At 34.3% G+C, this 72,089-nt stretch overlaps 5 protein-coding genes, 2 long non-coding RNA genes and 1 pseudogene across 9 annotated transcripts; 1 reads left to right on the top strand and 7 right to left on the bottom strand.

The window, feature by feature from the left end:
- The first annotated feature begins 1,445 nt into the window (after positions 1–1,445).
- Positions 1,446–5,678, top strand: LOC132641744 (probable leucine-rich repeat receptor-like protein kinase At1g68400). The gene is made up of 2 exons (XM_060358828.1): positions 1,446–2,905; positions 4,784–5,678. Exons 1-2 carry the CDS (start codon positions 1,555–1,557, stop codon positions 5,458–5,460), a joined length of 2,028 nt encoding a protein of 675 aa, XP_060214811.1. The 5' UTR covers positions 1,446–1,554; the 3' UTR covers positions 5,461–5,678.
- Positions 5,679–15,997: 10,319 nt separating this feature from the next.
- LOC132641745 (uncharacterized) lies at positions 15,998–23,027 on the bottom strand. The gene is made up of 3 exons (XR_009582960.1): positions 22,645–23,027; positions 21,859–21,955; positions 15,998–16,562 (listed from the first exon to the last, which is right to left on the bottom strand). It is a non-coding gene; the product is annotated as an uncharacterized LOC132641745 (long non-coding RNA).
- Positions 23,028–27,559: 4,532 nt separating this feature from the next.
- LOC132642775 (acyl-CoA--sterol O-acyltransferase 1-like) lies at positions 27,560–28,776 on the bottom strand. The gene has a single exon (XM_060359819.1). The coding sequence runs from the start codon at positions 28,709–28,711 to the stop codon at positions 27,650–27,652; it is 1,062 nt and encodes a 353-aa protein (XP_060215802.1). The 5' UTR covers positions 28,712–28,776; the 3' UTR covers positions 27,560–27,649.
- Positions 28,777–31,915: 3,139 nt separating this feature from the next.
- On the bottom strand, positions 31,916–33,111 carry LOC132639874 (acyl-CoA--sterol O-acyltransferase 1-like; annotated as a pseudogene).
- A 2,887-nt stretch (positions 33,112–35,998) lies between these two features.
- On the bottom strand, positions 35,999–41,078 carry LOC132641746 (glycosyltransferase BC10-like). The gene is made up of 2 exons (XM_060358829.1): positions 40,456–41,078; positions 35,999–36,720 (listed from the first exon to the last, which is right to left on the bottom strand). Exons 1-2 carry the CDS (start codon positions 41,026–41,028, stop codon positions 36,076–36,078), a joined length of 1,218 nt encoding a protein of 405 aa, XP_060214812.1. The 5' UTR covers positions 41,029–41,078; the 3' UTR covers positions 35,999–36,075.
- A 5,049-nt stretch (positions 41,079–46,127) lies between these two features.
- LOC132642776 (glycosyltransferase BC10) lies at positions 46,128–48,186 on the bottom strand. The gene is made up of 2 exons (XM_060359820.1): positions 47,620–48,186; positions 46,128–46,844 (listed from the first exon to the last, which is right to left on the bottom strand). The coding sequence occupies exons 1-2, from the start codon at positions 48,130–48,132 to the stop codon at positions 46,203–46,205; spliced, it is 1,155 nt and encodes a 384-aa protein (XP_060215803.1). The 5' UTR covers positions 48,133–48,186; the 3' UTR covers positions 46,128–46,202.
- A 770-nt stretch (positions 48,187–48,956) lies between these two features.
- LOC132641748 (uncharacterized) lies at positions 48,957–57,631 on the bottom strand. 3 transcript variants are annotated; one of them, XM_060358832.1, is made up of 13 exons: positions 57,268–57,627; positions 55,373–55,517; positions 55,007–55,167; positions 54,480–54,659; positions 53,899–53,974; positions 53,552–53,629; positions 52,799–52,884; positions 51,839–51,912; positions 51,575–51,620; positions 51,094–51,203; positions 50,597–50,771; positions 49,618–49,738; positions 49,326–49,465 (listed from the first exon to the last, which is right to left on the bottom strand). In XM_060358832.1, the coding sequence occupies exons 1-12, from the start codon at positions 57,532–57,534 to the stop codon at positions 49,673–49,675; spliced, it is 1,464 nt and encodes a 487-aa protein (XP_060214815.1). In that variant the 5' UTR covers positions 57,535–57,627; the 3' UTR covers positions 49,326–49,465; positions 49,618–49,672. The 3 variants fall into 3 exon arrangements, with proteins under 3 accessions (XP_060214813.1, XP_060214814.1, XP_060214815.1); XM_060358830.1 differs by lacking the exon at positions 49,618–49,738 and having other exon boundaries at positions 48,957–49,465; positions 57,268–57,629; XM_060358831.1 differs by lacking the exons at positions 49,618–49,738; positions 53,552–53,629 and having other exon boundaries at positions 48,957–49,465; positions 57,268–57,631.
- A 2,448-nt stretch (positions 57,632–60,079) lies between these two features.
- LOC132642777 (uncharacterized) lies at positions 60,080–61,720 on the bottom strand. The gene is made up of 2 exons (XR_009583330.1): positions 61,543–61,720; positions 60,080–60,833 (listed from the first exon to the last, which is right to left on the bottom strand). It is a non-coding gene; the product is annotated as an uncharacterized LOC132642777 (long non-coding RNA).
- Between the last annotated feature and the right edge of the window lie 10,369 nt (positions 61,721–72,089).

The following is a 72,089-nucleotide window of genomic DNA, read 5'->3' on the forward strand; positions in this document are numbered from 1 at the left end:
TTAGAGATCAAGATTCTTCACAACTCGCATCTAGGGGTGGGCGTTCCGATTATCGGATTGGATTTAAAATTTTCCGTTTAGATATTCAGTTTCGGATTGAAAAAATTACAATCCAAATCCAATCCAAATAAGTTCGGATTGAATTGGATATTTAAGTTCGGTTTCGAATTATTCGGTTTGAATATTTCAGATTTTCGAATTTAACTCTTGAGACTTAAGGCAAACTTATTAAGAACGAAATTCATATTTTAGTTCCACAGAGGTAAATCTAAATTTGAATTGCTTAGGTAAAAAAAGCCTTCCAGTTCAAATTAGGATTAACAAATCCAAGTCATATCCAACATAGTAAATCCATACCAAATAAATGTATTTTGGAAAAGTGAAAATGAACAAAATAAAATCTAAGTAGTCATTTGGAAAAATAACAAAAAATTCTGCCGTGGGTGACACTAACGTGAGACTTTTGATACTTGAGAAGTAAAAAAACCCTATATCATATTTGATTTAGTGGAGAATTATTTATTAGACTTAATATTTTAATGGGTAAGACCTTAGGTACTAATCTATTGGATCTTTAGAAACTAGACTTATTAGTAGCGAACACATATGATATAGGTAGGGCTAGATATAAGGTATAAAAATTTCGAATTTTCAGATATCCAAAATTCGTAGTACTAAATTCATATCCAATTCGAAGTTCATAAATTTTAAAAATAAAATTCGAAGTTCAATTCATGATCTAAATATCCAAACTAAATATTTAAAAAGTTCGAATTCCAATTTAAATTTCGGATTGACGTGCCCACCCCTACTCGCATCAATAACAATTTCAAACAGCCATAGATTGACCGAAAAGCCAGGCTTACCCGATCTCTCTCCCCTTAGGCATGTCTACTCTTGTTTGTAGCTTGATCTTTCGTCAAGACTGTGGTCTGACGACAAAACACAAATCGTTTTTTAATTTTTTTTGTAAACTATGAACCTGCAGTTACTATCTTTCGAGTGCGCTACGGATAAACTCCGCTCCAATGCATATGACAAGCTCGATCGAGAAAGCATGCAGGGGGTTTCAAACCTGCTGCGACCTCCTGTTCAACCAACTTCACCTTCCACGTATTATAAATGGTGTATTATTAGCTTACTACTCGCTCCGTCTCAATTTAAATGTTTTAATTTGAATAGACACGAAGTTTAAGAAATAAATAGAGACTTTTGAATCACGTGAGCTTAAATTAAAGATGTGTGTAGTCTTTTAAATCTTGTGATCTTAAATTTGTCATGTATAATTTTGTAATTGGAAAGTTTATTACCGAAAGAGACACTCTTTTTAGAACAAACCAAAAAATATAGTAAGATACTTAAATTGAAAGAGAGGGAGTCTTTTTTTTTTTTTACATAACTCAATTACTATACTAAACAGGAGCATGCATTAATTGCCCCACAAATGTCACATTATTTTCTAACATTAATTACACTGTTCAACCTCCCATTACCACCTTCTCTCTTCCTTATTACCTCTCCACTTCACTCCATTCCACACTCACAACTCTTTCAATGTCTACCACACTAACCAAACTCCACTCCACATTCCTCTCATTCTTCTTCCTCTTCCCTCTTCTTCTACAATCATCTTCTCTAAATCCAGACACACAACCATTACTAGCATTCAAAACATCATGCGACAAAACAAACTCACTCTACAACTGGAACTCTTCAACTAACCCATGTAGCAGTCCCACTTCATGGGTCGGTGTTTCTTGTCTTAACAACCGGGTCACCCGACTAGTCCTCGAAAACTATAACTTAACTGGATCATTTCATAACCTCACATTACTCAATGAGTTACGTGTATTAAGCTTAAAATACAACAATTTTTCGGGTCGGGTATCTGATTTATCTAACCTTAAAGCACTTAAACTCTTGTTTCTTTCACATAATGAGTTTAACGGTGAGTTAACGCCGTTAACTTCGTTATATAAGCTTTACAGGCTTGATTTGTCGTATAATAATTTTTCCGGCGAGATTCCGGTAACGTTCAACCGTTTGACCCATTTGTTAACTCTAAGATTAGAAGAAAATGGATTTTCCGGTGAGATTTCTAGGGTTAGTTTGCCTGATTTGCAAGAGTTTAACATTTCAAGCAATAAACTTGAAGGTAAAATACCCTTTTCGCTTTCCCATTTCCCTGAAAATGCGTTTTTAAACAACCCGGTTCTTTGTGGTGACCCGCTACCCAAATGTCAAAACCCGACCCGCCCCGACCCGGCCGGAGCAACGGCGTCTCCGGTGAGTCCGAAAACCATAGTATCTTCTTCTCCGGGTCGGGTTCCTGATTCGACCCGACCCGACCCGAAGAGCGGGGCCCGGCGTGGTAGGATGAGCTCGTTGGCGATAGTTGCTATTATATTGGGTGATGTGTTTGTTTTGGGGGTGGTGTGTGTGTTACTGTACTGTTTTTTCTGTACTAGGAAAAACGGGTCGGGTTGGAGGTATGGGTCGGGTCAGGTTCTTGCAGGGGAGAAGATTGTGTACTCGTCGAGCCCGTATCCGAATACTACGGGCCAAACGGGTGGCGGCGGGTTTGAGAGAGGGAAGATGGTGTTTTTCGAAGGGGCGAAGAGGTTTGAACTTGAGGATTTGTTGAGAGCATCAGCTGAGATGTTGGGAAAAGGTGGATTTGGGACTGCTTATAAAGCTGTATTGGATGATGGAAATGTTGTCGCGGTGAAGAGATTGAAAGAATTGAATGTTTGTGGGAAAAAGGAATTTGAACAACAAATGGAAGTTTTGGGAAGACTTAGACACCCAAATTTGGTTAGTTTGAAGGCTTATTACTTTGCTAGAGATGAGAAGTTGTTGGTGTATGATTTCATGACTAATGGCAACTTGTTTTGGCTTCTCCATGGTAAGTGTTTTGTCAACCCTTTGTTCTTCAAGTAATTCATAGTACTAAAATATTTGAAAATGACTTATTATACACTGATTATACACATGTTATTTATGAATTATACATATATTATACACACCCGGGCTATTTTTAGTTTAAGTGGTTGAGTGAGCGGCCATTTAGGTTAATTCTTCCTATTTTGTCAAGAAAAAAGTTTGGTCTTTAGAATTGTGTTTTTGAAAAAGAATATTGATTGATTTGTGGTCAAGTTTGGCAAGTAGTAGCAAAAATCACATGGAATCGTCTTTAGTTGCTTTTTGGCTGCAACGGCTAATAAGGACTAGCCTTCTGATGCATATAGGACACCTACATTTGGTTAGTTTTGAAAGCATATTATATTTTGCTAGAGATAAGAAGTTGTTGGTCTATGTTTCTTGACTAATGCCAACTTGTTTTGGCTTCTTCCTGGTAAGTGTTATTCAAAAAACCTTGTTGTTCAAGAAATTCATAGTAAAAAAATACTTTTAAATGACTTATTTTCTTAAAGAATAATGTCATCTTTAGGATTGTGTTGTTGAAGAGAATATTGATTGATTTGGGTAGTAAAGTTTGGCAAGTAGTAGCAAATATCACATGGGGTGTGTGCCTGGCTTTTTGTCTTTAATTGTTTTTTTGGTCTGCAATTAATTGTTAATAAGGACTAGTCTCTGATGCATAGAGGAATTGAGATGGGATCCAGGATCATTCAATTTTAGACAGTAGTTTTTTGGATCTTGTTGCTTCCACTACTGATATTCTTGGGTTATGGTTGCTTATTAGTTAATGTTCTGTAGAAAAAAGTTACATAATTGAAACTAGCTATGTGGGGTTACTGAAAATGGTACTGAAGATCAATTTAATATCATTATAGTCCTGTTTGAGAGTTCTTTTTTATCCAATTTGAGCTTCAAAATGATTTCTTGTTATTGACCACTTATTCCAAGTTGCATATGAGGGATAAATGTATTTGAGTAAAATTTGGATTTACGATTATATTGTCCAGTTTATGGAGTATCTTACCTAGTCTTTTACTCTTTTCAATCCAAAACTATTGAATATTAGAGTTTCCAGGCAAGGTATGCTAGTAATTACATTCTCTGTCACAATAAGCTATTCTTGATTTTCAAATGCAGGGAACTTGATTAAAAAATAACTTTTTTTAATCATCTTATTCTGAAAAAGTTATTAAAAGAATCTAATTTACTCATGATGGTCCTAAACTAACCGAATATTAGAGCAAAGGAAGTCTTGTACCAGATGAATAGGATATATTGTCTCTGATTTTTGGGCTAAGGCAAAAGAAAGAAAGAAATTCACACTTTTTTAGGCAAAGAGAGGCCCTACTGTATCATTTTGCTCTACAGCTTTTGCTTGTCTTTTTGACCTCTCTAGTTCTCACAAAGTGCCATTCTGCAAATCTTGCATGTATTTATTTGGTGAATAATGAAATAAGCTCTTGTTTGTTTCTGGTTCAAATGGTACATGATCAACTTCTTGTTGAATTATACCTATCACTTGTGTAACAATAGACAGCTGCCTCATATGTTAATTTTCTCATTTTAGGAATTGGAACAATTATGTACTAGTCCATCAAACTTTTGTTGTGTCAACTTCATACTCCTGTCCTCTCTGCCCATGTTTTTGTTTTGTTTTGTTTTTGTCTAGGTTAAAGTTTCCCCTTTTATCTTTCAATAACAAATACTGTGTGAACTTGAGATACTTTGTAATAATGTAAAAGTACCGTTAGGTTATCAAAAATGTAAAAGTATGGTTAAAACAGGTAATTAGTGGGCTTAAGTCGTTACATCACGATAATTTTCCCTACAGATTTTGATGGGCATGGTCTTTTTTCTACAGGAAACAGAGGACCTGGAAGAGTTCCTTTAGACTGGACAACTAGGTTAAAGATTGCAGCTGGAGCGGCTCGAGGACTAGCCTTCATCCACAACTCATGCAAGTCCCTTAAACTCACTCATGGCAACATCAAATCAACTAACATCCTCATCGACAAGAGTGGGAACGCACGTGTCTCCGACTTTGGCCTGGCCATCTTCGCCATGCCATCTTCCGTCCCAAAAACCAACGGCTACCGAGCCCCCGAAGTAGCATTGGATGGTCGGAAAATAACTCAAAAATCCGACGTCTACTCGTTCGGGGTCCTATTGCTCGAGCTGCTAACCGGAAAATGCCCCTCAGTCATAGACAATGGTGGTGGGCCCGGGACCGGCGACTATGGTGGAGCCGTGGACTTGCCAAGGTGGGTGCAATCCGTGGTGAGGGAAGAGTGGACTGCGGAGGTGTTCGATTTGGAGTTGATGAGGTATAAGGACATTGAGGAAGAAATGGTGGGGTTATTGCAGATAGCAATGGCATGTACTTCAACATCACCAGATCAAAGGCCTAAAATAAATTATGTTGTGAAAATGATTGAAGAGTTGAGAGGGATTGAGGTTTCACCTTCTCATGACACTGCTGATTCTGTTTCTGACTCTCCTGCTGTCTCTGAAGATACAACATGTGGTGCAAGTCAGTGACCCTTTATTATCATAGCTAGTAGTAAAAGTTTTAGTTTTTTAGTTTATTCTTTTGAGTTCTGTAAATTAACTTCTTAGTCTTAATCCTTTATCTATAAGAGAGAATATTAGGAGAACATTTAGAAGATGAAGTTACTCTATTTTTTGTCATTGTTAGTTTATTTTTCATTGCCAAGAGATGTGGTGGGATTGACACGATCCTTCCACCCTCAATTAGATGTCTTGTGTTTGAGCCCAGAGAATGAAAAAAGTTCCTGTTAGGGAGTTGTTTTCTACGTACGCCAATACGGATTGGACGGACTAGTGGGTACCGAAAATTAATCCTTTATCTATATAAGATAACTTAGGAGAATATTTATACGGATTGGACGGACTAGTGGGTACCGAAAATTAATCCTTTATCTATATAAGATAACTTAGGAGAATATTTACAAGATGAAGTTATTGTACTTTTTGTCATTTTTAACCACCAAGGGATGTGATGATGGATGAGATTTTGTCATCTTCAATTAAAGGTCTCGCGAATGAGCTTTGAGAGTGAAAAGAGTTCATGATAAGTTGTTTTCCCTTTAATAGGACCCAAGAGAGTAAGAGGCGCGAATTTGGATACCAGATGTTGAACTACTCTCAGTTCAATTTGTGTATTACTAATGGATTTGTACTTGCAACTAGGGTCTTGAAGTTGCTGGAAACCAACCAGAATAAAGAGATTGTTGCTGATTTCCAGAAACAGACGGTCTAGGCAATCAATGTTAAGAACAACTCGACAATTTTTTTTACTTCCAAGGTGTTGGACACTATTTTTAATTTTAGTCCAACTTTCAGAAGTTCTGATAATCCATTAAATTATTGAAATTGTTAATTTTGATGTGATATTTTCTCTATTGAACTAACTTATCAGTTATTACTATACTATTTTCTTCCACTATCACAAACATAATATTCAAATGAATTTCATATCAAGTCAAAACCTGTGGTCAACGTTCCATTCCCCTAATTCCTAGGTGCTTGTTCTATTTTAGTTTGAATGGATCAGGTCTCCAGAGGTACATCTGGGAGCTTCTGAATTATCATCACATTAGTAGGTATAGAAAACAAATCTTGGTATTGACTTATTGAAAATCTGAAAAAGATTGCTTAGGCAAATCTTTTTGTGTGAGGCAGCTGCTCCCCACCTTTCTTGTCTTGTTTCTTAGGCTAAAAAATATGGAGGAAGTGATCTCTTATGACCCGTTATAATTTGAAACGAAGAAAACAATCCTACAAAAATTATGTATTTTATTACTGATCTCATGGTTTATACTTTATCAATTGATAACGTCTAAATCCACTCCTCAAAGAGAAAGTGTACACGGTCATATGCAATGTACACGGTCGTATGCAATATAATTTACCCAACTATGAGTCGGGGTCGATCCCACAGGGAACAATATACTAGGCGATTAAGAAAGTAAGGAACTTTCACTTACCAAGCTAAGCCAAATGATAGATAATATTTTGGTTTTTGAGAAAATTATAACTAATGCGGAAATGTAAACTAACCTAGAAAGCGGGTAAAATGATCAATGACCACAAGCTTGGATACAAGGAACTCTCAAGTAACGATCCAATATATTTTATGATATTACAACTAAGAGCGGGTTTATGTTAATAAATAATGGTTTCTAAAATCTCATTGAAAGTCTTCCAACCAAATCAATGAATTTCACTCTAAGCTTTTCCAAGCCTTAGAGTGTGATATCAAGCACAACCAATTGAATCTCAAGTAACTTTCCTATTCCTAGCTCAAGTTATTAGATGGGTTTAATGACCCAAATTCTTGTTAATCAATCTTTCCGAACCTAGATTTCCTCTTCCGAGCTCAATCAAAGTAAATGAGTGAGTCTTAGGGTTAGCTAATCCCTTAAGAAACATTAAAGAACAAGATTAATTAAATCAACAAAGACCCACTTCAATAGCAATAAAAATCATTCAATACATAAGCAAAACAAGAGTTTCATCCAACACTTTAATCATAGAATATTTTCATAAACAAGATTCAAGTGAAGAAAATAAATACTACACACGTAGATATACAATACAAAGCAAGGAATTGAAGAAATGAATTAAAGGTTTAAGAAATGTTCAACCAAATCTTCAACCCCAAAGTGTGGTGTAGGAACCTAGTCTCCAAAACTTGTATGAAATGGCCAAAGATGAGTTTTACAAACCCTAACATTCTATTTATAGAAGTGTCAAAACGGGAACAAAATCTGGACAAAAATACCCTGCGTGCACAACATGCTACTCGCATCTTGTGTCGCATGTGCAACATGCCAGTCGCATGTGTGCCAAACCGTAGCATGTTGTGCAAATACCTCTGTCAGCACATGCTGCAGCAAGTGCTGCTCGCATGCACAACATGCTGCTCGCATGCACGACATGCTGCAGCAAGTGCTGCCAGAAAGTGCTGCTTGTTCTATTTTGCTCCGTTATGCTCTCCGGGCATCTTATCCAACAAAACGACATATATACACAAAAAGTAACAACAAAAGTGTTTGAAGAGTTACAAAAACTTAAGAAATTAGCATCAAATATCCCGTAATTTCACGGCACATCATCAATCTCATGTGAAAAATTGTAACGGATCATGAAACCGATCTTCCCCCAAGATGTAATTGAGAAATACTACTATTTCATTTAAAAGATTGATATCCTGTCTTCTATTCAAAACACAGATGTCCACAAAGAAGAGTGGGCCTTGCTTCAATTTTGCAGCATTTCTGTTTCTTGAACAGTTTCAAGTCCAGCCCGTTTGGGAAATCAATTAATGAAATTTTCTATCGGTTGTCCCATATTTGGGAAAATTTTGGGCAATTTGCAGGATTGCCCTTCGCTGGAGGTGGTCTTTGATTTGCATAGGTAGAAATTCTGCTTGTGCCCATGCAAATTCTGCCTTAAAGCCCAAATAGGCAGAATTTGCATGACAGATTTGCAAAATTCGGCTTGAGGCAGAATTTTGCAACTTCTATCTTGCGATTTTTTTTTTACTGAGCTGGGGTTCGAACCCACAATCTCAGAGTGTTAGGCGAGGGGGAAAAGCTTAAAGACCACCAATTTGAAGGGCAAAAATTAAAGACCACCCCAAATGAAGGGCAATCCGCGCAAAAAAAAAAGGAATTTTTTTATAACGGTAAAGGCACAAGTAGAGTCCGGAACCAAAATGACCCAATAAAATCCAAAGTGAACCAAAATATCCCCAAAAAAAAATTTGGTACAAAAGTACCTTTAACGCAGTATACTGCGCTAAAGTACTTAACTGTGATGGACCCGTTAAGTGCTTTAGCGCAGTATTTTACTGCGCTAAATAATATTTTCTCTCCCCTATAGCGCAGTAAAATGCTGCGCTATATCACCCAATATAAAAACCCATCGGGTTCCACCACTGGTCCCTCCAGTGGCAAAAAAAATAAATTCAAAAACGCCATTGGAGGCGATTTCAAGGTGTTCCCCACATCAAAATACGTCGTTTTCTATTAATTTTCGTCGGAAAAGTTTAGATTCTTAGTATATTCAAGTCAAGGAGCAAGATTCTAAGCTCGAGTTTTGGAAAAAAGCGGCGTACAACTCGATTAACACAACCCAACAAAAATCTTCGATTAAGGTTTTCTACTATGAACTTTTGTTATTATTTTGTTACATACATTATATTCTAAGAATGTTTAACATTTAATCGTCGTTAATTTCCAAAAAAAAAATCAATTTCATTTTTTTTTTTTTGGTTTGATCGGTCTGGGCAGTGGCTTTTGCCACTGTTCCGATTTTTTTTTTTTTTTGTTTAATTCATTATTTGTTAAATGTTTATGAATTGTTAATTTGTTAAATGTTTATGAATTGTTAATTTGTTATATGTTTATGAGTTGTTAATTTGTTAATTGTTTATGAATTGTTTAATATAGTAATGTACTATTATTTGTAAAAAATGCAATTATTAATTAATTAGTTGTTAAATATTGATTATGAATTGATATTTTGTTAATTGTTAATGAATTATTATTTTGTTAATTGATTATGAATTTTTAAATCTATATTATTTTAAAAGCATGAATATATATGTTAAATAAAAAAAGATTATCTAAAAAATAATAGTTAAAGTTCTTCTTTTAATATTTATGTTCACGGAAATAAAAATTATTATGAATTTTATAAATACATACGTAACGATAAAATGCAAAGTTTGTAGGAAATATGTGGTCGACGAATATACTCTTTTAGTCTAATTTTATCATATTTGTGTTGGCTATTTGGTCAACTAAAAATATATCACATATTCAAATTAGAGTTCTAAACAAATATTACTGCTGAACTTCGATTCCCAAACTAATTAACTTAAAAGTCTTTGCCATCACATAATTCAAAATCCCATATCCTTACTATTATATATTAAATTTACTGCACATTTAATATGACAAAAGTTATGTTGAAAATAATTATTTTCTTCCAATATTTGGTTGGAAAGTGAAAATAATTTTTGGAAAAGACTATCTAATAAAGATTGATAACAAAATTACCAAATCAAATATTCAGAATCATGCGAGGAAGTAAATATTTGATTTTTATACATTCAAAACAAATATTGTATTCAACATTATAAGTAGATATTATTTTTTCAAGTTTCTTATCAATAGAATATAAATAATATTATAAAAATCGACAAGAAATATTCGTGCAACGCACGTACATAGAGACTACATACCCCTAAAATATAGTAATCTCCTATTATGTTAATTATGCCATCGTTACTTTATTTATTTGTGAAATTGTTTATTCCATGTTAATTATAACAAGATATAATACAACATAATTCACAAATTCCCTACAAATTATTAATTAGTTAATATAATTTCTCTTTAATTTAGAGAATAATGACTAATTTAGTTTGTACAGATCGGACTCTTTCATAGATCCGAATGTTCCCCCGAGGCCCGTTGATCACCCGGGGCCCGCTGTTCACCCGGGGTCCGATGATAGATCAATATTGTCTTTGCAAGGCAATCATAGGTCAGAGTTATTATGGGCTGGTACTATAGGGATATCGACTAGGCTCCATCCCCGTAGGCTGCAGAAAGCTTGGAGTCTTTTACGCGAGCCCCCTCCCCCACTCCCCCGCGTCTTAGAGATATTGTTTCGGGGCGACATCTATCGTTGCTTGTCTGTTGGTTGGGTACAACATGATTGGGCGCTCATTACGACCATGGTTGAGCGATGGAGGCCAGAGACACATACCTTCCATCTTCGCACCGGTGAGGCCATGATTACACTTCAAGATGTGGAGGTCCTATTTGGATTGCGCGTAGATGGAGAGCCATTATATACTCGGTACGAGCCTCCTCCTAGTAGTACATGGGTGATGGAGTTGACTAGGCTCACCCACTTCGTGCCTGGTGCCGAGGGCCAGATGTCGGGATAGAGTCGGGTTCAGATTAGTGCACTCTGCACTTATTTGGGATCCTGTTCAGGACGGCACCCAGCATGACGTTGTTGATCGTCATACCCGTTTGTACATGCTTATTATATTCGGGGGCATCTTGTTCCCGAACTCAACGGGTGCCTTTGTCTGTTTACGATATTTGGTCTTCTTGGAGCATCTGGATTGGTTGGGAGACTACAGCTGGGGCGGTGCTGTGTTGGCGTACCTTTACAGATGCCTATGCCGAGCATTTATTGGTGTTGTCAGCGATGTGTGTGGATTTTTTGCTCTTCTCCAGGTAATATTTTAAGTGTGCGTTCCTTTAATGTAAACAAACCTCTTGAAACGATGACTAAAAAATCGTATTTTCTAATATCGCTTACAGTTATGGGTGTGGGAGAGGGTGCTGCCTTTTCAGCCCGTACCTAGGCATCACCTCGATATTGACATGCCTTATGCGAGGAGGTGGACTGTGGGTTTTGACCGGGATGTGGATATGCACCACAATATTCTTCCATTCCGGGACCAGCTTGATCACATGACGGACGATACGATAAAACTATTTAACTTTACATTATTAATTTAATTAAACGTCTTTTCTACTTGCCTCGTACTGATTTGTATTTATATGTTATGCATCTATTTATATGGACGTCGTACGCTGCTATATTAGATGGGTTCTCGGCCTTTTGCAGGGTAGGTCAGGGGGTTTGGAGGTCACGGTATCCATTGATACACCTAGACATCGTTGAGGACCACATGCCCGAGCGCGTCTTACGACAGTTTGGGCATACACAAAGTATACCCCCTGACGTTCGTCATGAGCTCCGACACTACCAGCGGGACGATCGGGCCGCCGTTGATGATGAGTTTCTGGATTTCATGGTTGTCCAGCTCCACCGTTGGGAGAACATGTTGGGCACTTTAGCGGTGGTCGGTCATTTGACTCCCATTCAGGATTACATGCGCTGGTATCATTAGATCACACATCGATTGATCAACAACCTAGCTTTGCGTTCCGCAAGGGATGTAGGATACTCAGCACTCGTGGGGCAGTACGAGGCATTGGTAAGTTTATCGTATTTAGATTTATTTAATTGTATTAATTGTTACGTTTTAAAAAATAACTTTTTTTTTACTGTTGAACGCAAATACAGCTGGTGGGCGTATAGCGATTACGCATGTTGAGGTTAGAGTATATGCCTTACCTCGGGCTTGCGGGGCTTGCGACAGAGATGATACAAATATTCGAGGATGGTATCCGACAGGCAGAAGAGTTTAGGCACATGGAGGATCCTGTTCTAGAGGCTGAGTATCAGCCAGCGCCAGGAGGAGGACCTGGTGCTGCCAGAGGAGGACGCGGTGCTGCCAGAGGAGAAGGTCGTGCTGCCAGAGGACGCGGTGCTGCTGCTAGAGGACACCATCTAGTAGATGAGGCAGATGAGGCCGCTCCCATTCCAGAGGCCGTTCCCGTTCTAGTCCATCCGCAGCTGTTCCAGGCCAGTGACAACTCACTTGGACAGTCACCTACATTTACGCCAGCGCTCCTACTTGCTGAGATATCTGGGTCTTCATCACAGCCGAGCCAGAATGCGTACATGGAGAAGCGTGATAACGTCGATTGGGCGGCATTACGCGCTTCATTAGCTGATGAGCGGCCTGTGAGGAATTTAGAGGGACCCAGGATTCTTGACTTCGATGAGTTTTTAATCCGGGTTGGTATTTAAAATACTTATTTGTTCATTTAAATTACTTATTTTAGATATATATGTTACTCATTATTTAGTAATATTTTATATTTTAGGATTCGGCGCCAGCGGGTCCACCAGAGCGACCCACTCAGGCGTTTTCTCATAGGTCTGCCGAGCCAGCGGTGTCTTCCCATATGACTGTTGAGCCACAGGTAAACTTTTTATTAAAATTAATTTTGTTCAATATAAGGTAAATATTTAAAATACATATTTGATTATTTAAAGTACTTATTTTAAATATATATGTTACTTATTATTTCGTTTTTTTTTTTTTTTTCATATTTTAGGATTCGACGCTAGTGGATCCCCAAGAGCCACCCATTCAGGAGCCTACTCATGAGTCTGTCGAGCCAGAGGTGTCTTCTCATGAGACTATCGAGCCACAAGTAAGCTTTTTACTTAAAATCAATTTTATTCAATATAAGGTGAATATTTATTTAATTTTTATAACCTTTATTTGGGCTTCGAACAACATCTCGTCCAGGAGACTACCTCATATTCTGCACTAGACCCATCTCAGGAGCCTACAGACCCATCTCAGGAGCCTACTCAGGCACCCGTTGATACACGGGTTTGATTATTCAACAAACGTTAATGTATTCAATATAAATAAGAAATGATACTAATTATTATATATTTTTCAGGTTCATCCTTCGGCGCTCGCGGTGGCAACTCCTGATGAGGAAAAGGTCGAGTTTCCAGACCCAGCTCAGCCTGAGGTTCTGAGCGTGCTAGCGGGATTAGATTTCAAGAAGAAGCACATTTTAGTTAAGGGCTAGGGGAAGAGGAGATGATCATGACTTGGAGTGCCCGGTTATTAAGAGGAAAAAGGTCGATGGAGATGATGGCGAGGGCGGTGGGGATGGAATGAGCCTTAGGCCTAAGGATAGTCTCAGGCATACCACATGTGGGACCCATCCACGATAGTGTATATACATTACTGTTGTACAGTTTATCGTAAATATTATATATTTTTTGCATATCTATTTATATTTATAAATATTATCTTAGTCTTTATTATTGTTTATAGTTTGACATCCTAAATTGATAATAAAAAAAAATGTGACACATTCGAAATAAAGTTAAGCATTAATTTAAAAATAACACGAAACCCTAAAACATAAATAACGTAAAGCTAATGACTACAAGTCTTCAAACAAAAATGGACTTCAAGCACTTTTCAACCACTAAAATGACAATCAGAACTTTTGCGTATCCTTGATGTATCTACCTTATTAATCGTACAAAATAAAAAGGGTTCTATATAAAATATAAAAATTCCGGAATCTCAAAGCAGGATTAATATGCGGCTAAAGTACGTAAAACGTGTGAAAATGTAATAAGAGACTGTTTTGGGAAAATAGGAAGTCCTATAGCGCAACATTTTATTGTGCTATAGGGGAGAGAGAAATAATGTTTAGCGCAAACTGCGCTAAAGGTACTTTTGTACCAAATTTGTTTTGGGGGTATTTTGGTTCACTTGGATTTTTATTGGGTCATTTTGGTTCCGACTCGCACAAGTATGAGGTGGTGTTTGAGGGAATATTTAATTAGAATTATAATGCGGGGACCCACCGCTTTATCCTCTCACTCTCCTTCTTTTCGTCCTCCTTAATTTCTCGCTCCTCTTTTTTTTCTCATTTTCTGTTTCTCATTAATTTTTAAACCCTTTTCCTCTTTATTTTCATTTTCTAGTTTTCATTAATTTTAAAATCGATTCTATTATATGCAGATCAAAATTCTTAAGATATTCTTCTGTTTCGTTATCCGATTTTTCAATTTGTTAATAATAATTCAGTTAAACTCCGAACAAGCTTAAAAGAAAATAATTGACCTTGAAAAAAAAGTTTTAAATTTAAAAACTGATAACTAAAAATGAAATTTAGGATACTTCTAAAAGTTTTTTTTTAATTAAAAACCACAACATGGAGTTGGTGCTTTATTGAGAAAATCAAGTTATTTACATATGGAATCCAAAAAAATCAACCGAAAAAGGAAATCTAGCCTATGTCAAAAAGAGAAACAAGTAAAAACACCTTGAAAAATTTATTGGAATCTTTTTTGTTCGGGTATATATTCAAGTCAAAGTTGCTACTTTCTGCACCTGAAAAATCCTAAATTCTAAGTGTATCAAAGTAGACTTTGAATCTAGAGCTGTGCAAAAATCAGTTTAACTGATAAACTGAACCAACAAAATTTTCAAACTTAACTGGTTTGGCCTCCCCCATTTTTCACAAAGAACTATCACTGAAATATACTTAAAAAGGTAATTTTAATAAGACCTTATGTTCTTATTAGGTTGCCGGTTTAACCGTTAATAAAAACGTAAAAATCAAAAATCGAACTAGTAGTTCAATAAAAAATTACAAAATCGTATAAAATTCATTAACTCTATATCGGTAAATCAATAATATTTTTTTTGGTTCAGTTTATCAGTTAAAGCAATCTTTGCACAGCCCTATTCAGGGTCTACTTTGATGACACTTAAAATTTTGAATTTCTCGGGTGCAGAATGTAGCATCTTTGAGTTGAATATATACCAAAAAAAAAAAAAAGAAGTACAATAAATTTTCCAAGATGTTTTTACTTTTTGAAGTATCCTAAATTTTATTTTTAATTACAAGTTTTTGAATTAAAAACTATTTTTTTCATTATTTAAGCTTGTTTGGAGTTTAACTGAATTATTAAGAAGAAATTGAAAAACTAAATAATGAAACAGATTAATATCTTAAAGAATTTTATATCTTAAAGAATTTTGATTTACGTATAATAGAATTGGTTTTAAAATTAATGAAAAAAATGAGAAGAAAGAGGAAAAGGGTTTAAAAATGATTGAAAATAAGAAAAAAGAGGAAAATAGGAGAGAGAAATTGAAGAGGATGAAAGGAAGGAGAGTGAGAGGATAAAGTGGTCGTCCCCACATTATAATTCTAATTAAATACTCCCTCACACACCACCTCATACTTATGCCTCTACCATTGTATAATTTTTTCATTTTTGGGGCTTAAAGTAATGACACTCTTTATATTTCTTTTGTAACTAGAAAGGAATGACTGTGCCATGCACGGGGGCAACACAGCCATGTGTATAGCCTATAACCCCGTATTACTTCATTGGAGAATCCAAAAGAAAGGTGTCATACTTCTTATCGCGTACTTGCTCAAAGTTTAGAGACAATTAAAAATCAAATAATTTACGGGACTCAGACTAATTGATTCTAATAAAATATTATCACCAGTTAGAATTATGAACACCCGAATATATATATATATATATAACGTTCTAAAAATCTAATAAGCAACAATATTGTAGGATAGAATAATCAATCTTTGGCATTTCCAAGATCATTTACAATCTTAAAAGGAGAAGAATAGATGAGCAAGAATAGATAATTCATGCAAGGAAATTCATGAAGTATTGACATCATTAAAAAGGGAAGAAAGGAAGATGAAGATTCTCTAGGACAAAAAAAACCCCATCAAACGTGATTTTTACATCAAACTCTGCATCTATCTCAACCAATTCATCCAAAACTCAAAAGTAGCCAACCCAACAAAGTACCAAAATAAAATGGTATCACATTCAGTGACATCAAGTTCTTAGAGTTGCATTTTCATCAACTCCTACGAATCCATTTGCCACACAAATTAGGTATTTAGCTACTTTGCTTCACCATATAGCATTGAGTACTGCTCCTTGAACTTGTAAGTACTCACTGATGGCTCTGTTGTATCTTCAAGTAATGTAACAAAGGTGAAACTGGAGCTGAGATTTCTTTGGTAAAAACACATTGGATTCGTAAGTACTCACTGATAGTTCTGTCGCATTTTCAAGTAATAAAAGTGAAACTGGAGGTCTGAGTTCTTTGTTGGTTGCAAAGACATTGAAGCATATATTGTAACCTGAAAATAGATAGATTCAGAATTCATCACCAAAATGTTACATTAGCAGCATCTTATGCGATAAAATGCACATTTATAGAGGATTTAGATTCCAGTAGATGCTAGGCGCATTATTTTGTTTAAGCGAAGTAGTGTTCTCTCTCATCTTTAAATAGTGTAGGACATGTCACTACATAGCTCATGAACATTTAGAAAACTTTGTGAATGGCCAAGGACTAATGAAGTGAAAACATAATGCCCTCTCTATCTATTTTTTTCCAGTCAGAAGCATCATGATACAAGACTAAGTAGAGCACTGTAAATTTCATTTACTTCGAGTAACCAAATTAAAATTCAACAAAGTAGCTAAACTCCCTTTTAAATTCTCTGACTAAACTGCTTGACATAAATCTCATTTCGGCCATGCACAATTCCTTTCTCTAGACAGTTTGGCATATCATCACAGCTCTAGAAAGATTCTAAACTACGACACATTATCATATCCATAATTAAAGAAGTATAAGAAAAATAAAGAAATTAAAGAAAAAGAAAAAGAAAAAGACATACAATAGAAATCACACTTGAAATTCTAGCTCAAAGAAAGCAAGTATACATCTATCAATTTTATAATGAGGGAAATGCATAACTTTGTAAGGTCAAAAATGGAATAGAGAAAGGTATATACTTGATTGCGAAGAAAACTTTGGCAATACCACGATTGTTGGTCCACTTTATTCCAACCTAAAAAAGTTCATTATGCAAGAAGACCATTTACCATATTATCCCTAACATGGAAAAGAAGTAGTGAATAAAGTAATTGACTATGTACTACAAAGACTAAGAACCCGTTTGGATTGACTTATAAGTTGCTTATAAGCTGTTTTCAGCTTTTTTGAGTGTTTGGCTGACCAGCTTAAAGTCATTTTGTGCTTAAAATAAGTTCAAAAAAATAATTGGGCCCATTTGACTTAGCTTATCTAAAGCAGCTTATAAGCTGAAAACAGCTTATAAGCCAAAAAAATAAATAAGTTAGACTACCCCAACTTATTTTTTTTAGCTTATAAGCTGTTTGAAGCTTATAGGCATAAGCCCATCCAAACAGACTCTAACAAGGAATATGTTAATGCAAAAAGTAGTATTTGACAAGAAGGCCCAGCTCCAAGTTGTTCAAGAATAGTGGAGTAGAGTTTTGACCCTTTGACTTATGATTACAGCGTCCAAGAATAAGTCTCACTTTTGAGTAAGCCTGTCGGACGGGACGGTAGGGAACTGTTTTGGGGGGACGGGACGGGGGTTTTTTTAAAGGGGGATTTAAGGGGACCAGGATCAAAGGGGATTTTTGGGAGGGCCCGTCTCGTCCCACTCCAGGACCGGTCAGGACGGGTTGCGAAGGGGGGGGGGGGTGTGATGGGGGAATTTTTTTAATTTATTCAAATATTTAATTTTAAAGTACTAAATGGACACAAATTTAATATAAAACTTCAAACGGCTAGTTTTTTAAACTTATAACGGTTAGTTTTTTAACTTATTATTTAATATTAAATTTTCAAGTCTTTTATAAAAAGTTTAAAGACTTAGATTTATTTTTAAGTATTTATAAAAGGAGAAAATAATTTCAAGTAAGAACTTTACGTGAAATTACTAAATATCATTTCAAATCTTCATAAAAATTATAAAGAATTGCATTTTTTTAGTAGTTGCTAGTTATAAAAATAATTTCAAGTAAAAACTTTACGTTTATTTATTCAATAGAACTTTTAAATTTCATAAAGGTTGACTCAAAGTCTCAAATACAAGAAGAGCGCCTAATCTACACAGCCACATTCTAGGAAGGGTTCTGTTTCAATTAGGCCTCTAAGTTACAATAAGATCACCTAATCTACGCAGCCACCTTTTAGGAAGGGTTCTGTTTCAACTAGGCCTCTAAGTAGCTAATTAGAAATTATCACACTAAAACTTGTACGGATCTATGTACATTTTTTCTAAATGTCGTATCGCTTCCGTTGGATCCATTTATGGAATTGGCACTTCTGCTTGATGATCCATAAGTTTCATGCCGTCATCGCTGTTAGTGTTGATTATCTCTTCATAATCTTCTTCTTCTTGGCGGGTTATTTTGGCAGTCCATAATTTGTTCTTTCTGCGTTGATCCAATCTCTGAATAAGACAGAAATCTCCAAGCTATCTTATGCTAATGAATGTCTGTGATCTCCGAGTTAAAATCTTGTCACGCTAAAAGCTGCTTCCGAAGCTACTGATGATAATTGAACAACTAAGATATCTCGAGCCATTTTTTAGAGTAATGGAAATGACTTGGCACGCTTCCTCCACCATCCTAAAAGATCTTAATTGTCGTCGTCGTCCGCAATGATGCTTTCAAGGCATCAAGATCACTTTCATTTTGAGTAGAAGCAATACCAAGCCATGAAGCATCCATTGATTTATCAAATTTTCTATTGCCAAATTTAGCCTTATTTTTTTGCGAAGGACGTTCATTTCCATCTCTACTTTGCAAAGATTTATAATTATTATACCGTATTTTAGCATTTACTTCTATGCTACGTTTACACTGTTCAACAATTGGATGTTCGTAGGAGGAATTTCTAACTGTAAATAAAATTTTTCAACAAGTCCACAAGCTCCTCTTAATTTTAAAGATGGGTCAAGTATACAAGCAATCAAATAAATATTGGGAATAGGAAAAAAAAAACTTTTTAAATTTGAGAATCATTTCATCAACGGCTTCCTCATGTTTGTTTGATTCTCTATATTCTGAAAATAATTTTGTAAGTCCACAAATATAAAATAACATTTGTGCAATAGTAGAATAGTACATACCGGAAAATTGTTTTGTTGCAAAATAAAAATTTTCTAAAAAAATACATAACCCTTCAATATCATTCCAATCACTATCTTGTATTTGTTCATTGGGATGATAATGATGTGCATTAGAAACATATTGAAGGGGTTTTTGATATTGGTGAGCAACAAGTAGCATTTCATATAAAGAATTCCACCTAGTACAAACTTCTTTTGGAAATTTTTCTAACTGGCAATTTTTGCTCAACACAATTTTTTTTAAACATATTAATTCTACTTTGCTTATGAGCGTTAAAAGCATATTGACAAGCATATCGTATTTTTTTAGAGAACCATCAAATAAATCAAGACCATCTTTTACAACTAAATTAAAAACATGGCATGCACATCAGACATGAAAAATATCAACGTAAATTGGGAAAACTCTTATGGCCATAAGTTCAGCACACTTAGTAATGGAAGAAGCATTATCAAATGTAACAGTTAAAACTTTGTCAAGAAGACCATACAATTGCAAAATTTCTTGAACATTTGTAGAAATATAAGAACCTGTTTTTTTCTCATCAATATATTTATAACCAAGTATACGTTTTTGCATATTACAGTTATGATCAGTCCAATGTGCCGTAACACATAAATAATCATTGCCATCGACACAACAACCTATATCAGAAGTAACAGGCACTTTACAATCTAAGTGATGGAACACACAATGCATATACTGACAATAATCACTCTGAAATTTAAAAACATCGGCTCTAACAGTGGATCTAGAAATACCTTGAAAAGTAGGGTTATACATAGCTCTAATATAATGCACAAAACTGGAGTTAGAAGGAAAACTAAAAGGCAAAGCCACAAACGCAACCATTTTAGTTAGTTCTTCATCTTTATTATAAGAAAATTTAGTGATAGCGGGTTAGAAGGATTTAAAGTTGGTTGGACCATATTAGATCCCCCAACGGATCCACCGATAAGGAAACTAGTAGCGTCGCTCGGTGGGTTGTCAAGTCCGACTTCTATTCGGTAACGGGACTGGTAGGTGTAGGTGTCTCATTTAAATCTAATTCCTCTCCTTCTTCTTCTTCTAAATTTTCAAATTGATCAAAATCTAAATTACCATAAGCTCTTTCTAAGATTTCATTTTCTAAATCTATATCTTTGGAAATAGGAGGAAAAGCGGGGTGAGAACTAAAATCAGTTTCATCAACATGAGTGAAATCTTCCGTATTGTTTTTAACTTGAATTTTAGATTTACTAGAAGAACCACGTTTACAACCACTACCACGACTAAAAGGGTTAGGGATATCGACAGTCACACCTAAAAAAAATTTAGACATATTTTCAAAATATAATAAAATAAAATATGAAAATTAATTGGAATAAAAGATGCTAATAAAATGCAAGAATTAAATAAATTAAATGATGGAACGAGTGTACCAAAAGTCTGCGTAAAAGCAGACATAACCGTAAACGTTGAAATTGAGATTTGGTTACTTGAAAATCCAAATATTTCCCAATTCATCAAAATAACAATATTTCACCAAATATGATTAACAATTATTAGAGAGAGAGAGAGATAATTGATGGATGATTTGTGTGAAAATGAATAAGAATGAAGAGGTATTTATCGTTTAGAATTTGGGTTAAAATGCAATTTATTAAACTTTGAGGGTGAAAATATTTTTTGGAGGGAGGGGGACTCCAAAAACGGCTATATAGCCGTTTTGTAACATTTACTTTGGACTCCAACGGCCTGCTTTTAATGTTTTTTTATATAAAAAATAAATCCGGTGGGTCGGGACCGGATCAGCCGGCCGGTACGGGGATTGACCGGACCGGGATTGATCGGGATTTTCCTAGACATCCGTCCCACGACCCTAAATCCGAACCCCCTAAAACCACCGGGATCGGGATGGTTCGGTACCGAACAGGGACTGACCCGGCCCCACCGACACCCTTACTTTTGAGCAAGTAAAGCTTATAGTAGTATGTTTCTAGCAGACATGGTCCAAGAATAAGTCTCTCACTTATTGAGCAAGTAAAGCTTATAGCAGTATCTTTCTCAATATGTACTCATACAATCTATTTATTAGCTTTACAACAACGTATTCCTCAGTATGTACTCATATTAATGACCTATTAGCTATACATCAGTTGACTTTATTAAACATTATCGATAGGCTCAGAAACCGACGATTTTAACTATATAACAAGTTAGCAACCACCACTGTTGTCACCCTCAAGTTAAGCTTTGTTTCAACTCTTTAAGCAAGTAATAAAGCAAGGAATAAGGGTGGGGTTAGCTTCTAATTTTGATAGCTAGGTAGATAACTTTTGCTGCATGACTGTTAGCAAATCCAACAATAAAAAACCTATTAGTGAATGCCTTCTTGACACAAGAAAGTGATATATCAGAGGGGCACAAAAGAGGACAGGATACTATGTAGAATGCACCAAGTTGGATCAACATATTAAATATTTAAATGGAACTTACCCCACATTCCTCAATATGAATACAGGAACTTGATATCTTGACTTATAGCTTAGTCATTCCAATTGTTAACATGAGCATAACTTTTCCAAGCATGAATCTGAATTTGATTAGTTGAGCTTAGAATAAATAATGTTGATACCCATCAAGTTTATCAACAATTAGAAGTTTGAGTCTTTTACTTCAAGAGAGAGTTTACAAAATAATAGATCCCCTTTATTTGTGCTTAAAGTTGGTCATGACAAAGTGATATAGCAAATGACTTAAGATACAATATTTAGACTGGTATGTAGCAGCCAGATAATGAGTATGGGAAACTCTAATGAAAATAGAGAGCAAAAATAACAAAGCTTCCAAAGAATTAAATAATTGTTTATTTATGAGGAATGCTCTTAAATAAGCTTTTCAACGAACAAGTAACACCCTTGTAATGCAACTTTATTAACTATACAAAGAAGAAGAATCCCAATTTTAGGTAGCAGTTGCTTTTGTACAAAGTGCACAATACTCTGAAGAAGAAATTGATCCTTTTTCCATTCGGTATTCTTTTCCTTGATCACGGAGTGAAAAGCTAGTTACTAGTGTGAAAAGAATTCTAACTTCAAATTAAATGAATGTGATAAATTCAAAGAAAACCAATTCAACTAAATGGGTATCATCAGTTTTCAGTAAGGTATATGCTTTTTGTATAGGACATATAATGTTTACAATAGTATGACAAAGAATCAGTGTCCATTGTATAATGCTACGCAAAGAGCCTGAATTGTCGCAGAGAAAAGGTGAACAAACCTGCTGTAACTATTTTTCTTTCACTTGGAAATTTCACCAAACAGCCTGATTGCATCAAAGTTCTCCTCTTGTTGTCGATATACAAATAACCACAAGTATGACATAATTTATAAAAAAGGGTGAAGAAAGAGAATTGAAAATCACAAAATCTAGATTAAAAATCAATAATCTCCAAAAAGAATATAATCAAAGGTTTACATGCTCATCAAGAAAGGAACATAAAAAAATAAGCGCGGAAGGCTGGTAGGAGAGGGAAATGGGGCTGAAATCAATAAAAAAATGAAGAACCCTAATACCCAAATTGTGAGGCACAATCTGGTTTAAGAAGACCCAAATGAGGGTGATTCCCTCTCTATCTAAAATAAAATGAACTAGGGTTGTACCATTTTATGGGATACGCAAACGGGTTACAAGTTAAGAGAATTGGGTTTGGGAGTTTATGTAGATCCGAAGTGGCTAATTTTTTTTTTATTGTCATGGAGTCCAAGTACTTTTATCCATATACGGAAAAATTTATCTAGTATTCCCACGGGGAGGGCAAATTTGATCCCTTAATTTAACGGAAGGCAAATTTAAACGATAAACAACACTTGGAGGGTAAATTTGACCATTTTCCCATTTCTAATGGAGAAATTTCAATAATGTACAATCTGGCATATAAAATTACATTTGCGTAGTCATATTTTAAATGACACCTCGCACAACCACTTTTCACAATATACAACATTATACAACAATATACAACTTATACACACTACTAAAAAACTGCTAAAAATCGACGGATAAAAAACCGACGCACTGGGTCGTTTAAAAAAACCGACGGAAAACCGACTCACAGAGTCGGTTTTTTGTATTTTTAATTATTTTAAATTATTTTAATCAGAAAACCGACGGACAACATCGGTTTTTTTGGCAGAATTTTGAAAATATAATTCCGCCAAAATAAACCGACGTCCCACGCCGGTTTAATTAAAAAAAAAAAAATAATATAAAACCGACGTCGTACGTCGGTTTTATTTTAAAAAATATTATAAATAATATACAATTCATTTTGTTTTTTAAAAAAATAATAAACATTTTTTTTTTTGAAGAAACCGACGGACAGTGTCGGTTTCGTTTTTTTTTTTTAATTTTTGGGGTCAAAATCCGGTCAAATGTGCGGAAAAAATCGACGGACAGAGTCGGTTTTTCCTATATATTGGCAGTAACGGGATTTTTTCCCATTTCAGCTATCCCTCTTCAAAATTAAACCCACCCTCCCCAAACCCTAGCCGCCGCCCCCCTCCCCTCCGCCCGACGCCGCCTCCCATTTCGCCGCCGCCCAACGCCGCTGCCTGCGCAGCTCCTTCCCCCCTACCCCAAACCCATTTTGAAGGTTAGTTTCTCTTAAATTAGGGCATTTAAAATTCTTTTAATCTTAGTTTTATTTGTAGATTTTAGGCCTAATGCTCGTCTATTTAGCTTTGTTAAACATCATTTGCAATGTTATTAATGTTGAATTTGTGAAAAAAAAAAAAGTAAACTTTATTTGCCTAGTTTAATTTACTTGTCATTTTTTTTTTTGGGTTGAGATTGTGCTATATTTCATATTCTTTGTCAATGTATTTGTGTTAGCTTAGTTATCATTCTTTGTAATATTGTTGATGTTGAATATGTGCAAAAATATATACTTTAATTATTTGACTAGTTTTTTTTTTTGTTGTTGGATTGTGCTTTTTGTTAGAAACCCATAAGTTATTAGAATTGTTATTGATCATTCTAAATTAGAATGGATTGAGATTGTGCTTTTCAAAGTTAGAATTGTTAAGTTATAGTATTTCTATAACCTCAATACTAAAATGTAGATTTTATTTCTCTAGATTTACTTTTCAATTTTTAGAATTGGTTGGAATTGTGTTTTTCAAATTAAGTTAGAATTATTAAGTTATGTTAGAATTATTAAGTTATAATATTTCTATAACCTCAAAACTAAAATGTAGATTTTATTTGACTAGATTTACTTTTCAATTTTTAGAATTAAAGTTAGAATCCATAAGTTATTAAAGTTAGAATTGTTATTGAGAATTCAAAGTTAGAATTAGTTGGGATTGTGCTTTTCAAAATTATATTAAAGTTAGAATTTATAAATTATTAAAGTTAGAATATATAAATTATTAAAGTTAGAATTGTTATTGAGAATCCAAAGTTAGAAATGGTTGGGATTGTGTTTTCTTAAGTTATATTTTAAGTCAGAATTCTTAAGTTAGATTACTTTGATAATTTGTTCAACACTGTTATGGATGTTAAAGGCAAGACAAAAGATAACCCAAAAGCTAGATTGGACCTAAAGGAATATTGTAGGCGCCCTGAATTGAACTTGCAAGAGTTAGCGAATAATAAAGTGTTCAAACCCAAGGCTAGTTTTTCATTCACTTTGGAGGAGAAACGACAGATTTGTCAATGGATTAAGAATTTGCGGATGCCAGAGGGGTATGCGTCTAATTTTGACAAGCGTGCTGATATGAATGAAGGAAAATTAATTGGTATGAAAAGTCATGATTGCCATGTTTTCATGGAAACTTTGATTTCTATTGCATTTAGCCGCCTACCGGAAAGAATATGGAAACCAATCACAGAGATAAGTTTGTTCTTCAAGGATTTATGTTCTAACACTTTGACGGTAGAAAACCTTCAAAGAATGAAACAGAATATTCCAGTCATTACAACTAAGCTCGAGAAGATCTTTCCATGTGGATTTTTTGATGTGATGGAACATCTTCCCATTCATCTCGTACAAGAGGCGCGCCTTGGAGGCCCGGTTCAAACTAGGTGGATGTATCCTTGCGAGAGGTAAGTAACCAAACTTACTAGCTTTTTCTTTAACAGTATTTTGTTAACTAATTACTGTTCCTATTGATATTAAACATGTGTGCAGGACCATTGGCAAATGCAAAAAATTGGCTAAGCAGAGATTAGCTGAGGGTAGAGCGTACGGTCTAGGCCCAAGGAACAACTTAAGTCGCCTTCGGTCAGGATTGCGAGGTGAAGGGTCTTCTCGACAAGCCGAGGAAGTTGATGATGTTCAGGTCGCAGCTATGGCGCAGCAAATTGCTGAACTTAATAGGAAATTAGCTGAAACTGAGGCAAGAAGAGTTGAGGAAAGTAACACCATGAAAGCGAATATTGAATTGCTAATGGCACAAGTTAAAAGCCACATCGCATGTGGACGTTTTGGTGTGCCCCCTTCTCCCCCTCCCTCTGACCCAGAAGATGATGATGACGGTGATTTCGTAGCCCGAACACCGGATGATCAGTTGTAGTAGTTTGAATTTAATAATGGACTTATGTTAAAACTAGTTAATGGTACTTTTGGTTGGTCATTTAAATATTTCAGAACTTTGAAGGTTTATTTAGATCGTATTTGATGTGTTTTATTATTACTTAGGATGATTTTATGTGTTGTAGCTCTTTTAGAATTGATTTGGAGCATTTTAATGCTAGTTTTGAGCAGCTTTTGTTATTGGTTTCTGAGCAGATTTTGGTACTGGTTTTTGTGCAGGTGTGGTTGCAGAAAATGCATGATTTGCATGCTGAAAATTTTCCAGAAAACCGACGGAAAATCGACTCTGTCCGTCGATTTTCTGGAAATTAATTTTGCAGGTTTTCCAGAAAACCGACTCTGTCCGTCGGTTTTCTGGAATTAATGCTTATATTTTACAAAAAAACCGACTCGCTGTGTCGGTTTTATAATTAAAAATAAAAAAGTTATATAAAAAAACCGACGCAGTGCGTCGTTTTTTCATAAAATATATATTATTTATATATAAGATAAAAAATCTGAATTTAATAAAACCGACCCTGTCCGTCGGTTTTTTAATTTTTTTTCAATTTTTAAAAATATTTGAATAAAACCCGACGGACAACGTAACCGATGCTGTCCGTCGGTAAAAACCGACGTTGTCCGTCGTTTTTCTGAAAGCGAGGCTATTAAAACCGACGGACGTTAAAATGTCGGTTTCCCGTCGGTTTGGTTAAAAAAACCGACGCTAGACGTCGGTTTTTGTCAACGGTTTTTTCCGTTTTTTTAGTAGTGACATCTGGAGCAGACAATGTATCAACCTTGTATAAAAGGGTATAATAATGTATAAGATATGTTTATGTCCAAGAAAATACAATTGTATAAACAATATACAACATTTTTTCAATTGTGTTATCACTTCTGTTATAGCCAAGGTATCCCAGCCTGATGGAATCACGTTTACAGGCTTTTGAAGTGAAGGTACAAATTGGGCCATTTCGGGTAATATTACAAATATGGGCTATTTTGGATAATTATTTTTTCTAAATAGTCATAGAGGGTTATTTTCTTTAAATTGAGGTGGTCATTTGATTATGAGCTTGACACGTGTCTCTCCGTTAAAATTAAGGGCAAAATTGTGCCAAAATATAATAGAAGGGGTGTGTTTGGACCGAAAGTATAACGACAGGGGTATATTTAGACCGAAAGTATAACGAGGGGTATATTTGATCCTTTTCTGATGGTACAGGGGTATATTTGACCCTTTTCCGTAAAAGATATGAAGGGGAGAAAAAATAGAGAACCAATAGCCGCAACGACAACAACTAATTCTCCGAAATAAAAATTCTTTGTACTTTTGTATGCAATTTGATCAAAATTAAGAAAGAAGAAAATAATGGGTTAAATGGGAGGGCAGAAGCCTTGAAAAAGCCTTTGAGAGCTTCTGGTTTGTCAACTTTCTCCAATCCATCAGATTAAGGTTCCATTTTGTTTATATTTTATCCACCATAGTAATAGTATAATTGATGTCGTCGAAGCAGCATATGTCATCTACTATCCAAAATAACATTTTGCTTGTATATGTATATATATTGGGTGTTAGCTTTGGCATACAAAATTAAATAAAAGATTTTAAACTATCATAACAGTAGAAATATCTTATTGCATTGAAATTTATAAAACTCATACAATGTGAAAGCTAGAGGAGGACTTACGTACTATGACTAATTAAAATGGACATGTGAAATTGGTGGGACTAACTAGTTTACCGTACCTAATGAATTCTAGAAAAGCAAGAGATTCAGTACACCACCCATTAACATCTGCTCTACCTCTCAAAAGTGGTGGAAGAAACAACCAAAAACTGGTGTGTAACATAAAACTCAGTGTTAGTGGGACTGAGATAATCTTAGGAACCCAAGTTTTGCCATTCCACAATTTCTTTATAACAATTTCCAGAGTCACAGTCACCCCCTGAATGATAAAGTAGCCAAAGACTTTCCCATTGGGCTTCAATCTTCCCATGTAGTAAAAAAGCAGCTCATGCATTATCCCAGAAACTAAAAATGCCGTGAACACAGCGGGAAGTGAGACCCACTTCCTAGGGATCCAGTTCATTGCTACCGATCGTACGGGATTGTATATGGTCAAACGGAGTATACTGCTTACCCTACGGTTCCATCTCCTGCCCCAGAAATTTTGAACTGAGCTAGACATGTAAGGCTCATCAAAGGGTGGCTCGAGCTCGACTCTACTAATCGCTTGGACCATGGTCCTAATCATATTCAATAGGATCTCTAGCATGAAGTAAAAGTGTAAGCAATAGAAGGAGAGGATGATTTTTGGATGCAAATAGTCTTTATAGTTGTACATCCTTATCATAATGGCTAGAAGAGTAATCTTGGAAACATGATTCAAAGTTGATTTTGGCCTGATCTTTTTGGTGGTTTGAACATCATTAGTTGATGAATTTTGAAACTCTATAGGCAAACAAGCCAAGGGAATAAATGTTGAAAGTGGGAGGGGTTGGGTTGATACCAAAGGGCCTTTACCAAAAGCAAAAAGAAGAAGCTTGAAATTTGCTAGCCATGTTATGAAAAGAAAAGTAACGAAACCAAGATGAGCTGAGGTAAGATAGAGAGGAAGAATGAAAAAGACGAAAACTATGGGAATTATAGCAAGAAATCTTGATTTGCCTTTAGGAAAGAATTTGGCAATAGTGTGAGAATAACATAAGCATGCCAAAACAATAGTCCACACCACAAAAAAGATGTGAATTTCCCCTTTCATTTCTCTTTTTCTTCTTTTCTAGCAAGATTTGATGGAATCAAAATAATGGAATATCTATTCTATTTATAGTAGAACACATTTTCTTATGGTTGGGATTGGGGAGGGTGATATTTACCTCATACTCATTGCCATTTATGTCATATAGTTCAAAGTTATATTTTCTTTATCCAACACATTTAATGATTATACGTACTATGTGTAAACCATGGCGTTTCTGAATTTGGTGCAAGTGGAATCTATTTCCTGCGTCTCGTTTCACATTTGTTCATACAGAAAAGGAGAGCTGAAATGGAATATGACAGATACAACATTTTAACAATATATAACATTATACAACTTTATACATCTGGAGTAGACAATGTATCAACCTTATATAAAAGTGTATAATAATGTATAAGAGATGTTTATATCCAAGAAAATGCAATTATACAAACAATATACAACATTTTTTCAACTGTGTTATCGCTTCTGTTATAGCCAAGGTATCCCAGCCTTGATGGAATCACGTTTACAGGCTTTTGAAGTGAAGGTACAAATTGGGCCATTTCGGGTAATATTACAAATATGGGCTATTTTGGATAATTATTTTTTGTAAATAGTCATAGAGGGTTATTTTCTTGATATTAAGGTGGGTCATTTGATTTTGAGCTTGACACGTGTCTATCCGTTAAAATTAAGAGCAAAATTGTGCCAAAATATAATAGAAGGAGTGTATTTGGACCGAAAGTATAACGACAGGGATATATTTAAACCGGAAGTATAACGAGGGGTATATTTGATCATTTTTTGATAGTACAGGGGTATATTTGACCCTTTGTCGTAAAAAATATGAAGGGGAGAAAAAATAGAGAACCAATAGCCGCAACGACAACAAACCAGAAGCTCTCAAAGGCTTTTTCAAGGCTTCTGCCCTTCCATTTAACCCATTATTTTCTTCTTTCTTAATTTTGATCAAATTGCAAACAAAAGTATAAAGAATTTTTATTTCGGAGAATTAGTTGTTGTCATTGCGGCTATTGGTTCTCTATTTTTTCTCCCCTTCATATTTTTTACGAAAAAATGTCAAATATACTTCTCGTTATACTTTCGGTCCAAATACACTCCTTCTATTATATTTTGGCACAATTTTGCCCTTAATTTTAACGGAGAGACACGTGTCAAGCTCAGAATCAAATGACCCACCTTAATTTCAAGAAAATAACCCTCTATGACTACGTACAAAAAATAATTATCCAAAATAGCCCATATTTGTAATATTACCCGAAATGGCCCAATTGGTACCTTCACTTCAAAAGTCTGTAAACGTGATTCCACCAGGCTGGGATACCTTGGCTATAACAGAAGCGATAACACAATTGAAAATGTTGTATATTGTTTATACAATTGCATTTTCTTGGATATAAACATCTCTTATACATTATTATATACTTTTATATAAGGTTGATACATTGTCTACTCTAGATGTATAAAGTTGTATAATGTTGTATATTGTGAAAAAGTGGCTATGCGGGGTATAATTTAAAAACATAACTACACAAATGTAATTTTATATGTTAGATTGTACATTATTGAAATTTCCCCATTAGAAATGGGAAAAGGGTCAAATTTACCCTTCAAGTGTGGTTTATCATTTAAATTTGTCCTCCGTTAAATTAACGGATCAAATTTGCCCTCCCTGTGAGAATACTTGATAAATTTGCCCTTATATGGATGAAAGTCTGACTTGGACTCCACAACATAAAAAAATTAGCCACTTCGAATCCACGTAAGCTCCCAAATCCATTTCTCTTAACCTGTAACTCGTTTGCGCATCCCATAAAATCATACAACCCTACTTCATTTTATTTTAGAAAGAGAGGGAATGAACCCCATTTGGGTCTTCTTAACCAGATTGTGCCTCACAATTTGGGTATTAGGGTTCTTCATTTTTTTTTCTTGATTTCAGCCCCATTTTCCTCTCCTACCAGCCTTCCTCGCTTAATTTTTTCTTTCCTTTCTTGATGAGCATGTAAACCTTTGATTATATTCTTTTCGGAGATTATTGATTTTTAATCTAGATTTTGTGATTTTCAATCCTCTTTCTTTCACCCTTTTTTATAAATTATGTCATACTTGTGGTTATGTGTATATCAACAACAAGAGGAGAACTTTGATGCAATCAGGCTGTTTGATGAAATTTCCAAGTGAAAGAAAAATAGTTACGGCAGGTTTGTTCACCTTTTCTCTCCAATAAATCAGGCTCTTTGCGTAGCATTATACAATGGACACTGATTCTCGGTAATTCTCTGTCATACAATTATAAACATTTTATGTCCTATACAAAAAGCCTATACCTTACTGAAAACTGATACCCATTTAGGGTGTGTTCGGTACGGAGGAAAATGCTTTCATAAAAAATAAGTGAATTTCTATTTATTTTCTCATTTCGTTTGAATAGTAAAAAATGAGTGAATTTCTTACTTATTTTCTCATGTTCATTTTGTTGATAAAAAAATGTTTTCCGAAAAATACGCATTCAAGCCGTACCAACTCCAACTCAACCCCATATTCTCACCCACACCCCACTCCCACCCACCCCCTCAGCCCCCACCCCCTCCAAAAAAATTTCTTTTGATTTTATTTTTATTTTTTTTGTTTTTTGTTTTTTGCACTCCCACCCCCAACCCTCACCAACTCCAACCCAACCCCATACCCCCACCCACACCCCACTCCCACCCACCCAACCCCACGCCCCCACCCCCTCTATTTTTTATTATTTTTTTTATTTTTTGCACCCCCACCCCCAACTACTCCCGTAACCCATACACCACCCCTCCCTCGCACCCTACCCCCTACCCATCCTCCCTCCATAACATTTTTTTTTAAGTTTTTAATTTTTTTTCTAAATTTTCTACACGATCACATCCGCCATCAACCCCCCCCCCCCCCCCCCCCCCCTCTTGCGTGGAACCCATACCACACCAATACCCCCAACCCCAACATTAACTTTTTTTTTTTTTGAAGTTTTTTATTGTATAAGAAATTTTCTCCAATCCATCAGATTAAGGTTCCATTTTGTTTATATTTTATCCACCATAGTAATAGTTTAATTGATGTCGTCGAAGCAGCATATGTCATCTACTATCCAAAATAACATTTTGCTTGTATATGTATATACATTGGGTGTTAGCTTTGGCATACAAAATTAAATAAAAGATTTTAAACTATCATAACAGTAGAAATATCTTATTGCATTGAAATTTATAAAACTCATACAATGTGAAAGCTAGAGGAGGACTTACGTACTATGACTAATTAAAATGGACATGTGAAATTGGTGGGACTAACTAGTTTACCGTACCTAATGAATTCTAGAAAAGCAAGAGATTCAGTACACCACCCATTAACATCTGCTCTACCTCTCAAAAGTGGTGGAAGAAACAACCAAAAACTGGTGTGGAACATAAAACTCAGTGTTAGTGGGACTGAGATAATCTTAGGAACCCAAGTTTTGCCATTCCACAATTTCTTTATAACAATTTCCAGAGTCACAGTCACCCCCTGAATGATAAAGTAGCCAAAGACTTTCCCATTGGGCTTCAATCTTCCCATGTAGTAAAAAAGCAGCTCATGCATTATCCCAGAAACTAAAAATGCCGTGAACACAGCGGGAAGTGAGACCCACTTCCTAGGGATCCAGTTCATTGCTACCGATCGTACGGGATTGTATATGGTCAAACGGAGTATACTGCTTACCCTACGGTTCCATCTCCTGCCCCAGAAATTTTGAACTGAGCTAGACATGTAAGGCTCATCAAAGGGTGGCTCGAGCTCGACTCTACTAATCGCGCGCTTGGACCGTGGTCCTAACCATATTCAATAGGATCTCTAGCATGAAGTAAAAGTGTAAGCAATAGAAGGAGAGGATGATTTTTGGATGCAAATAGTCTTTATAGTTGTACATCCTTATCATAATGGCTAGAAGAGTAATCTTGGCAACATGATTCAAAGTTGATTTTGGTCTGATCTTTTTAATGGTTTCAACATCACTAATTGATGAATTTTGAAACTCTATAGGCAAACAAGCCAAGGGAATAAACGTTGAAAGTGGGAGGGGTTGGGTTGATACCAAAGGGCCTTTACCAAAAGCAAAATGAAGAAGCTTGAAATTTGCTAGCCATGTTATGAAAAGAAAAGTAGTGAAGCCAAGATGAGCTGAGGTAAGATAGAGAGGAAGAATTAATGAAAAAGACGAAAACTATGGGAATTATAGCAAGAAATCTTGATTTGCCTTTAGGAATGAATTTTGCAGTAGTGTGAGAATAACATAAACATGCCAAAACAATAGTCCACACGACCAAAAAGTTGTGAATTTCCCCTTTTATTTCTCCTTTCTTCTTTTCTAGCAAGATTTGATGGAATCAAAATATTGGAATATCTATTCTATCTATAGTAGAACACATTTTCTTATGGTTGGGATTGGGGAGGGTGATATTTACCTAATACTCATTGCCATTTATGTCATATAGTTCAACGTTAGATTTTCTCTATCCAACACATTCAGTAACGAACTACCGAAATGATTATATGTACCACGTGTAAACCATGGCGTTTCTGAATTTGGTGCAAGTGGAATCTACTCCCCGCATCTCATTTTACATATGTCCATTACGAACTACTCTTTCCGGATAAAAAAGAGTGTTCACTTAACTGTTTACATACCTCTTGAGAAAATACTAACTCTTAGAGAAAAATAGATAATTTGACTAAACTGCCCCTAAATAAATAAGTATTGAAATTTGATCACATAACACTTAATAGGGGCAAATCATGAAAAATAAGGTTAATTCTTTCTTAATTTGATAAGCGGACACTCTTTTTGACCCAAGAAAAAGAGGCTAAGTTGACACTCTTTTTGATCCGGAGGGATATTTGAATAACTTTACCTTATTTATGTCTAAGTTATTATATCTCTCTTAAATTCTTACTCTATTTATGAGTCATCTCCATTAAGGACAAAATTCTGCTGAGGGTAAAATAGGAAGAAAATATTTAATTGTGCCTTGAACTTCTAAAACGATAAATCATTTGAGAGAACTATTTTTAGTAACCACGACATATAATTTGAGATGGAAAGAGTAATGGCCAAGAACTCCGTGTATCTTCCCCGGTTTTCTTTTCCCATTAAATTGTTTGTGTATGCTTTATGACATTTATATCCTTGCTTTTGTAGAAGTTATTTACATCTTTACCATTATAGTCCCAGAAATATAATTTTCTATCATAGATAAAATAATTAAGTGGGCGAAACTAAGAAGTAAAATCAATTTATCGCCTCTTTTATTTTTTATTCTCTTGAAAACAGGGCATGTTCCAAAACTAATGAAAAGAACTTGTAGCTGTCTAATGGTTAGCCTTTTTTGATTCACTTTTTTAAGAGTACTCTCTTTATAAAAGGACCATTTTGACAATTGTTCACATGTACACTTATGTTTTAACATTATAGAAATACTTGAGAGTGCAGTCCTGTGTTAGCTCTGGAGCAAGTAAAACACACTCCTTTTCGAGATAACTCAAAGTGAAGCAATAGTTACTATAAGACGACGAATCTAAGTCGATAACACAACTAAGCTGAAGATTGACAATAACAATATTCTGATCCTGTAAGTTCTTTTTTTTTTTCCGCAATAAATTCTAGATTAAGTGACATAAAATAACATTGTGATGTACCGCCGTTAGAATTTCAGTGACAAATGTTGCATAAAAATGCCTTTTGCACACTGTAATGTTCATAATGACTTTCAAATCTTTCAATTTTACTTTGTAGAAGACGGATTAATGTGATATTCCAGATGTCGGTGATTTAGCAAAATATTAAACAACATATGTGAGTTTCAAGCGACGTTACAATTATGAGAAGACTTCGCTCTGCAACAAGTTTACTAAAACTCATATATATCAATTGCTTACAAAAGAGTCATTTGTTATCCTCTTCTTAGAATTAAGCCAAATTGTAATTTCTTACAGCAGAAAAATATTTGGAATGCATATCGTCAGAAAGAAATGAAATCGGAAGCCAAAGGCCAAACCAGCCGATGTTCCATTGAGGACATCTTGGGGAGTTACGATGCCTCTTGGAAATCTCTAGAAAAGCAGATGGAGTGAGCTGTTGATGACACGTTATCACACATGCTTATACTTGCTCAAAGGAAATGTTTTTTTTTTTTTTTTTTTTGTTAATTGAATGGTGTACACATACATATGCAAAAAGTACAATTTGAAAGAGATGTGTTCATCCCGCACAACTCTCACTTCTAATATAGAGTAATTTATGCATCTTTTAGAGAAAGGTCTAATTTTATTTTTTTTGGAGCAAACCGAAACTCTTATTAGAAAATTAGACGACAATCTAAATTTGTATAAGTTATTACAAACATTAGACGACAATCTAAAGTTTTTTATGTAACATTGACTCATTGAGCAATATATGAGCAAAAATTAGAACTAAATCTAACGTTGTCCGAATAGTAATTTTTCAAGGATTATATTTGCATAACTTTTAAAAATAGAGACAAAATTTAAATAATAATATGACAAAGAGACATTTGCGTAAATAAGCCAATCTATTATAGTTGGGCAATTTGCACGACTGCCCTTCATACAGACTAGTCTTTAACTTTTGTCGCTCAATTCGCTGATCTTTAATTTTTGTCTTTCGCTTAAAAAAGTGGCCAAAAATACCCGAAGTTCTGGGTTCGAAACCCAACAGAGTCAATAATAATATTAATTTCGCAAGTCATAGGTTTTTATGAACCTATGTCTATTAGGGCGAAGTTACATAATACCTATAACGGAGACGGCAGACTTTTGGCAAAAGCCTTGCCTTGCGATTTTTTTATTTATTTTTTTACTGAGGGAGGGTTCGAACACAGCATCTCAGAGTATTTTCGGCCACATTTTTAAGCGAAGGACAAAAATTAAAGACCAGTAATTTGAGGGACAAAAATTAAAGACATCCCAAAAGAAGGGCAGTCCACGCAAAAAAAATGATTATAGTTCAGGTGGACCAGTTTCAAAAGCTTAGCAGACCCTGCTACATTCAAAATTTTAAAATGTAGAACATTAAACAAACAAGTTACAACTTATCATGAATGAGCAAAAAATGGTCTTTGTAGAAAAACTGAAACTATTACATATCTCACATTTTTTTGTCTACAACTACATGGTTTATTTTTTTTCCCATCAAGACTTTATTGAACTGACGGAAAAATCAAAATCAAAGAATGAATCAATAAATGGACCCATTGATCAAGTTAAGGTCCGCACAAAGAATTGTTTGTTTTTTTTTTTTTTCATGTACATTAATTTGTGTTAATTTATCCTAATTAATGGTTGAATTGCATAACCTTTGGTGCAAAAATCAAGAGTCTACTCAAAGCATGAGGGGTAAATTTCCTTGCAAACAAGTAACAAACACGTGTCTTCTCACCATTGTACTCACAACGACTCTGACTCCTTAGCTTCTCCAGGAACTCCGCAGTTACATCTGACCTATGAAAACGAGCTGGGTGGGGCCCGCCCTTCGACCAGTCGACCCAAGTCAAGCTCCGGCCTGAATTCCTCTTCCCAAATTTCATGCTCACGAATGTCGGCAAGTAATGCTCGTCAGCATAACACGAGCCTAGGCAGTGTTTCTGAAACACCGGGAAATACGTCTTGTCTGAGACTACCTCGACGGCAAGATCTTTGTCCATTTCGAACCATTGAGACCCTTTTCTCCACTGTTGAAGTTTAATTATCGGGCTCATTCGACTATGGTATCTGCCCCGGCCCACTGGGCCGGGGAGATCATAGGTCTCCACGAAATTTTTCTTGGAGTTCATTAGGTAAGTGTAAATTGTGGAGAAATTGAACAAGGGAATGCATGCTTCTGAGAGAAGAACAAATCTTTGATTTGAGATATCAAGAAGAGCATTTGCTAATAGCCTTTTCTCAGCCTCAACCATGTTTACTTTGCCCCATTCTACTTCCTGCATTTGGTCAATTAAACAAAAGTTAATTTATGATACTATAACAACTCTCAAGAAATTTTCTCATTGAACTTTTGCATGAAAGTAAGTATGAAACTCATTTATATGTAAGTGCTAACGCATTTATATATCTTGGATTATAAATATCTAACTCGAACTGTACATGCTCTTACATAAAGAACTTGAACTTTTGCATGAAAGTAAGTATGAAACTCATTTACATGTAAGTGCTAACGCATTTATATATCTTGGATTATAAATATCTAACTCGAACTGTACATGCTCTTACATAAAAAACTTATTCAAACTCAATTTTTACATTAAGCCAATGAATCACGCACATTTAATGTGGACGCAAAGGGGTTCATTCGAAACTCCTTCACGAAAAAATATTTTTTTATATATTAATAGTAGATGTTGAAACCCATCGGTTTCTTCGTGTGTCTATTGCTTTATGTTTTGAATTCTCTTGGTAAACATTCTGGCTCCGCTATTGAATGTCGTAAGTAAAAAAAAAATTACTTTAATTAATTACATTGAAGCATATTAAACACAAAAGGGGATGAAAAATGTACTTGACATAATAAAGATTATAGATTCAAATAGAATCCTCCAAAGTCCAAATTGAGGGAATCTCTTAATATAACTTATTTTGGGTTTCCCTTTCCCTACGGCAAAAGAAAAAAAAATCCCACCGACACAGTGCCCTCACAATAATACTTTATACCATTAGAAAAAATGATTATTAGCCACCAATTTATCATTCCAAAATGCTATTTGGGTAATTTATCATAGTCTTTTTTTTTTTTTTGGGGGGGGGGGGGGGGGGGGGGCGCTATGATCGTTAATTGAAACTTATGCCCTAATGTACAATTTACATGCAATCTTGGTTTTATTTAGATTTTAAAAAAAGAAGTATATTAACTATAGAAATATTAATGAACTGCATCGTATAGGTTAGGTGACTAAAACTTAAATTAGAAGGAATGACGAAATGAAACATGCAGTAGTTAGGGAATAGTAATGATGCAAGCAAGAAATTAAACGAATTATTAGCTAGATCTATGCTTTTGAGAGAAGCGATTAATTAAAACTAATCACACCCGACATTCACATGCACGACATCACTGAATGCAAGATATTTATCCGTTATAAAAATATTTTATCAGTTTAAAGCACAACTTTCTAAATTAAATTACTTGATTTGGTGCAAACAATAACAATTACAGATAAATATTTTCGTCGGAAATGAGTTTACACTAGCCAGCTTTTTGATTTTTTATGGTATTAGTCAATTATATATCATGACAAGAAAGAAAAATCTCTCTTTTTTTGGTCGTTAGAAACATTTAAGTTGTTACCAGAAATTGTTGGGGGTAGGTCCATTTGCATTTCAAATAGCTAAAAAAGCTCTTGCTTTTGGCTTGAAAGTGAGATATATTATTATATATATCTATTCATAGTTGTGAATATTTTTCTGGGTCATTATAGTTTGGTCTAACAAATTAACTAGTACAAAAGACATGGAGGATGAGTAGTTTGCTTCTCATTAAAGCACACATGGGTTTTATAAATTACGTACCCTACCTCACTGTTAGTTCCTAATTTGATACAACTATATATCCAAGTATATAGGCCATGGAATCAATGATTTGTCAGACCAAATCTACGATATAAATGGAAAAAATATTTAAAATATAGTATTAGCTTAAAAAAAACGAGGAGCAAATTAGGTTTTCTTAAATAGTTTAATGAAACATATGTTGTTTCAAAAAAAAAAAAAAAAAATTTTGCTGCAGAACATTTTGTGAAATTTCTATAGTTTAAGTTATATGTATATGTTGATGGTGTAAAAAAAACTATACAATTATGTCACTTCTAAAGTCAATTAAAATAAATTTTCATGATTAATATTAACCAAAAATCTAACAAAAATAGTAATCACCAGTTAAACTATACTGATAGTGTAAAAAAAAATATTTCCTCCCTAACCATAACCAACACAAAAGGAAAGTTAATATATAAACTGGTCAAAATTCATCATAATGGCAAAACGCGTATGAGTTGCATGTGGAAAAACGAAATCTTTCTAGTGTTAGAAGTTTTGGTAAAGTGAAATGAAAAGTTTTACATCTTCTTCTTAATCAAAAAAGGAAATGACTTATAGACCTTTCAAACGAAGTGATCAATAACGTGCTTGTAACGCGATATTAATAATCGAGTTTATAGATATTTATAAATTTTTTAAAAGGTAAATACAATAAATATTGATTGATACCTAAAACATGTTATAAGAGATTAAATTACTCTGATATTGCATATAACTTTAATTATTAACTAAATTATACTGCAAACTCTGTATGCGAGAATGATGGAGAAAGAGTCAAGAACATGAACTCGCGCCGGATAATTTCACTTTTTGGGGGTAAACACTCTCCATAATAATTATCTTATTTTCAAGACTTGATCTCGAGACTTCTGCTTAATAATTCATTTTTTGCTAATAAATACAAACCACTAGGTTTTTAGAGAACCACTAGGTTTCTTAATAATTCTAGCTACTAGCACAATTTAATCTAAGAAAATTTCAAAATAATTCTCTTTACTTTTTCCTTTCTTTATTGACTAATCTTTTTGGAGTAATAAAGAATGTCATGATTCTTCTTGAATGTTCATAAAGAAAAGAATCATAGCATGTAGACTATAGACTACTTCAGTACTTCATTCTTTTCTTTACAATTCAACAACTTTAATATCCTTCATTAATTACTTTCTTTTTACGTTCCTTTTTTTGTCAAAGTCCTACACGAACTTTACTAATATGACAAAATGGTCTACTGTTTTGGCCAGTTAATGACACATAAATTCCAACGTACCATATAGTAAAGTGACAAGTATTATAAGCCAAAAGTAGACTTTATCATCTTATGAATTTTAGCAGCCTCATTGTTAAGAATAAAATGCTTTTAGACACTCCTTAACAAAAATATTAATAGCTCTAATTATAAGAATGTATTTATTATATATCTCTCATAAAAAGAGTATATAGAGGCGGAGTCATGATTTAAAGTTTATGGATTCTAAACTTGTACTAGACCTATTACTCGTTTTAGCTACTGGATCGCAATTAAATATTTATACATGTTCAGCGAATTTCCTAATATAAATATAGAATCTAAGAAAAAGCTCTAGATTCATCTGAACCCATATATAACTAATATAATATTGTAGTCCGCCCTTGTTGAAGTGTGCTCTCAATTATACTCTCTCTGTTTCAACTTATGGAGAGTAAATAAAAAAGCTTTTCTAAACACGATTTCTTAAAATATTTTTTAAATATTTTGAATTGTTAACTATTGTGACTTATAATATTTTTTATTTATTTTCTAAATGTGAAAATTTTGTTATCAAAATGAAGATTCTGTGTACATATATATTATATTAGTACATAATATAGTCAGTTTCAATGGTGCCAAAAATGAAAATTTCATGTCCAAAAATTCACATGAAAATTAGTCAGTTTGACCTTGATACTTTGAATCAAGACACATAAATTGAAACAGAGAGAGTAATTTTCACAATTCAGAATTTGGTATTAATGAACCTGCCACTCTATCATTTTCCACTTAAATACTTATATCACTTAATTAACAATCTACTAATTGGAACAGTAAGAAAGAAACAAAAATATAAAAGAGAAATAAAAGAAAAGAACTTATATACTATGAAACTAACCTTGCTGGGAATTCTTCTGCCATGGAAAATAGGACTTTCAACTTCTGATTGATTGTAAGAAGGATCAGAATGCACATAAATGGAGTAAAGCCCTTCATGGCCTTTAAAAAATAGCTCCCAAAGTGGTGCTAACAAAACTGGCCCTCTTGTTAAAAACATGAAAGCCACTTTTGGAACTCTCTCAAATGGAAATTCTTTAACTTTTGGCACCATTGAAGCTCTCCATAACAACTCTTCATCACTCATATCATGTTCAACACTAGGTGGCTTAATGTATTCATTAAACCCTAATCGAGGAATTACCGGTGGCGGTGATAGTGGTGGTGAAAGGGGTTGTGAAGAAGAAGAAGAATAGTTTAGTATTTGGCCATTGATGACTTGTAAGTTGAGACTAAAGTTCTTGAAATAAAAAGTGAAAATAATGCCACATGTTATACCACAAGCAAAGAAGAAGAAAGAAGAAAGGAGATTTAATATATTTAATGGGGTGTTGAATAATTTGATAGCCATTGCTATGGAGTTTTGGTTTTGAATTTGATACTTCATTGCCTTTGCACAAAGAGAAACACACATAGAATAGAAGAGAGAAGAAGAGGAAATAAATTGAATGAAGGAGGAAAAGAAATTTTATATATAGTGAATTTGAGTAACAGGGACCTACTAATAATATATATTTATATATAAAACCGTTATTAAATAAAGTCAAGTATATATATTATAACAATAAAACAGGAAAATTCATACTTTGGTTACAACTTGGAATATAAGTGAGCATACACGAGTATTAAATAAATCTATATTAAGATTTTACCAAATGCCCTATGATATAATTATATATAAGTAGTAGTTATAACTTTCCATATAAAGATTACGGTAAGAATTAATTTAGGCATATAAATTTAATGTAACTTGAAACTCTGGGGAAGATTATAGAGGGTTTACACCAGACAATAGATTCATATATGATTCTTTTTTTAGGAGTCGATCATAGTTAATTTTCAGTATAACTTTTATGCATTGATTATGTAAAAAATATTTGCACAATCAATTCAAATAAAAATAATTATGGTAACATTATTTAACATGCTAAAATAATTGTATATTATAATAATTACTATAGATGACCTAAAACCAACACGTTTAGCCGCCAAACTGCTATAGGGATGCAAGACTCTAGACCGTTCAAATGCGGTGGATCAAAATTGGAAAGAAAATATTATTGAAAAGTCAATAGTTGTTCCTTTTTTCAAAGATTAGAAGGAAGAGGAAAGGAAATTGCATGTGCAATATAGAGAAACAGGAAAGTGGAATGGGCAAGTTTTGTGGAATTTGGGACCCCATTACTTCCATAGAAGTTTCCTATCAGTATTTTCACAAACAAAATTTGCTCCAAAATATTTAGTATATCAAAATAAAAAGTTATTTCTTTGTTAAAATATTACCGTACTGTTATTTCTCTTTTTTTTAATTATTATTATTATTATACTACATAGCGGAAGAGAAAGGAAAATACGAAAGGGAATTTAAAGGGGGAATCGTACCCTCACAGCCAAAGTAAAAGTTCATGTAGTCAATGAACTACTAAAGATTTCTTATACTGCTCAAATCACCGAAATTTAATTAAATGAGATAGTTAAAGGAGATAAATGATAGTTCTGACAAAAATTCTTATGACTAAGCTATTAAATATCTCTATTAGGAGTGTAAACAAAAATCAAATTAAAAGACAAGTAATATGGACTTGATTGAGTATTAAGTTAATAAAAGAAATTTGGCAAGTCAAAAATTGTAGATGTGATTATATATTTATTTTTTCTTCCTGAAAAGTGGATACATTTAAATCATGAATTTAATTGAAAACTCAAGTTAAAACCCTCAAACCTAGAAAAATACAATTAAGTAGGGGTTGAAGGGGGTACGTAAACAGGTAAAGTGCCCCTTGTTTGGAGTCATAAATCATTTCCTAATACTCCCTCCCCCAAACATGCCTCTTTATTTGGTTAATCATATTATAATGCCAATGATAATATTTATAAACCAAAAATAAGATGATTCATAATCATCACAATCTGTTTTTGCACTGACACTTTATTTAAATGTGAAAAAGTTAATACTTCTTATAGTAATAATTAGTTTTTTATTTCCTTTTTACTTTTTGTTTACGTTGAAATTAAGTACATATATAATTAAGAAAATAAATAATCTGACTCTACTTCAGCAATATGATTTTTTTCTATACACGAAAATGTACAGAATTGGGTTCCAATCATTCGTCCATTTAAACACTTCTCATAAAACAATAATTTTATATGTTTTAGTAGCTCATAAAACTCTTTAATTATTTACATTCTTTTGGATCAAGATTTACAAATCCCCCCGCCCCCGCCTCCCCAATTAAAACCTTATCCATTGTGGCTTTAGTTTATCCATTGTGGCTTTAGTTTATCCATTGTGGCTTTAGTACATTGTCTTCATCCCACAATATATATAAATTCTCACCCAAAAGAAGTGCGGTGGGGTGGTCTGGATATGAAATCGCCTTTGTTAGGAAGAGTTTTGCCCCTAATATGGGATTTCCCAGTACAGATCTATAGATATCGAATACTGAGTTGGAAAATAACAATAAAAATTAATAAAGGAGAATAGGACATGTCTTTAAATTTCAAAGCATATTCAAATTACAGAATTGTACGGGGTCTCAAAAGATACCTAGCTTCCTCTTATTGTTTTCTTTTTATTGTCTTTTTCAGTTGGCAACTAGTTTTCATTTAGTAATTACAAATTGCAGCTTTTATACTTTCAATGTGTAAAAACAAAACAAAAAAGAATAAAAAACAATTATTATTATTAATATAGTTAGTTGGTCAAAGGGGCCTCCGCCCTCCAGTTTGGAGTCTAATTTCTGTTCCATTAGCTGCCATTGAAGAAGACTTTTCAAAAGTTTCCCAAAGCTGCAGGTGACCCAAAATACAAGGCCATCACCATTGACCTCTTAAATATTCCTACGATATATTAATTACTCCCTCCGTTCACTTTTAATTACTTGTCTATTTTAGACTTTTCACGCTGTTTAAAAAATAATAAATGAAGTGCATAATTTACCAATGTACTCATATTAATTGGTGCATATTTTTATTGGATTTGAAAAATGATTTGAAGTGAGTAATTAATACTATGGGTAAAACAGGAAAAAATAAATTGTTTTTTCTTGATATGCTAAAAGTGACAAGTAAAAGTGAAAATCTATTTTTAGAATACTGGACAAGTAAAAGTGAACAGAGGGAATACATGATTTTTCACAGTCGGTATTTATATCAACTCAATAAATATTTCCTCCGTACAGTTTTATTTGTCCACAATATTAAAAATAAATTTTCATTTTTTCTTGCCACTTTAGCATATTAAGAGAAAGACAAACTATTTTTTCTTGTTTTACCTTTAATATTAATTACATTTTCCAAGTTAAGAATATACACCAGTTCATATGAGTATTATGATAAAATATATACTTCATTTATTAATTTTTAAGAAACGTGCAAACTAAAAATGGACAAGTAAAAGTGAGCGGCGTAGTACATAACACATGTTTTTGAAGAGGCCGATGCACCGTTATGACTTATGACAACGAGTTCATATGAACTATCACTAAAATTTTATTTAGGAATTAACGGTTAATAATTTATGTTGCTAAATGACAAAAATTCGTCAATCTTATTTAAGGACCAATTAGCGATAAATTATTAAAAAAAAAAAAGGAATCCTATTAGCTAAGGCATATTTACCAAAATATTGACGATGAAATTTTTAGCTAATTTCTATTTTTTAATTCCAATACGATGCATAGTTTTCTGTGTAGAAATTCACTAAAATTGCAATAAATAATAGGTCTGAATCCATAATTATAAAAATATAATGGTGTCAAGGCTTAGAATCTTAAGACTAGTCAGTTGAATATTCTTCATCGGAAAATTATACGGTATATATATGTCAAATATTTATATACATACATATATATTAAATCTCAAACATTTTAGTGAAATTTCTGACTTCATCGATCGGTTATGCTGTTTAGTATTACTAAACAGTCTAGACTTTATATATTTAATTAATATACATTACCTTAATTTAATAATGTCAAACTAGTATAATTTGGTGTATATACCTACAGAGTGTGGGTAATGACGTGACTTTTATTTTTCTTTTAAGATTGACTAGCTAGGTTGTTAGATGTTCAACATCGATCAATGCACCAGATGGAAGATGCTGATAATTCATCAAAACAATGATAAAAAAAGCAATTAATTTTCTAATTATATGTATGAGATAAGAAGTAATTAATAAGGGTATAACTATAATAAATAAATAAATAAATAAATAAATAAACAAATAAAAACTATGCTTCTACCAATTGGAATGATGCAGTGATTAACAAGTAAAACTGGGAGTTTATGCATTTCGTCACGAGGAATAATTTCGTTAAAAAGTTCGAAATTCTTTATATTCTTACTAAAGTCAACATTTTTAGGAGTATTGCAACGAATGTGCCTAAGACAAGATGGCATACTCGATGTCGATGGTGTTCTATATATAAGAAAATAATTAATTATGTAAAATTCAAGAAGTGTACATGTAATCAGAGGAAAATCATAATTTGAAATTTATGGATTCCTATAGCGATCTCAAGTTAACATACAATATTTCGGTTCACGTGCAGTGAAATGTTATAATCATTGGAGGATTTGTTAATACATAGGAGCATATAGGATCTGGGAAAAGGTTTATGGCTCACGTGAACTCATAACTTCTAAGATAGTTCCGCCATTGCAGAGGCGAATTAGGATGTTAAGTTTATGGGTTCTAGATTCTAGAACAAAATAGCTTATCGGGGTTAGATAAATTATTCATACATATTAAGCAGATTTTTAGAATAAATAAAAGATATAAGCCAAAATTATTGAGTTCTGTCAAACCCGTTACTAATGACGTAAATCCTCCCAAGTGGAGCTACTCCTATTAATTAACACATTCGTGGAAAAATAAGATTGTAACATCCGATTTGTATGCTTAATGTCAAAGGGTGTTGGATGAATCCAAAGTCCTTAGTGGCATGTTGCATTATATTGCATTGCGTTGTAAGGTAATAGCTAGCTGCCAATATTTGTACGTTGAATAAATCTAAAAAAATGTGGATTTATCAATGACAATGCATGTGATTACCAGTTAATGATTTACTTTTCTGGGTAATTACCAAATTCATTGTTAAGATCATACGATGTTCGTGGCTTCAACTTCTAAATTAAAGTCCTGAAAGATTGAGGGCTGCTGCAATTCAGGTTAGGTGTATAAGAAAATCCTAAGTTACAAAAACGATTCTAATTGAGAAAAATTAGTTTTACAAAATGGTGTTATTTTTCTTCTCATATATTCACGCCTTTTGAAAGTGAATGATAAGTAACCTGCTACATAATTTTTGCGTTGTTAGTGAATATATCTCGAGTACATTTACACTTCTTGGAAGCAAAGGAATACTATCAGGTTATAGTTAGTCCGATTATAGTAAGATATTCCTCAAGTTCTCTAAACTACTTATCGGGCTCAAGAATTATATATTGTAAATCAGCCTAATATGATATTGCAAAATATATTACATTGCCGATTTGTCATCATCGCACAGAACGGAAATTATTTTACGCGATCATGTCATTGCCAGATATTTCCCTCTTGAAAAAAAAGGAAGAAAGACAAAGTCAACCAAAACCAATCAACTTTGGGGCAATCCTAAGCAAAGGTTGCAAAGTACTAGGATGAAACTTCCTCCCAAACAGAAAACAAATTGAGCTCAATTTTCCATTATAACTACAATTAAATTCACTCCTAACACTCTTCAAAAACTCCTCTGTCACATCTTTCTTCAAAAACGTCGTCGGGTGCGAGCCTCCAGCAGACCAATCGGCCCACGTAACACTCCAATTCGATGTTAATTTTGGACAAACTTTGTTCACTAACGTAGGCAAGTAATGTTCGTCCATATAACAAGGTGGTGCACAATGGTTCTTAAAAATAGGGTAATATGTTACGTCGGAAATGATTTTTAGTGCAAGTTCGCGATGAACTTCGAACCATTGAGAGCCCTTTCGCCAATCCGAAAGTGTTATGGTAGGATACATACATTTGTTATACCTGCCACGACCTATTTTCCTCGGATCATCGAATAATCCGAGGAAACTTTGGTTGGAATTTGTGAGGAAAGTGTAAAGTGTAGTGAAATTGAACAAAGGAATGCATGATTCGGAGAGTAATATGAATCTTTCGTTGGAAATGTCTAAAAGTGCATTTGCTAAAAGTCGTCTCTCTGCATCAATCATGGTTGATCTTCCCCATTGTACTCCCTGTGAGAAAACAATACAAACGATATAATTATTCAAAATAAAATTAATGTGTATATACTGACAGTATAAAAGAATTTTTATAGAAATTAAATAGGCCGACTAGATCGATAGCCAGCCCCTTAAAAACCTCAGGCCTGTTTAAATTGACGTTAATGTGTGTAATTAAACGATGTGTTGTATTTTATGTCATTACGTAATGAGTGCTTGAGAACACGCGCATAAAATTTTGCAAAATTTAACGCGGAAGTGTCTGATAGGAACACTGTATCACATGTTCAAGTGCTCAGTTAGAACTAGTCAAACTCCGAGTGTCTAATGAAATTTACCGGCAAATTTAAGGGGCTATAAATGTACTCATCCAATTAAATAGTTACACATACTCACAGTACACCCTTATTCATCTATACTCTAGCTGGGCTATCGAGTAAATTTCTCAAAGAGTCACTCCGATTAAATTGTGTAGTGAAATCAATTATCTTGTTTTTGTATCAATAAAATCACTCAACTTAGATCATAGGAACCGCCCATCCTTGTCCGAGCATTAAAATTAGCACTTTCATTGGGTTGCGGGTGGGTTGTTTAGATATTGGGTAAAAATTGTCAGAATTTTTTTAATTCATGGGACCCCCTCCAAGTCAGATTTATCCCCACGGGCCCTAACCGGTGCGAATCTGGACTAGTAGGGCCGGTAGGCTTCGGATACCGAATGGTTAAACAAAGGAAAAATGGGCATTGCTTAATTATAACGAAATGCTAAAAAGTATAGTACTTCAACCTGGCTAGGTATCCTCCTCTTATAAAACACAGATGATGGAGGAGGTTCAGAATTGAAATCTGGTGAGGTATGGAGGTATATTGAGAACAACCCTTCATGTCCTTTAAAGAACAACTGCCAAAGAGGTGCCAATGGCAATCTTCCCCTTGTTAAGAACAAGAATGCCACTCTTGGAATTCGAGTAAACGGATACTTCTCGATTTGTGGTACCATTGAAGCTCTCCACATAAGTTCTTCGTCATTCATCGAGTGCCAAAGACCCTTGGGAGAGAGCCAGTCTTTCAACTCCATGCTCCTATTGGAACTAGAATTAGATGAAGAGTTACAAACAAGATGTGTGGAGATGGAAAGATTGTAGATTGGTGAGAATGTTGTAGTGTGTTGATGAGGCAAATAGAAATCTTCATAGATAACAATCTTCCTGAATTGGTCATTGATGAAGATTCCTAGTAGTACTACAAGAAATGACATAGACAAAGTAAAGACTATGGTGGTAACAAGATGGATACTCATTTTTCTAACAAAAATTGGTCATTTACATGATCTCTGTTACCCTCTATTTTGTTTAAGTTTAGAAATGACACAGCATGAGGTCTCAATTTATGATATCTATAAAGTGAGTGAAAATGAGGAATAAATGCAAAGGAGCATGGGAAGTGTTGGCATGGGGCAAGAAGAAAATGTGAAACGGAAAGAAACAAAGTGTGATTTTTGTTTTTATTCCAGTTAAAGCAAACTGCAATTATGACCCTGAAGAAAGAACAGAAAGTTTAAGCACAAATGGTAAAGGAATATACACTGACAATATGAAGGAAGAGAGTTGCATACACTGATTGTGTAAGTTCAGTTGTCATAGCAGGTTATCTTCTTTATTTTTCGGGTTATCAGATCATGCTTGTTGTAAACCTATTTATTGCAAATAGCTTAATCTGACTGTGTAAAAATACTGTATGTTGTTGGTTTACAGAAAAAATGGATAAGGACAAAATACGTGATACATGATGCAGAGAGTTTACTTTGTTATACCCTTTCACATACCATCACTACAAACCACATCAACGCCTCTGCCCCATGCATGAATTACATGTGAAACAGGAAAGGAAATGCTAAAATTCTCTATGATTAAGGTGACTATATTGTAGCAAGCCAGGTCCACTGGTTCAACAGGAGTGACAAAGCCAGGAGCTGAACAACTTATTGTGCAGAATCACATTAGGAATATGCATTGATATAAAAAGTCGAAAGAGGAGGAAGAAACTATAATATTAAAGGCACTGCTGTCTTCTGCTGATTAAAAATGCACTCGTTGATGCACTCGTTGATGAAATAACAGGCACTGCTAAAACAAAGGATGATTTCTATATCAACTGTCTCAGATGTTCTGTGATCAATAAACATTAATCTAGTCTTACAATTCTAATTGATCAGTGTCATTTTTTAACCACAAAGAAACATCAGAGATGCTGAGCAACTATGGCGAGATATGCACACAACACTATCGATGAGTATTTTACTACAAAAAACGGCAATTTAAACATCTTCACCCTTCTCCAAGAGCTTCTGGTACAATGAAAGAGAAGATGACCTCGAGTAGCCAGCAGAATTCTGCCTTCTGGAGCAAGAATTGTTTGCATCACCTAAAGAAAAGTTTGTCTCTTTGTGAAAAGTGTCTCTTTGTGGAGAATGATAAAGCGAAGAAACCGATGGCCATGGCCCCCGTACCGACTAATAAAGCCACTTTCACCGTGTGATGCTTTATTGAGAATGCACTACTTGAGTATTCCAATATCCACCTAAAAAGGAAACGCAGCCCACAAGTTGCTTGAAACTTTTGGATTGAAAAAATCTGCAGATCAATGATGGAAATGATTTATATGCCTTTTGAAAATATGAAAAACCAAGTGCGCGAACAAATAGGTAACTGTACATAATTGAGAAAATGATCTTAAGTAGGCAGTATAGATTAACTATTACAAGGAAAATAAGTAGTCGTCCAACCTAAAGGAAGAAAGGTAACTGCAGGTCTTAGGGGGGCTGCTTTCTGAAAGTTTCCTTATTTTTTATGCATCTTGTCAGCAAACTCAGCGATACTGCGATTGAAATTTTCTAAAGAGAAGTCCTGCACATGACACAGAAAAGTTTGGGATCCTAATCAATTAAGTTACTAAAGGCATATAAATATATCACCCAACTATTGCACCTATATCTACACTCAAGCCAGACATAGAGCAAAATCAGCACCGAGAAGTGTTGGCAAGCATGGAATTTCTCATCCATTATTTTCTATCGGAGTCCAAGTCTAATTTATGGATCACCAAAAGTTACCAAATAATTGACAAGCAATCATATCTACTTCACGATTAAGTAATTCTAAAAACATAAGCACGTTGACAAAGGCAGATCTAGAATTTCTAAAACATGGGTCCACCACTAAAGAAAGGAGAAAAAAGAAAGTATTAAGTGGGAATTGATCCTTGCTCCTCTAGGTAAATAACTCAGCATTCAACGAAGTGCACCATTCAACCTTTTTGAAGCATGGAGGCCAGCAGATAATATTAGATCAATTATAGAAAATATGTACATAAAAAACCTAGTTTGGTGGAGACACCATGGGTTTATGTGCACCGTGATTTAGGTAATAAATCCGCCCCTGAGAACGTATATCATTCAACGTGGGTATAAAAGTTTGAAACTACACATTCCACGGACTATACTACATGAAACTGACAGTTTTGACAGTTAATCAAGGCTCATTCATTGTTGGTAAGACAGCCAAGCAGCATCAATGTTTCAAAGAGGAGCGTCAATTTTAGTAGCCTATTTTTGGTCCTTAAATATGACATACTTTTCTCAGACTATACAACACCGAGACTAAAATAGATTGGACGTGCATATGCTAAACAGGAGTGATCATGAAGATAAGCTCTGACATAAAATGATTTGATGTTGTATCCCCAAAGGAGCAAAGAAAACTTACATTTGGTAACTTGTCCTGCAGTGCTAGATGTTCCACGTGGAGTCTCACGTTTGATGAGGCATAAAACCAAAGGCTTCGGTCAACATCGGCATAAGTGTAAGCAACTATGTCATACAATGTTTTGGCGCCAGTTTCTATGGCCTTTAAGATGGTGGATTCTCTGTGTCTACGGTTTCTGGCAGTTCCAGGTAACAATAAATTAGATGTGCATCAATTGAATCTATGCATGTATTTGTGTAATACTACATATTTTGAGAATGATATTCAGGTATCCATGACTGGCATCTGGGTTAAACAACGTAAATAACCATAAAACTAACTTAAACAAACTTACAACATATATAAGCAGAATGTTCAATTAAACATGCAGGTTTTCTGCGTAATTGCTATCCATATATTAATGTCCAACTGGATATGGATAGCAATTACGCAGACAGAGAAGGCAATCTGGATAAAAGCATATATGGAGTATGTCATAAGAGGTACGAGTTTCATACTTGAGATACCCACTGAGCATATGTTTTGGCCACATATTAGTTCTTCCGTGCATGGGAATCAAAGCATGAGGAGAGAGCTCAATGAATTTGTATGTTGTCTGAAAGTAATCCTGTATAAAAAAAGTAGAAATATCAATACTGAGAATTTTGAATGGAAGGAAAAAAAAAAAAAAGTCACGGTTGAACATGATGATTAAAAACATATCATCACCTACTGCTTGCTCTAATCCTAATCCTATTCGGTATTCACAAGAGTATTATAGAAAAGAACAAAAATAAAGTATAAAAGTATACTCCCTCCTTTTCAATTTGTTTGTCTTAGTTTGACTCGGCATGGAGTTCGAGAAAAATAAAGGAGATTTCTGGATATTGTGGTCTTAAACTAAAGTCAGATCCCAACAGCCAATCCTCATCTTTTAATTAGCATTCCACGTGTGACAGAGTGGCAAAAAGAAACATAGAGATGCTGATGTTCACTTACCTTCATATTTCCACCAGATGCCATATCTAAAAGAGCACTTCCTTGGCTGAAAACCAATTGATACACCAAATTAGCAATTTTCAAGAAAGGAAAAGAAATGATAGAAGCTGTGACAAGTAAATGGAAAGTTGGCCAAACACAATAACAGACTTCTTGACAGATTGTTTTCCGTATCATCATAGAAAAGCTAAAAATTTGTTCAGAAGGACTAGGAAGCTACATTGAAAATTGGTAAGCATGTTGACAAATTGTTTATCATCTTACCCCACACAATGATCCCCTACAATCAATGAGTTTGTACTAACATGAAGCAGCGCCATATGTCCATCTGTATGTCCCTGAATCACAATATTAGTCACCAAAAGAACATGTTAAAAGTTCCAGAAAAATGATTACAAGAAAATTGGAATGTGTTACAAGGAAGATCGAGTTAACACGGAAGTAAAACTAGGAGATGACTTGCATTTCAAAGAAAATTCCATTTCAGAAACTAGGAGATGACTTTTAACTTGATTCATTTCTTGCAACCTCTGGTATTGAGTTTAATCACAACTTCACCATGCTCTAGTAAAGTCTTTTTAACGGCCAATCATCAAGAGATCCCCCTTCTGCAAGACCTAGCTATTATATGTTCTATGTTTTACATTAACGCTACAGGAGAAACTATTTCCTTCTACATTGCCACACAATGAGAATAACACCATAACCAATTATTCAGAAAGGTCCATTCATAAACAGTGATAAGTGTATGGTAGATTCGTTAAGGAATTAATCTGATGCAGACTGGCAGTGTAGATGTGAAACAGACTCACTCAACAAAGATAGGAACTACTTTGTGGCCTGTTCTCTACAGACACACTGAGAATCCGCAACCCCCTCCCCCCCCTCAAAAAAAAAAACCGTCGGCCAGGAAAAATAAAGAAACAAACAGAGGACACTACAGTCACCCTCATTAATAAAATGATCAATATCATAAAATTATATTGACACGACTTTATAGATATGACAAGCTTTCTGCTCTGTGAGAACCTGGGATGGTATTTTTCTCAAGCGAAAGTCCTACAGATTCTAAATCTAAATGTAGATTCCTCGTTATACCATGAATGCCTTTTAAGTAAGAAGCAAGTATCAAAAGAGAATCAAAGAAAAGGAATGTTATTAACGGAATTTCACGGGGGAATGTTGATTCTCATCAGAGGAAACTAGGATATAAGTGGAGATTACCCGTGCTGAGATAATTCTCAATCTCTGATTGCCAATGCAAATTTCCTCAGATCCAGAAACTGAAACATATGGGAGAGACCAATCATCTGCATCACGTGGAAATTACTTCTAAGTTACTAAATTCATTTACTTGATAAAGAATAATTCACTTTCACAGGTGCTGTGAGATTAATAAGATGTAAATGGTGCATGAAGTAGTTTCATGAATATTAGTCAACTAGCAACTCTTCCTGTTAGTTAAAAAGGGAAGATATTGGTTCCAAAAGAAAAAGAAAGAGCTTTTTCTTGGAGCATCAAAACAAGTCCATCAGAAGGCATGTCTCTTTGCAAGTTCATTATCATATTGCCTTTTAACAGTAGGGGACAAACATAAAAGTCATCCTTCATTACAATAGTTCACCTGAAATTTCATGGCCAAGAAAAGGGTAAAGACCTGTAACCCTTGCTAGCTATCCAAACAACAACAGTATGTCTCGGTCTCAAACAAGTTATGGTCGGCTATGAATCCTTACTGACCATGTTATTCCGTTTAAGCTCATCTCAGACCAATATTATATAAAATAATAATAATGATAATAATATAAGTACTAGAAGATCTTTATATTTTCTACTGACATGTAAATCTCTGAAAAGCTAAACAACTTTTCGAAAGCATAGGACGTGAAGTAAAAGAGATAGCTATCTAAACAATAAGGTGAATTAATTATAGGAAGACAGACACTTACTATACCACACAATTGAAAAACTTCTGACCTTTTCTAATTCGACGAATCGTATTTTCATGAGCCAAAAGACAAGCATCAGGACTGTACTTCTGGACTACTGAAAGACCTGAGCATAACAGGAAGCACATGGAGCACCAGATTGTGTTACAGAAATAACTTACAAAACCTCCACATTAGTCTGGTGAACAAAGTGCAGATAATAATATTTTTGATAACAAAATTAAAGAAACTATTCATGTTCTATATGTTTTCCCAGCTTCTATTGAGATAGACATCCAATAAATCCATGCTGCAATTCGTCAACCAACTTTTGCTGACGAGCCAAACAAAGGTTTATAAAGGAAATTTTTCGTAACTGCAAAAAGAGCTACTTACCATCAACATGATCATTATGATGATGTGTCACAAAGACGACTAGCTTTCTCGGCAAAACAGCAATGATTTCCTTGAGCTGGTAATCCAAGCATCAGAGTATCGATATGTCACAACAGCATAAGAGGCAGAACCAATTACCAGAAAGAAAAAAGATGAAAACAAATAGGAGAAACATAATAAGAGTCTCAACGACTTCTAAACAGATTATCAAGACATACAGAAGAGAGAAACACGTGCAGCAGTCCATTTACCGAGGTATAGCTCTCTATTTCATTGAATGTACTAACATTATACAAATATTCTCAGCTTTACCTCCTCCACTGCTTCATTGAATTGAAAGTGCCAAAACTTATTGACATTTTCTTTTAACAAAATGTAAGCATCGCATAACCGGAAAAGGAAGATCATAGGATAAAGAACAAAGCCTTTGACCAGAAAGGTGAATCAAAATTTGAGAAAGCAGGTGCTTAAGTGGATTATTCTCTGCATTCTCTGACTTCACTTCTAAGACCGAGAAAGTATTATGTGGTCATTGCACATTATAAAAAATAGTAAGAAAGAGATTATGTACTAGATCTAACCTGTTCATACGAAGCAGACTTGCATCCCGGGTCTACTATGAGTGCTTCCCCACGAGCGATAAAACTATCATCACGCCCACTAGCATCGCCTCCAGGCAGGAAAACAATTAAGTTTGTTGTACGAAAAGGCTTAGCTGTTCTACTTTCCATACGTATAACTTTAACACCAGGAGGGTACTCCTGAAACATGAGAAAAAACATCAGCACCCTACTGGACAGTATTTTGTCCTTAAGATAATAAAAAAGAATCACAGGTACAAAATTGTCACATCTACATGTTCAAACATTAATTAATATGTGTTGCTTATCAGACTGAGGACTCTTTCTGGAGTTACCGTTTTACATATAGATTAAATTTCAACTGCATTAGTTCTCCATCTATTCTTGACGAATAGATGCATATGAGCATATCTACATGTTCACACCCTTTTTTTATGCGATAACCATTAGTTGTCCATCTATTCTTCACTTCTCATTTCTTAATGACAACTTTGACAGGTCAGAAAGCACAAAACATAATAACAAACCTGAAATTGCAAGGTGGGTGGAATTTTCCAAGTCCCAGATTTCTTTGAATCATTCAGAAGACCAACAACCACCAATGATCCTATACGGTCACTGCAAGGCTTCACTTCAACAAGCATACTAGTGCATCTTTCAATGCTCATCCACTTGCAGAACTCAACATCTGTTCAACATGAGTTAGCATGTTGCAATCTTGACAATCATCAAAGAGAGAGAGAGAGAGAGAGAGAGAGAGAGCTGGGGAGGATTAAGAAAGATGGATGCCAATTAAGACTATAATGTAAGACCCAACTGAATCAAAATTGCAGTATTATTATAAATACTTTAAAAAGGTAAATCAAACATGAACTGAGTGAAGTCGGTCAAACCCTTGAATTTTCCATTTTGAGGACCCAAAGTTCCAATGATGTAGACCGTCTTTACTGGCAATCCTGGTCCAAATTCAGGTTCTTGTACGTACTTCAGGAATTTCCACTCAACTGTGGTATCCTCTGATTCCACTTGCTTTAGAACCTACAACAAGCATCACCTACAAGCTTTAATAACTCCATATAGCAAAACATGCATATGTATAGACTGCAGCATGTGGAGGCGAGCCTCTTTTGGAATGTTATTACAAACATGTATCATACCTATTATGAAGTCTACTTTCAGTCTTGCAACAATTACAATCATGATCATGAGGACAATAATTACGATAGTCATAAGAATAATGAGGGTATATTGATAGTTATGATAACATAACGACAAGTACACCAAGAAGGCAAAAGATATACGATTACTAATAAGCTATCTCTATGGATACCATTCTTTCTCATTAATCGGTCTTAAGCTATTTAGTTACTGTTAAAGCCTACGCTTAGAATCAATATGTTGTGGAAAAAGAAAATTAGAAATGCTAACTGAGATACCATAAACTTGCAAGAGGAAAACCATTTGCATTATTCTTCATCATTTAGCACTAATAGACAATATAAATTACCATTTCTTTTTCCAGTTTAAACACAAATTATACGGCTAGTTGATTCTGCTTCAAGTTGATTAATGTAATGGGTAGTGGAAAAATTGAACAACTTAATATAAAAACACGTCTCTAAATGGGAAGAGATATCAGTGAGGCACAACAGTAAGTACATCTACCCAAGGCTCCAAATTAAACTTCAAATTTCATAACTAATCATTTGAAATTGAAAAGAATCCACTAAAACTATCCAGATATTGAAGGGGTAAATCTGCAACAGCAGTAAGCTGAAAGCAATTCAGTGTTCATATACACAGAAATTATACATTCTTCCAGTAAAAGGACCTTTGTACTGCTCAAATTTCCACTAAAAGAATAAATAGATATAGTATCCTTTAAAGGATAAATGTTTCATTCATAGAAACTTTGACTTGTAACATTTTTGTACAGTTTCTGAATATGTAAATTTTATCTGAAAAACAAATAACCGACCAGATTTACGGTTACTTAGACTATACACTGATTACACATGATTATGCACATATTATATATGGATTACACATTTAAGCTATTTTTAGTTTAAGCGGTAGGGTGAGCGTCTATTTAGGTTAATTCATCAAAAAAAAAAAAATAGGAATCTGCCCGAGTACACGTCCAAAATAATCGCTGACTTGTAACATTTTATACAAATAGCTGACCAGATTGACTGTTACATAGATTATACACTGATTACACATAATTATACACATATCATATATGGATTATACAGCTGCAGCCTATTTTTAGTTTAAGCAGTTGGGTGAGAGCCTATTTAGGTTAATTCTTCAAAAAAACAATATAGGAATCTGTCCAAATACACGTCCAAAATAAAATAATTTGACCCTTATGCTTTGAAGTAAATAATTTTGGACAAAGGGAGCTAGGTAAATGTCCAAATTTGCCCGTGAACTATACGTTTAGAGCAAATTTACCCTCCGTTAAAAAAGTGTCTCGTTTTTACCCTCGCCGTTACCAAAGTGCCTCAATTTTTCCCTTAAGGGTAAATTTAGACCATTTGTAAGCTCAAGGGCAAATATGGATAATTCGCAAAGTTCTGAGTAGGGAAACTACTTTCTTGCCTACCCAATAACCAAGCAAATACAGGTACAATAACAACTACGCCTCAGTCCCAAACAAGATGGGGTCGACTATATGAATACAAATTTCTTTATTTAAGATCATATCATATCATAAGCAAATACAGGTGAGTGAAGTAATATGAAAAAAAAAAAAAAAAAAGTTGAGTAGAATTTTTTAGGGTACCTTATGAAGAGCAGAATTAAGATCAAATTTACTTAAATCAACCTCATTTGAGCAAGAATCAGGGACTTGTATGAAAATCTGATTATTATCTGAAGGAGAATCAAGAAGTGACAATGGTGAAGAAGGTAAATCCCATAAAGGTGAATCTAAAAAAGAATCATATTCAGGATCATTGAATTTGGGAGGTGGGGTTTGTTTAACAAGTAGAAATTCATCTTCATTTGAAGGGTTCTTGATTATTACTGCAATATTATAGGGAGTTGTCATTGAAGTAAACTCACTGTTAAGTGTGAGTTGAAACAAGAAATTTTATAGTGGCAAGTGGTTGGTTGTTAAAAGTTTTCAAAGCTGTAATAGTTAGTTGAAATAAAAGGGATAAAATGATAAAAATGGTCCCTTATGTTTTAAGGTAGGTTTAAAATAGTAAGCACTTAACAGTTTTAAACATAAGGTAGGTTTAAAATAGTATGCACTTAACAGTTTTAAACATTTTAGTCCTTTAAGTTAATATTTTTAGTTTTCGATAAATATTTATGGAACTCTATTTGTTGAAAAAAGTTAAAAGAGAAGAAATTATCGAAATTGTACCTCTGAATGTGACTTCCGCTTATTTCTTTTTTTCTTTTTTATAGTTTCAGTCAAATCTAATAGGCAAAATTCGATAAATGTTTGATGGATATTATAAGTATTAACTTTTGACAAAATTAAAGGATCAAAACTGTTAAGTGCATATTTAAGGGACTATAATAAACCTACCCTCAAACATAAGGGACCATTTACTTAAATCAAGCTCATGTGAGCAAGATTCAGAGACTTGGATGAAAAATTGATTATCTTAATGAGAATTGAGAGGTAATAATGGTGAAGAAGGCAAATCCCATAAAGGGGAATCCAAAAAAGAGTTGTATAATTCGGGATAGTCGTTGAATTTGGGAGGTGGTGTTTGTTTAACAAGTAGAAATTTGAATTCATTTGATGGGCTCTTGATGATTACTGCAAGATTATGGGGAGTTGCCATTGAAGTAGCTTACTATAAGTGTACGTTGAAATTTCGTTAGAGTTTTAACAGGAAATTTTAATAATGGTGGGTGGTTGTTTAAGTGTTTTAAAGCTGTAATATTTTATTAATAAATCATATATATATATATGAAAGCAGGATAAAGGCCCGCTAACGTGGTGCAATAAAAATGTAGGAACTGTATTTATTTTTTTTACAATTTTTTGACATTTTTCAATGTAAAAAAGAATAACTATAAACAAAAAAACACGGACACAAAAGTGTCGCTTCGGCAACCCAAACCTTTTCAAACTTCTTCAATACCAAACCTTCCCTCACTCTCACGGTATTCTTCCATCCCTTTTCAGTTTCCCTACTCAATTTACTCCTCTTCCTCCGTACTCACCCTCCACTGCACTAAAATAGAATTACGGATACACATCGCTACCACCCTCAAAATTCAACTCCCTGTAAATTCTCATTGGCGCCACAGAAATTTCTTTCTGTTCTCCATTCCTCTTCTCCTACCGCTCTGTAGTCCCCAATCATCGTCGCCCTTAGGCTTTGCTAATGACTTTGAAAGACGTTCAGGGCTTTACAAACTGGAATAGCTTACGTAGAATCATCATCGTAATAAAAGTATGGAAATCCTCAATTTCCAACCACTTTATTTTTCTTTTGTTGCAGTGCTTCCTCGACCACTCAACTATTCCCTTGGAAATCTTTTCAAACTACTTTCTAGAATTCAGATCTTTCACTCCCTTATCTTGAATATAGCATTATTATTTGATAAAAATAATTAAATCTCAACAGGAATTTATTATTTTCTAGAATTCTTTTTATATATAGCAGGATAAAAATTTTAGACCTTCGATTGTTGGAAAAATTACTAGCTTAACATTTTCTGAAATTCTCTTTTTGTTCTGCAGGATAGAATTTTTAGACCTTTCAATGTTGGAAAATCAGTTTATGAAGTTATCTTTAAATTTTGCGGGATAGCATTTTTAAACCTTCCATTGTCGGAACATGAATTTGTGCACAGTATTATCAGCATCTTTGAGATTTCGTTGCAAGTTTTCGCTCTGAAAATCAGGGTCTTATCTTCTATGTTCCGACTGTTATATTAGTAGCTCTAATTAATTTATATGCATATGATGCAATGTTCCACAAATATTTTTCTGTTTTTTATATTTTTTTTTATCCTTCTTACTGCCTTTTCCTCTTTACTTATTCTCTGTTTATATGATGTTATTGTTTGAAAATTTCTATCTGCTTCCTTGGCAAATGGTTGAAATAAAAGTGGATAATTTCTGTGATGGGTGGGAAAGAAGAGTCAACAATGTCGTTAAGAACGTGAAATGGAAATGTTCATACAACGGTTCTTAGCTCGAATATACATATAGTCTCTCCGTCCACTTTTACTTGTCACATTTCGCTTCTCGAGAATGAATTTGATTAATATTCGGAGCTAAATTAAATTAGATTAATTCAATATTTTAAAATTAAAATTAAAATTTAGATTAAAAAAAAATTTTGGTCAAAGTTCATGCAGTTTGACTCTCAAGAAACGAAAAGTGACGAGTAAAGTGGACCGAGGAAGTATAATATACTTCACGCACTCACAAGGAAACGAGAGAAAATTTTGAGACCAGTGTCATCAAAGCTCATGCAGTTTGAGACCAGTGTCATCAAAGCTCATGCAGTTTGACTCTTAATTAAACCGCTGAATGAGTGAGTATATATAAAGGCATCCAAAGCTTGCATTCAGTCTCCCGTACGTATGAACAGAATAGCTGGCCATTGATCCTGTTGAAATTGTTGTTTCTAAATGTTTTTCCTTCTCTCCAATTTATTTATATTCAGTACTGTTAAGGGCACAAGATAAAGCTGCAACAAATAAGTTTTGAGCCAATGACTCATCACAAGTTGGCAAAAAAAAGAGGCTCTCACACTGGAAGCAACATAGAAAATAACTTACAACTTAGGAGATACTGTAAAGGTACACAATTCCTTACACCTTGTGATCAAACAGGCAGCTCCTTTTTAGTAGGATGAATAGGTAATTCAGGAGCACAATATGTCATGTATCTATATAAACTTAAACAAAGGCAGAAGCTCAAAGCCAAAGCACCAACTAACAATTTTTCACTTAGCCTGTGAACAAGAAGCAACATCGATAATCCCAAAAATATGTCTTTTCCTCCAATATCATATGCTACGTGCAGGAAGTGGGCAAAGCTGTAGAAATATGAGGTGCAGCCTAGCAGTAGAATAATGAGATACCTATCATCACCAGTGAAAACCCTTATGGCTGCTGCAACTATCATAGGAATGACCTCGATCATAAGTTTCGCCTTGGCACCAATTAACCGGTATGGTTACGACTCGCGATGCCAATAACAAACAGAGTACACCGCAGTACCATGAACAAGCATGCCACCAATATAGATAATTAAAAAGGGGGCACATGAGTATTGAATGCCTGATAAAAACAGAACCCAACCAGCCGTACAGCCAAAGGCAAAGAAACTAAAACTGGTCCACCAATAGTCATTGCCAGCTATGACATCTGAAAGAAAGACGAGGAAAACATATTCAGCATCACAAAGAGAACACAAAATCCAGCACACCAAGACTATGAACAAAGAACAATTGGAGAGGGAAACTTAGCATAAGGTCACCATTCAATATTCAAAGTGTAAAAAGGAGAAATTTCTCGTGCTTCCAAACAGTATCAGCAAAGAACTGATCTGCCAACCAAGCTAGAAAAGGATAATTATTTTATTTCTTCCAGAGCATGGTTAATTACCAAGAAGTTTAGTGAATATCTTCACAATTGTAGCATGTCAAAACTGCTAAAGAAAGTGGGCCAAGGAATCGTTTATTTAACTCTTCTTTTTTTGTATTAATCACCAACTGTACATTACAAAGCTCTAGCTACACTACCACAGCGAGCTATTCTCTAAATTTAAACCAGCAACATGTGAATGAGCCTAACTAGCCGCCCCGCCCCCAAGACAACTGTATCCTCCTAACACAATGCATATCACAGTAATATGTACCCCAGCAGCTGTGCACACATTTATTTGACTCTTTACAGCTAGGTGAGATTTAGGAATAGATTTGTAACACCTGACAGAAACATATGAAGTTCCAAACGGGAAAAAATAATGGGATTAATATTACCAAATAAATTATGCTAGGGTTAGTGATTATTTTCAAGTGAAAAGACTGATTGATTACGTTGATTAGCACCAAGACTGAATGGTAATGGGTACCTAGTCATATTCCAAATTGCAATCACGAACTTGAAGATCTGCATGCCCTTCTGATAGGAAACCCTCCAAATAGAGGCAGCATCGGCCTTCTAGCTGCACATAGACAACAAAAAGCAAGCAAGCTAGGTCCTATTTTCATTGATTCGTGCACCATCATAAAAAGAAGGGTAAATAATATTCTGTCTATTTGGAGAAAATATTTACCCGAAATGGTCCTTTTATACATCATTATACACTTTTAGACAGGTTTATACATTGTCTACATTAAGTGTATAATGTTGTATATCCTGTGTATAAACACCATTGCAAAAAAAGTTAGCTATGCGGATGTAAATGAAAAATATGACTATGTGGATGTAATATTTTATGCTGGATTATGTATTATCAAAAGTATCCCTAAAAAATACCTATCTGATTTCAACAGAGTTAACAACTGTGACAGTAGAGTTAACAACCGCAAGAAGAAAAGTAAATAAATGAATGAATGCAGGGACAATTAAAAACAGAAGTTGTTGAGTGTAGTAGCAGCCATGAAACTTATCAATAAAACATTAAAAAGTTGAAAAAGACATGTCTTTTTTTTTGTTCAAACGATAACTTTTATTTATCATTTAAGGTGGAACATTCATCATAGAAATATTTTCACTATTAGTGATAGTGTCATACTCAAGTTACCCAAAGTTGCTAAATTATTACATATAGAGCTAAAAACTAACTAAGTAGTGGCTGCACCATTTTTGTCATCTTAATACACATACCTGGAAATAAAGTAGAGCATAGGAGCTTTTAGTTGTTGTTACAAACATACATATTAATTAAACATAAAGACTACCTAAAATTAAAATGAAAATATATGAAATAAAATTTGTTTAATGATCCCAAACTTTGGGGCAATACTTGCATTTTGTCCTCAATTCTCCCATTTTATTAAAAACATTTTGTGTAATGATCCCAAACTTCATATGTTTTTCTATCATTATCCACAGGGCTAGGGTCTCGACTACAAAGAGTTGTTCTTTTCTCCCTTTTAGGAGGATTACCCACGGAAGAAATATTAGGGCATTACCATGTGCTTGAGTTGCAGCAAATGCTGATGTTACTGAAGTATCTTCTATAGGAACCTTCAAATCTACAACCTCTGTACTTTTCATATGAAAAATATTAGAAGTTTAGGACTCATTCAGACAAGAAAAAAGAAAGGTATAAATTCGGGGAAAAAAAAGAACAACCTAAAATCAAATGGCTGACAAAGAAAGGCTAAAAATTTAAGTTAAAGACATTAAACTCTAACGTGAGCTTCTGTTAATAGGTTTACACTTAACACTTAAAGAGTTAAAAGACTTAAAGACATGGGCTTGGACATATTCTTAAAAACATGGGTCTTAAACAATCATGTGAAATAAGTAGACCAAAAATCAAATTAATGATTAAAAGATATAAAATATTTATAATTATTTATGAAAAAATAATATTATACATATAAATAATTATTTATGTATATAATTTATCGGTTTGGTTCGATTATTTTTTAATATAACCATAACCAAACCAAATATTATCGGTTTTTAAAATTTAAAACCAAACCAAATATCGATTTTTTTATTCGGTTTGGTTAAATTTTCGGTTTGGTTTTGATTTTAACCAAAACCGTGAACAGCCCTATAGACAAAGGTGAAAAGACACCAATTTTACCTTGAACACGGTCAATTCCCATGCATAAATAATACTACTAAATTGAAAGTCGTCCTAAAGTTTGATTCAACAAATGTCAATTAGGGTTTTACCGAAGCACCGCCAACGGTTCAAATCAAACTGGGATTCTACGGTCCCGATCCAATCAATTTGGTGTTCAGATGTTGTAACTAGGGGTGTTCATGGTCCGGTTTGACTCGGTTTTTGGTTAAAACCAAACCAATTAAGTCGGGGTTTTTTAATATTCAAACCAAACCAAATCATTATAGTATAAATTCTATTGGTTTCGGTTATGTCAGTTTTATCGGTTTAGTTCGGTTTTTGAGATTTTTTCGAATTTTAAGAATATATTAATACAAAGAACCTTTGAATTAAATGGTAACTAAATACGGCTTTGACGGTGATCCATTCAAATCTAAGAATCTTCTTAATTAATTCATTAAGTTTATTTAGGTATAGGCTTATGGTTATGGGTATAGGAATTACTGAAACCTAACATCTACTTTTCATGATTCTAGTTACCTCCCTACATATAGCCTTTTGATATTTCGCAGTCCTCTGGAAATTTTGTTATCTAGATTCATCGTGTTTATAAAGCATTGAGAAGAAAGCACAGAAGTTACAACGAAAAATGATAAACAAAAAGACAAAATCATTTATCAAATCTTTTTAAATTCCAATTGCCATTTTCTCCCCTTTAATTTGTTACTGATTAAATGCTAGCTTATTATTAGTAATTCAGATGGCATGTAAAAGAGGGAACCGTAAAATTGGATAAGGGGAAAAAAATTATTTTACCTTTAGCAAATTTCTTTTTATTTTACCTTAAACTTAAATGGGCTACACTTTTCTTTCTAATTATTTGAATTTGTATTGGACTTGGAATGAGCCAAAATTTTGAAGAAGATATATATATATATATATATATATTTTAAATATGTATATATCTTCGGTTCGGTTCGGTTTTGGTTCGGGTTTTTTTGGTTTAACATCAAACCAACCAAATGTTATCGGTTTTTTAAAGTTTAAAACCAAATCAAATCAAACCAAGCTGGTTTTCGGTTTATTGAGTCGGTTTGACTTGGTTTACCGGTTCGGATCGATTTTTCGGTCTTATTTGAACACCCCTAGTTGTAAGTATAGTCTATAGTGGCATTATTTTGGTAAAAATGTTAGACGACTAACTCTCAAATTAGATTAGTTAGTAAGAAATAAATACAAGAATAACATATATTTTCAAACATTATAAATATAGCAAATTTTATAACAAATACAAAAAAAAATTCAAATAAAAAAATCAACTTTCATCAATGCTTTTGTTTACTGCATTTAGTCTTTTCTCTCTCTTTCATAATTTCTCCCTCTTCCATAAATAAAAATTTACTCCAATATCTTAAAGATTATGAAAGTAATAATATCTCAAAGATCCTCCCCTTAGTGAGAGGTTTCCCATCCAAGAAATTTGCGGTTAAAAACTTTCTTCAAATTTTATTTTTGCAGTGAAAAACGTTTTCTGTAAAATATAACTTAAATATATTTTATTTATATTGTCTATTTTTTATATAATGTAAATACTTGTTTAGTATACATATATATGTATATTATACAAAAGATATGAATTGTATATATACAATTTATATATTTGTATATATTTGGCTCAAAACTTAGCTAAAAAGCTCCAAAGCTGATTTAAAATGTATATTAGATACACTAAATACCGATAGATAATATATACAATAGTATAAAATTTATATAAAGGTGTAATACGAACAACTATTTTTTTTAAAAAACACTTTAGAATATGTGTATTATTTTTATTTACAACGTATTATTACAAGAATAAACTTCTACTTTTATTTTAATATACAAACTAAATATAATTTTATTCATTAAAATGTACCAAATATATATATATATCAATTTGTTTAACTAGTTGTGCGAGAATGTTGAACAACTCATTAGCTCGATATGGCAGCAACATATTCGGTCTAAAAGAGTGAGTGTTTCATTATGGAATATCTTCAACTAATAATACATAATTAATACATCGTGAGATTTTAGGCTGAGGAGGGGGTTTTGTTTCCGGAGGATTTTACTAAAAAGGTAGTAACTTTTATTTGTCTATAATTGATAGATTCATTTTTTTGGCTAAAAATCTGCAATGTTCATTTTAATATTGCATAGTTACGTAACTTTCTCTAACTTAATTAGGGGTGTGCAAAAACAGGTTTACCAATAAACCCAACTCAAAAAAAAAAAATGCTAACTCTTTTCTGTTTAGTCACTCCTAAAAAGGATAATATTATTATTGGGTTAAATTATTTATTGGACTATCGGTGTGGTTTTCGGTTTTTAAATTATAGTTTATGGTTAAACTGATAACTCAATAAGATAATACTAAAATTACATTTTTATTCATAGTTATAAGTTAGTGGGTTTAGATTTTTAATACAAAACCCTTTTTATCCGGTTAATTCTTTTGTATTGTTGAAGTTGTTGCCTTGGTGCTGCGCTGTTTTCTTTATGAAGTCACTGGCTTGTTTATTTTTCCTTCTCGAGCAAATATTTCTTTGGTAATAGACTAATAGTGTTGTTCATGATTTAAGAAACAACTGGAAAGCTAACTTGAAATGGTATGTGACGAGTGAGAGCTCCTCAGGACTCTGTTGATTATAATATGAAATGTATTTACGCTTGAGCAATTACTGCAAAAAAAGTGAATTTAGCGGCAATAGGTATTGCCGCCAAAACATTTACCGGCCATTGAACTTTGGCCGTTGATATTGACGTCGCTAAAGCCTTTCAGGAAAATGCTGGTAAATGTATGGTCTATTGTTGCAAAAAATCAGCTGCAGTAACGGCAATTGTGTAGTGGCAACTATGACGGTAGCTAAATCCAATTCGAAAATGACTAATTATGCTCTTTTAGTGCCTATTTTTGTGGCCGGTAAATTTAATTAATTGCCCCCAAAAAATTTCAATCTTTAATGACAATTATTTGTGGCACAATAAATTTCTAAATTTGCCCTTTTAGCTTCCATTTTTACGGCATGCAACTCTAATTAAATTGCAGCTAAAAGTTAAATTCTTTAATTACTATTGATTTGTGGCAATTATAATGGCTACGATAAATGCTAAAAAAACTTATCACTATTAATATGTAAAAATATCTTTAGATCTAACAAACAAAAGAAAGTACTAATCCAAAACATTAATGTAACACAACTTAAAAAACTTATATTGTTTGAACTAAATAACAAATGTCATTATATAACTAATCCTTTCAAAAACACAAATGATAGTCTTCAACAATTTCCGCAACTCTTCATCATATTAAAATCTTCCCCCTCAAATATTAGACTGTATGACCTGAAATAATAATATAAATATGTCAATAGATGAAATATGTATTTAGTGATAGCTGGGAATTGTAGCAAGAAAAAGAAGAGGTTGAGTAACTAACCAAAAAAGTAAGTGGCATGTTTGCCATTAGAGAACCTGCCAGTAGGTTGAGAACTGAAAAGGTCCATTCCATGAGGCAAGTAGTTGGCCTTGTTTTAGAGTGGAAAGATATGGTTGTTATTTTATGGATCTACACTTGAATCTCCAAACACCAACAGACATGTCACATTGTTCTTGGCTGCAAGTTTCCTCAGCTCAGTTTCAATGGCTTCTATAACATGTAAGCGTTTTTTAGCATTTTACTATTACAAATTAATATATGAGAAAAGACATGTTTTAGCCCCTGAACTTGGCACGAAAACTCAGTTTGGAAACTAGATTTAACTTCTATTTATTTACCCGCCTTAACAACTTACGTTTTAATTATTTTCCCCCTCTAGTGGCCCAGACCAGTTGAGGGCTGGGTAGTGTTAGACACGCGCGAGCTAATTGGTCCACGTATTTATTTAATTCCCCAACTTATTTTTACCCGTCCCCACATAAAAAATCCGACCCAGCCCCAATTAACCCGACCCATCCCAAACAAAAGACCCAACTCGGTTCCCAATCGACACTTTTTCCCCTTTTCACTCCTCAACCAAACCTTCACTCTACACAAACCGATCATTGCAAAGTTAAAAATCCAAAATATACATAAATCTTGTCGTTTCTGAGTGATATTGAAGATTAGTTAGCCACAAAGGTACACGATTCTTGTTGTTCTCGTTAGGGTTTGTCTAGATTTCAATAGATTTAGATTTTGTTTTTCAGTTGCAAAAATTTTATCTTCAACTTCGTTTTCTTTTTTTTTTTTTTTTTTTGGTGTAAATGGTAACTGAATCTTGTAATTTATCATTTTTTTTTAATTTTAGGTTTTGTGAAGAAAATGGGCGATGTGTTTGTGACTTTGAGGTTTAACCACAGAGGTAATTTAGAAAAAAACCCTCGTATTAAGTATGTTGGAGGTAGTGTGACAGATTATTTTGATGTTGATCTTGATAAATTCTCTTATTTTGAGCTTGTTTACTATGTTAAAGAAATCGGTTATAATGTTTCATCTTGTTGTGTATATATTAGACCACCTAAATGTCGATTTGTAGTAGAAGTTAAAAGTGATAGGGACATTATTGGTATTGCACCTCAATTAAAAAACGGAGATATTGTTGTAATTTTTGTGACTCGTCTTATTGAGGAACCTATTGTGGTCCCCCCCCCCCCTGCTCTTCCACCTATTACCCCTGTGGGTGGGGAATCTTTTACTGCTTTTGATAACCCCACGTGTGAAGATATAAATGAAAATGTTGGGGCAGGTGAGGGTAGTCAAACATTTGGGGGTAGTAAAGGCTTAGGGTTTGAAGAGGTTGATGGTCTTGATGAACCCTTGGGTGGGACTGAGGCTGCTACTACAGCTGATGATGATAATGATTCTGACTTAGAAAGTGAGAGTGAATCTGAGGAGTCTGGCAATGTAGTGGTAGAGGAAGGCGAAGAAGAAGAATTTGATAGTGATGTCCATGAGGAGGATAGGAATCTAAGGAAAGATAGGGTGGCTCTAAAATCAAAAAAGAAGAAAGAAAAGGCTAAGAGATCTGAAGGGATAGATTTAGGGCCAAAGGGTGTAGATATGGGACATGATGAATATTTATCTAGGAGTAAGAGTACATTTGAAGGAAAATTGGGTGGGCACGAGCCATTTTATGACTCAGATGAACCTGTTAGCTTTGAAATAGAGACTGATGATGAAGCTGATGACCAAGATGTGGTTGAAAAGCCTACCAAAAATTCAAGGAGACCAAAAAGAATTAGAAATAAGTGTAAAGAAATAGTTTGGGAGACTGGTCTTGCATTTGAAAGTGCTAAACAGTTTAGGAAAGCACTTACTAGATATGCAGTTCAAGAACATGTAGAGTTGGATAAATATGTCAATGAACCAACTAGGGTGAGGGTAAAGTGCACTGCTGGCTGTCCATGGTTATTGTTTGCCAGTTTTGATTCTAGAACAAATGATTTTGTTGTGAAGAATTATAATTCTGTTCACAAGTGCAATGGCACAACAAAGAACAAGTTGGTAAATTCTTTGTATATTTCAGAAAGGTACAGGGACAGAATTATTTCTGAACCTGGCATTAGAATTTTTGAGCTTCAAAATTTGATAAGAAAGGAATTAGAGGTGTATATTGGTAGGACTGTGGCAAGGAAATCCAGAAGCATTGTTTTGCAACAAATCATGGGTGACAATGTAGAGGAGTTCAAAAGAATTTTGGATTATAGGGATGAGCTTTTAAGGACTAATCCAGGTAGCACATGCGTGGTTAGGCTGAGTGAAGAAACTTTTGAAGGTGGAGTCAAAAGGTTTCAGTCCTTTTATATATGTTTTAATGTCATGAAGAAGGCATTCAAGGCTGGTTGTAGGAGGGCAATTGGGTTGGATGGGTGTTTTTTAAAAGGTGTTAGTAAAGGGCAAATGCTTGTGGTTGTTTGTAAAGATTGGAACAACCAGATGCTACCACTGGCTTGGGCAGTGGTTGAAGTTGAGAATGATTTTACTTGGAGATGGTTTGTCAACATTCTAAGGCTTGATCTTGAGCTTGGAGATGGGACTGGTTTGACAACTCTTTCAGGTATGCAAAAGGTAATGTATTCTTGGTTATTGATTTCTGAATTTTTTTCATTCTCTTTAACTTATGCTGCTCTACTGTCACCTAATTTTTTTTTACATGTTATTGTAGGGTCTAGATATATCCATTAAGGATCTGCTGCCAAATGCAGAACAAAGAATGTGTGCAAGACATGTGCTTGCCAATTTTTCCAAAAAATGGAAAGGCATAGAGATTAGAAACTGCTTCTGGAGATGTGCTAAGTCCACATATGAGCAGGAGTTGCAAAAAAATTTGGATCATATGGAGAAGTTAGGTGATGGAATAAATGGAGATTTGTTGTATTACAACATAGATAGGCGGTCCAAGGTCTACTTTAAATACCTCAGCTGTTGTGATAGTGTTGACAGCAACATGGCCGAGAGTTTTAATTCCTGGATTTTGGGGCCAAGGCACAAGACCATTATCATAATGCTTGAGCAAATTAGAGTCAAAATGATGAGAAGGATAGGACAACTAAGAGAGTTTTCTGAGACTTGGATAACAAACATCAGCCCAATGGCTTTGAAGGTATTGCAAGAGAACACATCAAAGTCAATGAAGTGTACTCTTGAATAGAATGGTGAATATGGTTTTGAGGTCAAGGACAGTTGGGGTAATAAATTCATAGTAAATATGAACAGCAATACCTGCACTTGTAGATCTTGGATGCTGAAAGGTATTCCCTGTTGTCATGCCATAGTTGCACTTCATTTCAGAAAATTGGAACCTATTCACTATGTTGCACATTGGTACACTAAGGACACTTACCTTAAAACATGCAACTCATTCATTCAACCTGTTACTAATATGGCAATGTGGCCAAAGTCAACCAATCCTCCTGTCCTCCCACCTGAGATTAAAAAGCTGCCAGGTAGGCCAAGGAAGTGTAGAAGAAAGGAGCAGATAGAAAACAAGACATGGAAGTTGTCAAAAAGAGGTGTTGAGATGACCTGCAGCTTGTGCCATGCAAAGGGTCACAATAAGAAGGGTTGTCCTATGAATCCACAATCTATCAGAGGCAGAGGAAGGGCAAGGGGGAGAGGGACAAGTACTAGTTCAACAAGGTCAAGTGTTGGTTCTTCTACAGTACCAAGTAATTCCTAACCAAGTAGAGGAAGGGGAAGACCAAGAGGTTCTGCCAAACAGGTAAAAACTTGCCTTGTTATTTACTACTTGATTAAATATTACAGTCTTATATTTAGTCTAACTACTTAAATATGAATTAGGCCATGGCTGCTGTATTTCAATCTGGAAAGGGTACAGGACAATCGTCTACATCACAGGTATTACTTAGCTTGTTAAAATATTACAGTCTTATATTTCAATCTGCATTTTACAATTCTAAGTGTTTGACACCTTAAATGTGACTTAGGCTTCTGACGCAAGCGTATCAGTTACTGGAAGAGGGGCACCCTTTAAGAGGCCAAGAGTTGTGGGAATGGGAGTGCTTCAGACCCAAAGTGGTTTCAAAATTTTCAATGTAAGTTTGCAACCTCATTAACCATTTTCTGCAAACAATCTAGCCTAATGGAGATCTATTTTATTAATGCAGCCTGGAATGGAAAATCAGTCTGCAACCATGCCTATGAATTCAGCAGTAGTCACTGGTAGTCTTGGACATCACAAACCAAGACCAGGAGGAATAAAATGGAAAAGGAGTCCAGTTATAACATAACAAGGTCTTCAACAAATGAGTGGACAAAAGAGAATGAAAACAAGGGCCAAAGCTGCTGAGTTGAACTCTTTAAGTCAAACAAGTTCATCAACTGCCCAGAAATGAAATGGAAAAATGAAGTTGAATTAGTTTAGTCCTGTATGTGCAGGTTTTAATGTTGTTTTTATGAAACAATTATGGTACATTGGTCAATTATGTTTTTGTGAAACATATTAAGCAGCTGTGACTGCAATTTTGCCCTGTATTGACATTCTATTCTTGCAATATTAAGCAACTATGACTGCAATTTTGCCCTGTATTGACATTCTATTCTTACAATATTAAGCAGCTGTGACTGCAATTTTGTTGTATATTTCCTGGTTTTTTGACAGTTCAGTCTTGCAATGTTGTGTATGACATTAAATGCATAGAGAAGCTGCCCAGCTGTGACTGCAATGTTGTGTATAACACTAAATGCAGTAAACTTTTCTGAGCAGTGTGTACACATCTGAGCAGTGTACGTTGCGCAGTGTACAGATTTGAGCAGTCAAACACATTGAATCTGAGTTAGTAAATGATGGTAGTTGGTACTTGGGAGTGATGGTCAAAACCAATGAATCCGAGACATCATTAACTACTTGATCACACTAACACTATAACTCAACTCAATTATAAATAGGCATTCTTTCCATCTCACTTTCACTCAACTCAAATAACTCTTAACAAATATAGTGATATTAAAGAGGCATCCTTCATCTAAGATGGATGACATGGAAATGGCCGCATGTTTTGACAAAGAATTGACGAAATCGTACGTCAAAAAAGACGATTTCGTAAGTGTTGTCGTACTATATATTTTCAATTGTTCTTTTACCTCTTTTAGTAATAACATGTTTTTTTTGCAGATCCATCCAACTGACATACTGGAATTTCTTCCAAACACCGACAAGGACGCTGTTGTTCATTACGACGATCATGAGTATAATATGAAATACAAGGTTGGCATATACAAGCGCCTCGCTCAAGGCTGGAAAGCCTTCATTAATGCTGTCGGATTAGGGATAGGAGATGTGTTGTGTTTTAAGACATGTTTAGATGAGAACCGCATAGTGTTTTTTGTT

Source organism: Lycium barbarum, chromosome 5, assembly GCF_019175385.1.
Source record: "Lycium barbarum isolate Lr01 chromosome 5, ASM1917538v2, whole genome shotgun sequence".
In the NCBI taxonomy this organism is placed as follows: Eukaryota; Viridiplantae; Streptophyta; class Magnoliopsida; order Solanales; family Solanaceae; genus Lycium; species Lycium barbarum.

Bases quoted from the DNA above. Each gene is read 5' to 3' on its own strand.
- LOC132641744 (XM_060358828.1), top strand. From the start codon at position 1,555: ATGTCTACCACACTAACCAAACTCCACTCCACATTCCTCTCATTCTTC. The intron at 2,906-4,783 runs GTAAGTGTTTTG...TTTTTTCTACAG, and splicing joins CTTGTTTTGGCTTCTCCATG to GAAACAGAGGACCTGGAAGA.
- LOC132642775 (XM_060359819.1), bottom strand. From the start codon at position 28,711: ATGAAAGGGGAAATTCACATCTTTTTTGTGGTGTGGACTATTGTTTTG.
- LOC132641746 (XM_060358829.1), bottom strand. From the start codon at position 41,028: ATGTGTGTTTCTCTTTGTGCAAAGGCAATGAAGTATCAAATTCAAAAC. The intron at 36,721-40,455 runs GTTAGTTTCATA...GACCAAATGCAG, and splicing joins GCAGAAGAATTCCCAGCAAG to GAAGTAGAATGGGGCAAAGT.
- LOC132642776 (XM_060359820.1), bottom strand. From the start codon at position 48,132: ATGAGTATCCATCTTGTTACCACCATAGTCTTTACTTTGTCTATGTCA. The intron at 46,845-47,619 runs GTTGAAGTACTA...GTTTTCTCACAG, and splicing joins AGAGGAGGATACCTAGCCAG to GGAGTACAATGGGGAAGATC.
- LOC132641748 (XM_060358830.1), bottom strand. From the start codon at position 57,534: ATGACAACTCCCTATAATATTGCAGTAATAATCAAGAACCCTTCAAAT. The intron at 52,885-53,551 runs GTCAGAAGTTTT...CACGTGATGCAG, and splicing joins GATTCGTCGAATTAGAAAAG to ATGATTGGTCTCTCCCATAT. The intron at 51,913-52,798 runs GTAATCTCCACT...ATTGTGATTCAG, and splicing joins TGAGAATTATCTCAGCACGG to GGACATACAGATGGACATAT.